Source organism: Salmo salar, chromosome ssa09 (genome assembly GCF_905237065.1).
Source record: "Salmo salar chromosome ssa09, Ssal_v3.1, whole genome shotgun sequence".
Lineage (NCBI taxonomy): Eukaryota > Metazoa > Chordata > Actinopteri > Salmoniformes > Salmonidae > Salmo > Salmo salar.
In genome coordinates this window covers 74,662,314-74,734,402 of record NC_059450.1, presented here as the reverse complement: position 1 = coordinate 74,734,402, position 72,089 = coordinate 74,662,314, and the positions used below count along the sequence as shown (strand labels likewise).

Sequence of the window (72,089 nt, the reverse complement as noted above, 5' to 3'; positions counted from 1 at the left end):
ACAATAGAAACCATGTAGCAGATGCAGAATAAGAGGATAAGAAGCATCTTACCATGAGACACTCCTGTTAACATCACCAACACTAGTCCAAACACAGCCTCCATGTCTCTTCACACAACAACCTTCTAAGTCCAGTTACATTAAAAAATAAAATAGTTACAGTAACTGATCCTTAAAGCCAGAAATGTATTTCCTTTTGATGAACCTAGTTGTCAAACAAGTAGTGAGGTGGTTGAGTCAGGAAACCAAGTGATGGTGTTGCCTCTGTCAGGAGGGGAGGTGCTTAACACATGGATCACATCTCACTTCTACATCCCATGGAGTCTGGCTTCTACCTCTGCATTGCTGTTTGGGTTTTAGGCTGGGTTTCTGTATAGCACTTTGTGACATCTGCTGATGTAAAAAGGGCTTTTTAAATACATGTGATTGATTGATTGGCATGCAATGTCATACTGCTCTGAATAATAGAGGCACTTACACAACTGAAAGGGGAAAACATATTTTGCACACAGTCTATAGAAACAACTTGATCAGATGTTATATGTTTTTATAGTACTAGTGTGTCCTTTAATTTGCTGTGTTTATTTGGGCTCAGCATTGTAGGTGGCCTGTGTCAGTTACAAACCATTATGATCAGAATCAGAATCACCTTCATTCACCAAGTATATTTACACATGCTCAGAGTTGTACTTGGCGATATGGTGCTGCTAGTGATAGACAACACAGTCAGTTTTACTTGGTGATATAGTGCTGCTAGTGATAGACAACATACTGAGAGTTTTACTTGGTGATATGGTGCTGCTAGTGATAGACACCATTTAGAGACACAATTAGAGGTCGACCGATTATGATTTTTCAGCGTCGATACCGATTATTGGAGGACCAAAAAAGCCGATACGGATTAATCGGCCGATTTTTTTATTTATTTATTTGTAATAATGACAATTACAACAATACTGAATGAACACTTATTTTAACTTAATATAATACATCAATAAAATGAATTTAGCCTCAAATAAATAATGAAACATGTTCAATTTGGTTTAAATAATGCAAAAACAAAGTGTTGGAGAAGAAAGTAAAAATGCAATATGTGCCATGTAAAAAAGCCAACGTTTAAGTTCCTTGCTCAGAACATGAGAACATATGAAAGCTGGTGGTTCCTTTTAACATGAGTCTTCAATATTCCCAAGTAAGAAGTTTTAGGTTGTAGTTATTATAGGAATATTTCTCTCTATAGGATTTGTATTTCATATACCTTTGACTATTGGATGTTCTTATAGGCACTTTAGTATTGCCATTGTAACAGTATAGCTTCCGTCCCTCTCCTCGCTCCTACCTGGGCTCGAACCAGGAACACATCGACAACAGCCACCCTTGAAGCAGCATTACCCATGCAGAGCAAGGGAAACAACTACTCCAAGTCTCAGAGCGAGTGATGTTTGAAACGCTATTAGCGCGCACCTGCTAACTAGCTAGCCATTTCACATCGGTTACACCAGCCTAATCTTGGGAGTTGACAGGCTTGAAGTCATAAACAGCGCAATGCATTGTGAAGGGCTGCTGGCAAACGCACGAAAGGGCTGTTTTGAATGAATGCTTACGAGCCTGCTGGTGCCTACCACCGCTCAGTCAGACTGCTCTATCAAATCATAGACTTAATTATAACACACAGAAATACGAGCCTTAGGTCATTAATATGGTCGAATCCGGAAACTATCATCTCGAAAACAAGACATTTTTCCTGTCAGTGAAATACGGAACCGTTCCGTATTTTATCTAACGGGTGGCATCCCTAAGTCTAAATATTCCTGTTACATTGCAAAACCTTCAATGTTGTGTCATAATTACGTAAAATTCTGGCAAATTAGTTCGCAACGAGCCAGGCGGCCCAAACTGTTGCATATACCCTGAGCGTGCAATGAACGCAAAATGAAACAATTTCACCTGGTAATATTGCCTGCTAACCTGGATTTCTTTTTTAGCTAAATATGCAGGTTTAAAAATATATACTTCTGTGTATTGATTTTAAGAAAGGCATTGATGTTTATGGTTAGGTACAGTCGTGCAACGATTGTGCTTTTTTCGCAAATGCGCTTTTGTTAAATCATCTCCCGTTTGGCAAAGTTGGCTGTCTTTGTTAGGAAGAAATAGTCTTCACAGTTCGCAATGAGCCAGATGGCCCAAACTGCTGCATATACCCTGACTCAGTTTGCAAGAGAAGTGACACATTCTCCCTAGTTAAAAGAAATTCATGTTAGCAGGCAATATTAACTAAATATGCAGGTTTAAAAATATATACATGTGTATTGATTTTAAGAAAGGCATTGATGTTTATGGTTGGAGCAACATGTACCTAAGCGATTATATGCAACGCAGGACAGGCTAGATAAACTAGTAATATCATCAACCATGTGCAGTTAACTAGTGATTATGATTGATTGATTGTTTTTTATAAGATAAGTTTAATGCTAGCTAGCAACTTACCTTGGCTTCTTACTGCATTCGCGTAACAGGCAGGCTCCTCGTGGAGTGCAATGTAAAGCAGGTGGTTAGAGCGTTGGACTAGTTAACCGTAAGGTTGCAAGATTGAATCCTCGAGCTGACAAGGTAAAAATCTATCGTTCTGCCCCTGAACAAGGCAGTTAACCCACCGTTCCTAGGCCGTCATTGAAAATAAGAATGTGTTCTTAACTGACTTGCCTAGTTAAATAACGGTCTAAAAAAATAAACAAAACAACAACAACAAAAAAAACGGCAAATCGGTGTCCAAAAATACCGATTTCCGATTGTTGTGAAAACTTGAAATCGGCCCTAATTAATCGGCCATTCCGATTAATCAGTCGACCTCTAGACACAATACAGACAGAGCAGTTTACAAAAAATTTACATACATTCATATCCGTTGGGAAGTAAGGGTGCTGAGGGTGCTGCACCCCCAAAGTACTTCTTGCGGCTATGCATACATTATATGCAATTAGGTAGAGTGATATACACATATACAGTGGATAAAACAGTTGATATGAAGAGGATTATACAGTTGATATAGAGTGGATTACACAGTTGACATACAGTGGATTACACAGATGACATACAGTGGATGTACAAATGCAGTATAGTTCAGTTATTTTGTGTACCATTCAGAAATGTGATATGTTGATTTCTTTGACAGCTCGGACTGAAGGAGAAAATGTTTTTACCACAGAGAGTTTGTGTGGCCAACAATAACATTGTGTTAAAGTAGGCCAACTGACCGGAAAGATTAGCTACGAAGCAAAACCAGGTCTTTTAACTAGTTTATAAAGTAGAAGTCGGAAGTTTACATACACCTTAGCCAAGTACATTTAAACTCAGTTTTTTACAATTCCTGACATTTAATCCTAGCAGAAATTCCCTGTCTTAGGTCAGTTAGGATCACCACTTTATTTTAAGAATGTGAAATGTCAGAATAATAGTAGAGAGAATAATTTATTTCAGCTTTTATTTCTTTCATCACATTCCCAGTGGGTCAGAAGTTTACATACACTCAATTAGTATTTGGTAGCATTGCCTTTAAATTGTTTTACTTGGGTCAAACGTTTTGGGTAGCCTTCTACAAGCTTCCCACAATAAGTTGGGTGAATTTTGGCCCATTCCTCCTGACAGAGCTGGTGTAACTGAGTCAGGTTTGTAGGTCTCCTTGCTCGCACATTCCTTTCAGTTCTGCCCACAAATTTTCTATGGGATTGAGGTCAGGGCTTTGTGATGGCCACTCCAATACCTTGACTTTGTTGTCATTAAGCCATTTTGCCACAACTTTGGAAGTATGCTTGGGGTCGTTGTCCATTTGGAAGACCCATTTGCGACCAAGCTTTAACTTCCTGACTGATGTCTTGAGATGTTCCTTCAATATATCCACATAACTTCCCTTTGTCATGATGCCATCTATTTTGTGATGCACCAGTCCCTCCTGCAGCAAAGCACCCCCACAACATGATGCTGCCACCCCCGTGCTTCACGGTTGGGTGTGGTGTTCTTTGGCTTGCAAACCACCCCCTTTTTTCCTCCAAACATAGCGATGGTCATTATGGCCATACAGTTCTATTTTTGTTTCATCAGACCAGAGGACATTTCTCCATCAAGTATGATCATTTTCACAAGGTCCTTTGCTGTTGTTCTGGGATTGATTTGCACTTTTCGCACCAAATTACGTTCATCTCTAGGAGACAGAACACGTCTCCTTCCTGAGCGGTATGATAGCTGTGTGGTCCCATGGTGTTTATACTTGTGTACTATTGTTTGTACAGATGAACGTGGTACCTTCAAGCGTTTGGAATTTGCTCCCAAGGATGAACCAGACTTGTGGAGGTCTACAATTCTTTCTGAGGTCTTGGCTGATGTCATTTGCTTTTCCATTATGTCAAGCAAAGAGGCACTGATTTTGAAGGTAGGCCTTGAAATACGTCCACATGTACACCTCCAATTGACTCAAATGTCAATTAGCCAATCAGAAGCTCCTAAAGCCATGACATCATTTTCTGGAATTTTCACAGTCAACTTAGTGTATGTAAACTTCTGACCCACTGGAATTGTGATAGAGTGAATTATAAGTGAAATAATCTGTCTGTAAACAATTGTTGGAAAAATGACTTGTATCACGCACAAAGTAGATGTCCTAACCGACTTGCCAAAACGATAGTTCGTTGACTAGAAGTTTGTGGGGTGGTTGAAAAACAAGTTTTAATGACTCCAACCTAAGTGTATGTAAACTTCCGACTTCAACTGTACATGTTCTGTACCACCATACAGACCATTCTGTTGATAGGTTAGAGTTGATCTACTGGAGTGACTTGAAAGGGAAGTGAGAGAAGAGGTTAGCCTTATGGTGGCATAAAAACGTAGTTTCTCCTAACTTCTCCTAACTGAAGGCAATGTCCCTCAGTAATCACATTGATATGTCTAGTCCACAAAGTTTAGTGTGATGAGATGAAGGCCCATTGGTCTGACCTCTTTGATCTACCTCAGAAAGGTAATTTGAGGAAGACAGTGGACGTGTGATGTTTTTCACATTCATTCATATTTAATTTGATCATTCTCAAGAGATTCTCCAACACTAAAAGAAAAGTATACAAACATAATTCATGTTTGAATGGGTTATCTTTATATATCAATAACTATCCTACAGTATAACGGACAATGGATAAATCATCCATAGGTCTACAGGGTACTGAGTCCTCATTTTATCAACAGAAAAATACATACAGCAAGACCTACTGTCACAGGTGCTATGTGAGGTATGTGTAGTTGGACTGAACTCAGACTCTTAGCTCTGCCCAGAGTATGACATGTGATTTCATAGTCAACCTCATTCTGAACACAAATCAGATAGCCAGTGTTTACACAAGAAGACATAGATAAACATACAGGTTGTGGAGTGTAATTGATTTAATAGTCTGGTTCCACACCGTCGCTATAGGGAGCTTTAAGACTGAAGCAGCTCCTCTATCCAGTTGGCCATGATCCTAGTGTTTAGTCTCCTGAAGAAGGATTTAGTTTTGGACAGTTTATACTTCCTCTTCCTGTCCTTGCTCTTTTTGTGGTAGACCCCGTACCCGTGCTCCTCCTACCCTTCCCTGTCCACAGTCCCCACACACCCCCGTTCAGGTCCAGGGCCGAGGAGTACCGCATAGGGACCAAGGTCAGGTTCCTGAATATCAACCATGCCAGCAGCTTCTTTAAACACGTCCGGTCGCTGCTCTGCCAAGTCGTGGCTTTTCGTGGAGGTCATTAAAGTGCCGCACTGTCTTCTGAGGTTCTAGGTGGTGTTCCAGGTTCCACTGTCTTCTGAGGTTCTAGGTGGTGTTCCAGGTTCCACCAGCTGGCAATATATCAACTATAAATTATCCAAAATCTAATTAGAAAAACAGACAGATATATGGATCAACCAATGCAGTACTGGATGCAGTAGTGCTCCAGCTTCACTCCGTCCACTGCCAGTTTATCTAGCGTCAGTGTCTGGATGTCGGAGCCGTGGTAAAACTGAGCTACCAACTGTAGCTCAGTTGGTAGAGCATGGTGTTTGCAACACCAGGGTTGTGGGTTCGATTCCCACGGGGGGCCAGCACAGGAAAAAAAAAAAAAAAAAATGTATGAAATTGTATGAAATGTATGCATTCACTACTGTAAGTCGCTCTGGATAAGAGCGTCTGCTAAATGACTAAAATGTAAATGTAAATGTAAAAGATGAAATTGAATCCCTGATCATCCATCATGATGAAGGTGACGTGGAATGGTGCTGGAATGTATAGCTACCGCTTGAATGTATAGTTGCTGTTTTACGGGCTGTTGAACAAATCTGCAATATTGCTTGTTTTTTCGCGCTGATCTTAACATTGTTTGTACATAATGACTCCTCCATCATTTCCAGTGACTGAAAATGGCTTCTGGACATCGGAACCACATTCCAAGATGGCGTAGCAGTCAGGCGTCTTTGTCTTCATCTTGTCGTGTCCCATGTATATATCTTTCTTCTTCGCATTTTCTTCGCATATATTTCGTATATATTTTTTAAATATTTTTTTAACCTCAACTCCAACATACTTTCCTGCAACCAGCCTCGCCCAATGTGGTATGGATCTGCTATTTTCTTTACTTTAGAACCGGAACCCCCAACAGAAGCTAGCCAGCTAACTAGCTACTAGCTAGTAGTCAGCTATCCACTGCTAGCGGTCAACAGCTAACCTTTAGCCCGAACAACTCCTGCCAGTCTGCACAGCGCTATTCAACCCAGAGCATACTGGACTCTTTTTCCCCACATCTACGGATTCCTACCACAAGCTCTTAACCTTTTCACCTGAATCACTGTAGAGCCTCCAGACCTGCTCAATATGCCGGATAAGACAGGAGAAATACTCCAGATATAACAGACTGACCCTAGCCCCCGACACATAAACTACTGCATCATAAATACTGGAGGCTGAGACAGGAGGGGTCAGGAGACACTGTGGCCCCATCTGATGATACCCCCAGACAGGGCCAAACAGGAAGGATATAACCTCAGCCACTTTGCCAAAGCACAGGCCCCACACCACTAGAGGGATATCTTCAACCACCAACTTACCATCGTGAGACAAGGCCGAGTATAGCCCACAAAGATCTCCGCCACGGCACAACCCAAGGGGGGGCGCCAACCCAGACAGGAAGACCACATCAGTGACTCAACCCACTCAAGTGACGCACCCCTCCTAGGGACGGCATGGAAGAGCACCAGTAAGCCAGTGACTCAGCCCCTGTAATAGGGTTAGAGGCAGAGAATCCCAGTGGAGAGAGGGGAACCAGCCAGGCAGAGACAGCAAGGGCGGTTCGTTGCTCCAGTGCCTTTCCGTTCACCTTCACACTCCTGGGCCAGACTACACTCAATCAGAGGACCTACTGAAGAGATGAGTCTTCAATAAAGACTTAAAGGTTGAGACCGAGTCTGCGTCTCTCACATGGGTAGGCAGACCATTCCATAAAAATGGAGCTCTATAGGAGAAAGCCCTGCCTCCAGCTGTTTGCTTAGAAGTTCTAGGGACAATTAGGAGGCCTGCGTCTTGTGACCGTAGCATACGTGTAGGTATGTACGGCAGGACCAAATCGGAAAGATAGGTAGAAGCAAACCCATGTAATGCTTTGTAGGTTAGCAGTAAAACCTTGAAATCAGCCCTTGCCTTAACAGGAAGCCAGTGTAGGGAGGCTAACACTGGAGTAATATGATCCGTTTTTTGGTTCTAGTCAGGATTCTAGCAGCCATATTTAGAACTAACTGAAGTTTGTTTAGTGCTTTATCCGGGTATCCGGAAAGTAGAGCATTGCAGTAGTCCAACCTAGAAGTAACAAAAGCATGGATTAATTTTTCGGCATCATTTTTGGACAGAAAGTTTCAGATTTTTGCAATGTTACGTAGATGGAAAAAGCTGTCCTTGAAACAGTCTTGATATGTTCTTCAAAAGAGAGATCAGGGTCCAGAGTAACGCCGAAGTCCTTCACAGTTTTATTTGAGACAAATGTACAACCATCAAGATTAATTGTCAGATTCAACAGAAGATCTCTTTGTTTCTTGGGACCTAGAACAAGCATCTCTGTTTTGTCCGAGTTTAAAAGTAGAAAGTTTGCAGCCATCCACTTCCTTATGTCTGAAACACAGGCTTCTAGCGAGGGCAATTTTGGGGCTTCATTGAAATGTACAGCTGTGATCATCCGCATAGCAGTGAAAGTTAGCATTATGTTTTCGAATGACATCCCCAAGAGGTAAAATATATAGTGAAAACAATAGTGGTCCTAAAACGGAACCTTGAGGAACACCGAAATTTAGAGTTGATTTGTCAGAGGACAAACCATTCACAGAGACAAACTGATATCTTTCTGACAGATAAGATCTAAACCAGGCCAGAACATGTCCGTGTAGACCAATTGGGGTTTCCAATCTCTCCAAAAGAATGTGGTGATCGATGGTATCAAAAGCAGCACTAAGGTCTAGGAGCACAAGGACAGATGCAGAGCCTCGGTCTGGCACCATTAAAAGGTAATTTACCACCTTCACAAGTGCAGTCTCAGTGCTATGGTGGGGTCTAAAACCAGACTGAAGCATTTCGTATACATTGTTTGTCTTCAGGAAAGCAGTAAGTTGCTGCGCAACAGCTTTTTCAATATTTTTTGAGAGGAATGGGAGATTCAATATAGGCCAATAGTTTTTATATTTTCTGGGTCAAGGTTTGGCTTTTTCAAGAGAGGCTTTATTACTGCCACTTTTAGTGAGTTTGGTACACATCCGGTGGATAGAGAGCCGTTTATTATGTTCAACATAGGAGGGCCAAGCACAGAAAGCAGCTCTTTCAGTAGTTTAGTTGGAATAGGGTCCAGTATGCAGCTTGAAGGTTTAGAGGCCATGATTATTTTCATAATTGTGTCAAGAGATAGTACTAAAACACTTGAGTGTTTCCCTTGATCCTAGGTCCTGGCAGAGTTGTGCAGACTCAGGACAACTGAGCTTTGGAGGAATACACAGATTTAAAGAGGAGTCCGTAATTTGCTTTCTAATGATCATGATCTTTTCCTCAAAGAAGTTCATGAATTTATTACTGCTGAAGTGAGAGCCATCCTCTCTTGGGGAATGCTGCTTTTTAGTTAGCTTTGCGACAGTATCAAAAATACATTTTGGATTGTTGTTATTTTCCTCAATTAAGTTGGAAAAATAGGATGATCGAGCAGCAGTGAGGGCTCTTCGATACTGCACGGTACTGTCTTTCCAAGCTAGTCAGAAGACTTCCAGTTTGGTGTGGCGCCATTTCCGTTCCAATTTTCTGGAAGCTTACTTCAGAGCTCGTGTATTTTCTGTATACCAGGGAGCTAGTGTCTTATGACAAATGTTTTTAGTTTTTAGGGGTGCAACTGCATCTAGGGTATTGCACAAGGTTAAATTGAGTTCCTCAGTTAGGTGGTTAACTGATTTTTGTCTGCTGATGTCCTTGGGTAGGCAGAGGGAGTCTGGAAGGGCATAAAGGAATCTTTGGGTTGTCTGAGAATTTATAGCACGACTTTTGATGCTCCTTGTTTGGGGTCTGAGCAGATTATTTGTTGCGATTGGAAACGTAATAAAATGGTAGTCTGATAGTCCAGGATTATGAGGAAAAACAATAAGATCCACAACATTTATTCCATGGGACAAAACTAGGTCCAGAGTATGACTGTGGCAGTGAGTAGGTCCAGAGACATGTTGAACAAAACCCACTTAGTCGATGATGACTCCTTTTGGAGTGGGTCTGTGGACTTTTCCATGTGAACATTAAAGTCACCAAAAATTAGAATAGTATCTGCTATGACTACAAGGTCCGATAGGAATTCAGAGAACTCAGTGAGGAACGCTGTATATGGCCCAGGAGGCCTGTAAACAGTAGCTATAAAACGTGACTGAGTAGGCTGCATAGATTTCATGACTAGAAGCTCAAAAGACGAAAACGTCAGTTTTTGGGGGGAAATTGAAATTTGCTATCGTAAATGTTAGCAACACCTCCGCCTTTGCGGAATGCGCGGGGGATATGGTCACTAGTGTAACCAGGAGGTGAGGCCTCAGAGATCATATCATCACTTAACCATGACAATAAATGAAAGCTAAATATTTTTATTATTGAATATTAATATTAATACATACTCTTATTTGAAAAAATAAGTTGTGTTCTGCACTGTTAATTTTTTTGTTGTTTTTGTCTTATATAGCTCAAGCTATCTTTTTATGGTTTTTATGCCTCATAACAGGTGATTGACCGTCCCCAGTGTTGCTTGTTGTTTTGACCTTGGTTGGAGGTGCTTTTTTATCTGTAAGGTTTAGAAATATTGTCTCTTCCTACCAAAAACCTAGAAAGTCTTGGTTCTGTCTTACAATACTTGCCAAACAAAGCTATACTGACTGGCCTTGACATTTAACTATTTGAACATAGCTCTCAACGTATATATTTGTTTCTTTTTTAGAAGTGCAAACTGAAGGTCAATTGAAAAAAGAAGATGGAGGGGAGTAAATTGGGTTATAATGCCTGAAGTAATTTGAGGAAAAAAGCATCAAAGAGGGTGAATCCGTTAATTCTGTCAGTCCAGAGAGAGGTTCTGGAAGGTGTTCCGGAAGTTGATGGCACAGGTCAAGACCCTAGCGTTGAAGATATGGACATGTCTGGTGTAGAAGTGGCGGATTGGGAAGGGTCAGGTGTTGATAATTTGTCAGACAGTGAGAGAAGTGAGGGAGAAAGTTCTACTGGTGATGAGAGTGAAGGCTTGATGGGCACCTGGCAGACTGGGCTGTAGAGTTTAGGATCCCGTTGATTGCTTTGTCTGCCATGTTGATAATTTTTCAAATTTTCCACCTTTTTCTTCCCAAAGATGGGCGATCTTTACTGGGCATCAAAACTCTGTACAAAATTGAGACACTGGCTGATGTCTCATTTCACTAATTTGGAATAGTCAATGTGCTTAACAAACAATTGCAAAGACTATGGTCTTGTGTTCCGGAAAGGTATGCTGTTAAGTTGCAGCTTAACTTTGATGGCCTTCCTCTTTTCAAGAGCTCTTTCATTCAGTTTTGGCCAATACTCTGAATTATCCAAGAACATGTCAAAAGGCCTGTAATTATTGCTTTGTTTCTCGGTCCTCAAAACCAACTTCTTTGAATGAGTACTTAAGCAAGCTGGTCACTGAGTAAAAAAGCATAAGTGTGGGTTTTCTTTTCATGGGATTTTATTTCTTTCTTAAATGTAACTTCTGAAATATGTGATGCCCCAGCAAGATAATTTAGAAAAAGTGTCAAGTCCCACACTGGATATAGTGGCTCTGACAAGTGCTACCAAAGGGGTGTCTACAAAGGCAACTGTGTGACATTTCCTGAGGTTAATGTCAGGCCTAGAACCAACGAGTACTTTAATCAGTTACTGGATGAAGAGCACCACCATAACCAGTCTCCTCTTTCGCATACTAATATTGATATGGTGACAGGCTTCCTTCATGACTAGATGCATTTTGTTTGTTTTGGGGTCATGAAATGCCTGTTGGATCTGTGGATGGGCAGTAGTGGTCCACTGCACTGTCGTATTTCTTCCTGTCAAATTAAATCAAATCACATGTTATTTGTCACATGCACCGAATACAACCGGTGTAGACATTACAGTGAAATGCTTACCTATAAGCCCTTAACCAACAATGTAGTTTTAAGACATTTTTGTTGTTGAAATATAACAAATAATTAAGTAGCAACAATAAAATAACAATAGCGAGGCTACAGAGTTCCGGTACAGAGTCAATGTGTGGCGGCACCGGTTAGTTGAGGTAATTGAGGTAATATGTACATGTAGGTAGAGATTAAGTGACGGTGCATGGATAATAAACAGAGTAGCAGCAGTGTAAAAATGTGGGGTGGGGTGGGGAAGCTGTTAAGAAGCCTTTTTGACCTAGACTTGGAGAGGTTGTTATCCTGGCACCACACTGCCAGGTCTCTGACCTCCTCCCTATAGGCTGTCTCAATGTTGTCAGTGATCAGGCCTACCACTGTTGTGTCGTCGGCAAACTTAATGATGGTGTTGGAGTCGTGCTTGGCAAGGCAGTCATGGGTGAACAGGGAGTACAGGAGGGGACTGAGCACGCACCCCTGAGGGGCCCCTGTGTTGAGGATCAGCGTGGCAGATGTGTTGTTACCTACCCTTTCCAACTGGGGACGGCCCGTCAGGAAGTCTAGGATCCAGTTGCAGAGGGAGGTGTTCAGTCCCAGGGTCCTTAGCTTAGTGATGAGCTTTGAGGGCACTATTGTGTTGAATGCTGAGCTGTAGTCAATGAATAGCATTCTCATGTAGCTTCCTCTATCTTAGAAAGGCTTGTAGCTTTAAGGAGGTACACCCTAATGGAGTTTGCCAGAAAACCTTGTCCACTTGCTGACAGATTAAGATGGAAAGTGACAGAGCTGTGTCAGTTTTTACTCTACACAGGTCCACTTGTTCTCAAGGATGGGTTGTTATCTTTTAGCGAGTCCAGAATATTATATAACAATAAATGACCTAGCCAACACATTACTTGTCTCAATTTTCTTTTTTTCTTTTATTTCACCTTTATTTAACCAGGTAGGCTAGTTGAGAACAAGTTCTCATTTGCAACTGCGACCGGGCCAAGATAAAGCAAAGCATTTAGACACATACAACAACACAGAGTTACACATGGAATAAACAAACACATAATCAATAATACAGTAGAAAAAGTCTATATACAGCATGTGCAAATGAGGTAGGATAAGGGAGGTAAGGCAATAAATAGACCATGGTGGCAAAGTAATTACAATATAGCAATTAAACACTGGAATGGTAGAATGTGCAGAAGATGAATGTGCAAGTAGAGATACTGGGGTGCAAAGGAGCAAGATAAATAAATAAATACAGTATGGGGATGAAGTATTTGGATGGGCTGTTTACAGATGGGCTATGTACAGGTGCAGTGATCTGTGAGCTGCTCTGACAACTATTTATTATTATTATTTATTATTATTATATTATTATTTGTGCCCTGGTCCTTGTTCAGCACTTTGGACGACTGTATGGTCAGGTATTTATCGTTTATCGTCCCGTACCCCTTCAAACATTCAACCTCCAGCTGCGTACCCCCTCTTGCACCAGGGTGAGCGCACTCTCAAATGTTGTTTTTTTGCCATCATTGTAAGTCTGCCACACAAACAATATATGCTACATTTATTAAACATAAGAATTAGTTTTTGTCACAACCGTCTTGTGGGAAGGACCAGGGCACAAATAATAATATAATAATAATAAATTATATTGCTCTTTATTTAGCCATTTTACATATAAAACCTTATTTGTTAATCACGAATTGTGAATAACTTACCACAGGTCAATGAGAAGGGTGTGCTTGAAAGGATGCATATAACTATTATTTTCACACACAAAATCATACAACAACAGAAAGACCTGTGTGTTGTTCTTGTTAATGCAGACAAAGAAGACCTCCAACTTCTTAATCATTGTAGTGGTCTGGGTATATCTGGTGCAAAGGAGTCAGGCGCAGGACAGCAGAGATGAGTAACACAAGTAACTTTACTTTAACCTGTTATGGATAGGGGGCAGTATTTTCACGGCCGGATAAAAAACGTACCCGATTTAATCTGATTATTACTCCTGCCCAGAAACTAGAATATGCATATAATTATTAGCTTTGGATAGAAAACACTCCAGAGTTTCTAAAACTGTTTGAATGGTGTCTGTGAGTATAACAGAACTCATTTGGCAGGCCAAAACCTGAGAAGATTCCTTACAGGAAGTGCGCTCTCTGACCATTTCTTGGCCTTCTACACTCTCTTTATTGAAAACTGAGGATCTCTGCTGTAACGTGACACTTCCTACGGCTCCCATAGGCTCTCAGAAGGCGGCAAAACGCTGAATGATGCCTTTGCAGGCCCAGACTGAAAAACAGTAGCGCATTTGGATAGTGGTCGATCTGAGAACAATGAGACTGAGGCGCATGCACGAGGCGACACCATGTTTTTATTTTTTCGTCTTTGAACAAAAACAGGGTTTCCCGGTCGGAATATTATCGCTTTTTTACGAGAAAAATCGCATAAAAATTGATTTTAAATATTCCAATAACATGTCGTAATACCGAGCCCACAATAACAGACCGAGCATACATAAAACAAGCACGCACAAAAATCATGAGGAAAACAGAGGGTTAAATAATGAACATGTAATTGGGGAATTGAAACCAGGTGTGTAAAACAAAGACAAAACAAATGGAAAATGAAAAGTGGATCGGCGATGGCTAGAAGGCCGGTGACGTCGACCGCCGAACGTCGCCCGAACAAGGAGGGAGGGACCGACTTCGGCGGAAGTCGTGACAATAATAGCCTCAAATTTGTCCCAAACATTGAATATAGTTGCAAAGAGTCCCTGTAATCCTAGATCCCCCAGACAGGCCAGTCGTGTGAGAAACTCATCATCATGCAAGTGGTCAGATAAGTGAAAATAATGGTCAGTAAAGAAAACTTCAAGCTCGTCTTTCAATAAAAAAAAGTGTCAATACTTTGCCCCTTCATAACCAGCGCACATCTGTATGTTGTAAAAGCGTTACATGGTCGCTGCCCATTTCATTGCTTAATGCAGAAAATACACGAGTGTTCCGGGGCCTTGCTTTAAAAGTTAACCATTTTCACTGAAATGTCCAAAACGTCTTTCAAGCTGTCAGGCATTCCCTTGGCAGCAAGAGCCTCTCGGTGGATGCTGAAGTGTACCCAAGTGGAGTCGGTAGCAACTGCTTGCACACACGGTACCACCACAATTGTTTTCCTGTCATGGCTTTTGCACCATTAGTACAAATACCAACACATCTTGACCACCAAAGTCCATTCCTGTTATCCTGGTTTCCAGTGGTTTGCAGAAGAGGATGTCTTCCTTAATTGACCCCCCATAAACATAACAGACATGTACCAGGAGCTGTGCTAGGCCCGCCACGTCTGTTGACTCATCCAGCTGTAACGCATAGAATTCATTGGCTTGTCTGCAAATTGATAACTGTTCCAAAACATCTCATGCCATGTCACTGATGCGTCGTGAAACAGTGTTGTTTGATGAAGCCATTGTCTGTATAGTTTTTTTTTTGCCATTTCCCAAAGCATTGTCACAGCCATATCCACGGCAGCAGGAAGAATTAAGTCTTCCACAATAGTATGGGGCTTGCCTGTCCTAGCCACTCGGTAGCTCACCATATAAGACGCTTCTAGGCCCTTCTTGTTAATGGTATTTGTTGCTTTTATACAGTTGAAGTCAGAAGTGTACATACACCTTAGCCAACTACATTTAAACTCAGTTTTTCCACAAATCCTGACATTTAATCCTAGTAAAAATTGTCTGTCTTAAGTCAGTTAGGATCACCACTTTATTTTAAGAACGTGAAATATCAGAATAATAGAGAGAGAATTATTTATTTCAGCTTTTATTTCTTTCATCACATTCCGAGTGGGTCAGAAGTTTACATACACTCAATTAGTATTCGGTAGCATTGTCTTTAAATTGTTTAACTTGGGTCAAACATTTCGGGTAGGATTCCACAAGCTTCCCACAATAAGTTGGGTGAATTTTGGCCCATTCCTCCTGACAGAGCAGGTGTAACTGAGTCAGGTTTGTAGGCCTCCTTGCTCGCACACGCTTTTTCAGTTCTGCCCACACATTTTCTATAGAATTGAGGTCAGGGCTTTGTGGAGCTGGGATGCATCTTGTTTTCATTGATCATCCTTGAGATGTTTCTACAACTTGTTTGGCGTCCACCAGTGGTAAATTCAATTGATTGGACATGATTTGGAAAGGTCCCACAGTTGACAGAACATGTCTGAGCAAAAACCAAGCCATGAAGTCGAAGGAATTGTCCGTACAGCTTTGAGACAGAATTCTGTCGAGACACAGATCTGGGGAAGAGTACTAAAACATTTCTGCTGCGTTGCCGGTCCCCAAGAACACAGTGGCCTCCATCATTGTTAAATGAAGAAAGTTTGGAACCACCAAGACTCTTCCTCGAGCTGGCCGCCCGGCCAAACTGAGCAATTGGGGTAGAAGGGCTTTGGTAAGGGAGGTGACCAAGAACCCGATGGTCACTCTGACAGAGCTGCAGAGTTTCTCTGTGGAGATGGGAGAACCTTCCAGAAGGACAACCAGCTCTGCAGCACTCCACCAATCAGGCCTTTATGGTAGAGTGGCCAGACGGAAGCCACTCCTCCAGTAAAAGCCACATGATAGCCCGCATGGAGTTTGCCAAAAGGGACCTAAAGACTCTCATCCTTGAGAAACAAGATTCTCTGGTCTGATGAAACCCAGATTGAACTCTTTGGCCTGAATGCCAAGCGTCATGTCTGGAGGAAACCTGGCACTATCCATACGGTGAAGCATGGTGGTGGCAGCATCATGCTGTGTGTATGATTTTCAGCGGCAGGGACTGGGAGACTCGTCAGGATCGTGGGAAAGATGAACATAGCAAAGTACAGAGAGATCCTTGGTGAAAACCTGCTCCAGAGCAAAGGTTCACCTTCTAACAGGACATCGACACTAAGCACACAGCCAAGACAACCCAGTAGTGACTTCGGGACAAGTCTCTGAATATCTTGGAGTGGCCCAGGCAGAGCCCGGACTTGAACCTGATCTAATATCTCTGGAGAGACCTCAAAATAGCTGTGCAGCAGCGCTCCAATCCAACCTGACAGAGCTTTAGAGGATGTGCAAAGAATGGGAGATACTCCCCAAATACAGGTGTGCCAAGCTTGTAGCGTCACACCCAAGAAGACTTGAGGCTGTAATCGCTGCCAAAGGTGCTTCAACAAAGTACTGAGTAAAGACTCTGAATACTGTAAATGTAATATTTAAAAGAAAATATTTATAAATTTGCACACATTTCTAAACTCCTGCTTTTGCTTTGTCATTATGGGGTATTGTGTGTAGATTTATGAGGGGAAAAAACTGTTTAATCAATTTTAGAATAAGGTTGTAACGTAATAAAATGCGGAAAAAAATCAAGGGGTCTGAATACGTTCCGAATGTACTGTATGTAGCCTAAGACATTTTTTTTATGAAATCAATAAGTTGGTAGTAACAGATGACATCCGTATTCTGACTATCTCTGAAACTCACTTAGATAATTCATTGATGAGACAGTGGAAGCAATAAATGGCTGTAACATCTTCAGAAAAGACAGAAATGCCAGTGGGGGCGGTGTTGCAGTCTATATTCAGAACCACATTTCTGTGAAGCTTAGAGAGGATCTCATATTAGATACTGTTGAAGTAATATGGCTACAGGTTAACCTCCCTGGTCAACAGCCAGTGGAATCCCGTGGCGCGTTATTCAAATACCTTAGAAATGCTATTACTTCAATTTCTCAAACATATGACTATTTTACACCATTTTAAAGACAAGACTCTCGTTAATCTAACCACACTGTCCGATTTCAAAAAGGCTTTACAACGAAAGCAACACATTAGATTATGTCAGCAGAGTACCCAGCCAGAAATAATCAGACACCCATTTTTCAAGCTAGCATATAATGTCACAAAAAACAAAACCACAGCTAAATGCAGCACTAACCTTTGATGATCTTCATCAGATGACACTCCTAGGACATTATGTTATACAATACATGCATGTTTTGTTCAATCAAGTTCATATTTATATCAAAAACCAGCTTTTTACATTAGCATGTGACGTTCAGAACTAGCATTCCCACCAAACACTTCCGGTGAATTTACTAAATTACTCACGATAAACGTTCAGAAAAAACATAACAATTATTTTAAGAATTATAGATACAGAACTCCTTTATGCAATCGCGGTGTCCGATTTTAAAATAGCTTTTCGGTGAAAGCACATTTTGCAATATTCTGAGTAGATAGCCCGGCCATCACAGGCTAGCTATTTTGACACCCACCAAGTTTGGTACTCACCAAACTCAGATTTACTATAAGAAAAATTGGATTACCTTTGCTGTTCTTCATCAGAATGCACTCCCAGGACTTCTACTTCAATAACAAATATTGGTTTGGTTCCAAATAATCCATAGTTATATCCAAATAGCGGCGTTTTGTTCGTGCGTTCAAGACACTATCCAAAGGGTAACAAAGGGTGACGCGCCCGGCGCATATCGTGACAAAAAATTCAAAATATTCCATTACCGTACTTTGAAGCATGTCAAACACTGTTTAAAATCAATTTTTATGCGATTTTTCTCGTAAAATAGCGATAATAGTTCCGACCGGGAAACCCTGTTTTCGTTCAAAGACTCAAAGTTGAAAATGGAGTCGTCTCGTGCACGCGCGCACCCGTCTCATTGTTCTCAGATCGACCACTTAACAAATGCGCTACTGTTTTTCAGCCAGTAACTGCAGAGTCATGATTCAACGTTCTGGCGCCTTCTGAGAGCCTATGGGAGCCTTAGAAATTGTCACGTTACAGCTGAGATCCTTTGTTTTGGATAGAGATAACAAAGAAGGTCAAGAAATGGTCAGAGAGGGCGCTTTCTGTTTGGAATCTTCTCAGGTTTTGGCCTGTCAAATGAGTTCTGTTATATTCACAGACACCATTCAAACAGTTTTAGAAACGATAGGGTGTTTTCTATCCAAATCAAACAATTATATGCATATTCTAGTTACTGGGCAGGAGTAGTAACCAGATTAAATCGGGTACGTTTTTTATCCGGCCGTGCAAATACTGCCCCCTATCCCCAACAGGTTAATCTGCTTCACATAAACCCCATTCTTGTGGAAGCTGCTATAGACCACCAAGTCCAAACAGTTGGTATCTGGATAATATGTGTGAAATCAAATCAAATTTGATTGGTCACATACACATATTTTGCAGATGTTATTGCAGGTGTAGCAAAATGCTTGTGTTCCTATCTCCATCAATGCAGTAGTATCTAACAATACACAACAACACACACACATCTAAAAGTAAAGAATGGAATTAAGAAATACACTACAGATCAAAAGTTTTAGAACACCTTTTCTTTCTATAATTGAGATTCTTCAAATAGCCTCCCTTTGCCTTAATGACAGCTTTGCACAGTCTTGGCATTATCTCAACCAGCTTCACCTTGAATGCTTTTCCAACAGTCTTGAATGAGTTCCCACATTCTGAGCACATGTTGGGTTCTTTTCCTTCAATCTGTGGTCCGACTCATCCCAAACCATCTCAATTTGGTTGAGGTCGGGGGATTGTGGTGGCCAGGTGATCTGAAGCAGCTCTATATCACACTCCTTCTTGGTAAAATAGCCCTTACACAGCCTGGAGGTGTTTTGGTCTTTGTCATTTGGTCATTGTCCTGTTGAAAAACAAATGATAGTCCCACTAAAACCAAACCAGATGGGATAGCACTGCAGAATACTGTGGTAGCAATGCTGGTTAAGTGTGCCTTGAATTATAAATATATCATAGTGTCACCAGCAAAGGACCCCCATACCATAACACCTCCTCCTCCATGCTTTACATTGGGAAATACACATGCAGAGATCATCCGTTCACCTACACCGCGGTTCACAAAGACAAGGCAGTTGTAACCGAAAATCTCCAATTTGGACTCCAGAACAAAGGACAAATTTCCACCGGTCTAATGTCCATTGCTCGTGTTTCTTGGCCCAGGCAAGTTTCGTCTTCTTATTGGTGTCCTTTAGTAGTGGTTTCTTTACAGCAAATCGACCATTAAGGCCTGAATCACACAGTCTCCTCTGAACAGTTGATGTTGAAATGTGTCTGTTACTTGATCTCTGTGAAGCATTTATTTGGGCTGCAATTTCTGAGGCGGGTTAACTCTAATGAACTTATCCTCTGCAGCAGAGGTAACTCTGGGTCTTCCATTCCTGCGGTGGTCCTCATGAGAGCCAGTTTCATGGTACAGTTAGATGGTTTTTGTGACTGCACTTGAAGAAACGTTCAAAGTTCTTGAAATGTTCCATATTGACTGACCTTCTTGTCTTACAGTAATGATGGACTGTCGTTTCTCTACTTATTTGAGCTGTTCTTGCCACAATATGGACTTGGTCTTTCACCAAATAGGGTTATCTTTTGTATACACCCCCCCCCCACCCAAAACCTTGTCACACAACTGATTGGCTGAAACACATAAAGAAGGAAAGAAATTCCACAAATTAACCTTTTAGAAGGCATACATGTTAATTGAAATGCATTCCAGGTGACTACCTCATGAAGCTGGTTAAGAGAATGCCAAGAGTGTGCAAAGCTGTCATCAAGGCAAAGGGTGGCGATTTTGAAGAATCTCAAATATAACATATTTAATTTGTTTAACACTTTTTTGGTTACTACATGATTCCATATGTGTTTGATGTCTTCACTAATATTCTACAATGTAGAAAATTTAAACAAATTAAGAATAACCCTTGAATGAGTAGGTGTTCTAAAGCTTTTGACCGTTGGTGCATGTAAATATTGGGATGAGCAATGTCGGAGTGGCATTGACTAAAATACAGGAGAATCAAATACAGTAAATAGATATGAAATGAGTAAAGCAGTATGTAAACATTATTAAAGTGACTAGTGTTTCATTATTAAAGTGACAGGTGATTCCATGTCTATGTATATTCGACAGCAGCCTTTAAGGTGCATGGTTGAATAACTGGGTGGTAGCCGGCTAGTGATGGCTATTTAACAGTCTGATAGCCTTTAGATAGAAGCTGTTTTTAAGTCTCTCATCCCAGAATTGATGCACCAGTACTGACATCGCCTTCTGGATGGTAGCGCGGTGAACATGCCGTGTCCTTGATAATTTTTTTGACCTTCCTGTGACATCAGTGCTGTAGGTGTCCTGGAGGGCAAACAGTGTGCAGACAGCACCACCCTCTGGAGAGCCCTGCAGTTGCAGGCAGTGCAGTTTCTGTACTAGGTGGTGATACAGCCCGACAGGATGCTCTCAATTGTGCCTCTGTAAAAGTTGTGCATCTGTAAATGTGTGAGGGTCTTAAGGGCCAAGACAAATTTCTTCAGCCTCGTGAGGTTGAAGAGGCACTGTTGCGCATACTTCACCACACTGTCTGTGTGAGTGAACCATTTCAGATTGTCAGTGATGTGTATCCCGAGGAACTTGAAGCTTTTCACCTTCTCCACTGCGGTCCTGTTGATGTGGATAGGGGCGTGCTCCCTCTGCTGTTTCCTAAAGTCCACGATCAGCTCCTTTGTTTTGTTGACGTTGAGTGAGAGGTTATTTTCCTGCCACCACCCTCCCAGGGCCCTCACCTCCTCCCTGTAGGCTGTCCCGTCATTGTTGACATTCAGGCCTAATACTGTTGAGTCATCTCCAAACTTGATGATTGAGTTGGATGCGTGTGTGGCCACGCAGTCATGGGTGAACAGGGAGTACAGGAGGGGGCTGAGCACGCACCCTTGTGGGGCCCCTGTGTTGAGGATCAGCAAAGTGGAGGTGTTGTTTCCTACCTTCACCACCTGGGTATGGCCCGTCAGGACCCAGTTGCACAGGGCAGGGTTCAAACCCAGGGCCCCGAGCTTAATGATGCGCTTGGACGGTGCTCTGGTGTTGAAGGCTGAGCTATAGTCCTTGAACAGCATTCTTACATAGGTATTCCTCTTGTCCAGATGGGATAGGGCAACGTGCAGTGTGATGGCGATTGCATCATCTGTGGATCTATTGGGGCGGTATGCAAATTGAAGTGGGTCTAGGGTGTCAGGTAAGGTAGAGGTGATATGTTCCTTAACTAGCCTCTCAAAGCACTTCATGATGGCCGAAGTGAGTGCTATGGGGCGATAGTCATTTAGTTCAGTTTCGTTTGCTTTCTTCGGTTTAGGAACAATGGTGAACATCTTGAAGCAAGTGGGGACAGCAGACTGGGATAGGGAGAGATTGAATATGTCCGTAAACACTCCAGCCAGCTGGTTTGCACATGCTCAGAGGATGATTCTAGGGATACAGTTTGGACCGGCAGTCTTGCGAGGGTTAACACACTTAAATGTCTTACTCACGTCAGCCACGGAGAATGAGAGCCCACAGTCCTTGGGAGCGAGCTGCGTCGGTGGCACTGTGTTATCCACAAAGCGGACAAAGAAGGTATTAACTTGTCAGGGAGCAAGACGTCTGTGTCCGCTACGTGGCTGATTTTTCCCTTTGTAATCCGTTATTGTCTGTAGACCCTACCACATACGTCTCGTGTCTGAGCCGTTGAATTGCGACTCCACTTTGTCTCTGTACTGATGTTTTGCCCGATTGCTTTATGAACAGAATAACTACACTGTTTGTATTCAACCCTATTCCCAGTCACCTTGCCATGGTTAAATGCGGTGGATTGAGCTTTCAGTTTTGCGTGAAAGCTGCCATCTATCCACGGTTTCTGGTTTGGGTAGGTTTAAATAGTCACAGTGGGAACAACATCCCCTATACACTTCCTGATGAACTCAGTCACAGTGTCCGTGTATACGTCAGTGTTATTCTCAGAGGCTACCCGGAACATATCCCAGTCTGCGTGATCAAAACAATCTTGAAGCATGGATTCCGATTGGTCAAACCAGCGTTGAATAGACCTTAGCACAGGTACTTCCTGTTTGAGTTTCTGCCTATAGGAAGGGAGTCGTCGTGATCTGATTTGCACAAGGGAGGGCAAGGGAGGGCCTTATAGGCATCCCAGAAGGGGTAATAACAGTGGTTGAGTGTTTTAGCAGCCCAAGTACTACAATTAATGTGTTGATAGAACTTCGGTAGCATTTTCCTCAAATTTGCTTTGTTAAAATCCCCAGCTACAATAAATGTGGCCTCAGGATTTGTGGTTTCCAGTTTGCACAAAGCCATCAAATCAAATTTATTTATATAGCCCTTTGTACATCAGCTGATATCTCAAAGTGCTGTACAGAAACCCAGCCTAAAACCCCAAACAGCAAGCAATGCATGTGAAAGAAGCACGGTGGCTAGGAAAAACTCCCTAGGAAAAAACTCCCTAGAAAGGTCAAAAACCTAGGAATAAACCTAGAGAGGAACCAGGCTATGAGGGGTGGCCAGTCCTCTCCTGGCTGTGCAGGGTGGATATTATAACAGAACATGGTCAAGATGTTAAAATGTTCATAAATGACCAGCATGGTCAAATAATAATAATCATAGTAGTTGTCGAGGGTGCAACAAGCATGTCCGGTGAACAGGTCAGGGTTCCATAGCCGCAGGCAGAACAGTTGAAACTGGAGCAGCAGCACGGCCAGGTGGACTGGGGACAGCAAGGAGTCATCATGCCAGGTAGTCCTGAGGCATGGTCCTAGGGCTCAGGTCCTCCGAGAAAAAGACAGAAAGAGAGAAAGAGAGAATTAGAGAGAGCATATTTAAATACACACAGGACACCGGATAAGACAAGAGAAATACTCCAGATGTAACAGACTGACCCTAGCCCCCCGACACATAAACTACTGCAGCATAAATACTGGAGGCTGAGACAGGAGGGATCAGAAGACACTGTGGCCCCATCCGATGATACCCCCGGACAGGGCCAAACAGGCAGGATATAACCCCACCCACTTTGCCAAAGCACAGCCCCCACACCACTAGAGGGATGTCTCCAACCACCAACTTACCGTCCTAAGACAAGGCCGAGTATAGCCCACAACGATCTCCGCCATGGCACAACCGTCAGTGACTCAACCCACTCAAGTGACGCACCCCTCCCATGGACGGCATGGAAGAACACCAGTAAGCCAGTGACTCAGCCCCTGTAATAGGGTTAGAGGCAGAGAATCCCAGTGGAAAGAGGGGAACCGGCAAGGCAGAGACAGCAAGGGCGGTTCGTTGCTCCAGCCTTTCCGTTCACCTTCACACTCCTGGGCCAGACTATACTTACTCATAGGACCTACTGAAGAGATAAGTCTTCAGTAAAGACTTAAAGGTTGAGACTGAGTCTGCGTCTCTCACATTGGTAGGCAGACCATTCCATAAAAATGGAGCTCTATAGGAGAAAGCCCTACCTCCAGCCGTTTGCTTAGAAATTCTAGGGACAATTAGGAGGCCTGCGTCTTGTGACCGTAGCGTACGTGTAGGTATGTACGGCAGGACCAAATCGGAAAGATAGGTAGGAGCAAGCCCATGTAATGCTTTGTAGGTTAGCAGTAAAACCTTGAAATCAGCCCTTGCCTTAACAGGAAGCCAGTGTAGGGAGGCTAGCACTGGAGTAACATGATCAAATTTTTGGGTTCTAGTCAGGATTCTAGCAGCCGTATTTAGCACTAACTGAAGTTTGTTTAGTGCTTTATCCGGGTAGCCGGAAAGTAGAGCATTGCAGTAGTCCAGCCTAGAAGTAACAAAAGCCTGGATTAATTTTTCTGCGTCATTTTTGGACAGAAAGTTTCTGATTTTTGCAATGTTACGTAGATGGAAAAAAGTCCAGTCTAGTTCCTTGAGTGCCGTCGTGGTATCGGCTTGAGAGGGAATATACACGGCTGTGACTATGACCAAAGAGAATACTCTTGGGAGGCAATACAGTCAGCATTTGATTTTGAGGTATTCTAGTACGGGTGAACAAAAGGACTTGAGTTTCTGTACGTTAACACAATCACACCATGAGAAGTTAATCATGAAACATACACCACCGCATTTCTGCTTCCCGGACAGTTTTTTATTCCTGTCTGCACAATGGACTGAGAACCCTGCTGGCTGTATGAATGGGAACAGTATATCCAGAGAAAGCCATGATTCCGTAAAACAAAGTATGTTACAATCCATGAGGTCTCTCCAGAAGGAGATCCTCTTCCTGAGCTTGTCTACTTTAAAATCCAGAGACTGAACATTATTGGGTAAAATACTCTGAAGCGGTGGATGGTGTGCACGCCTCCTGAGTTAGACTAGAAGTCCACTCTGAATACCTCTTCTCCGCTGGCGGCTTCTTTGAGCAGCCTCTGGGATAAGTTCAATTGCCCTGTGGGGTACGAATAAAGGATCCAATTCGGGAATGTTGTATTCCTGGTCGTAATACTGGTGAGTTACCGTCGCTTTGATATCTAAAAGTTATTTCCGGCTGTATGAAATAACACAAAAAATGTTATGGCCTAATAATGTAACAAATAACACACAAAAAAAAACGAAATACTGCAAAGTTGCTTTGGAGCTAGAAGCAGAGCTGCCATGTCTGTCGGACCATCTTGCCATTTTGTTTGATAATGTATGTGATGTCAACAGAGAGGTATATTTTCTGGGTGATTTCAATATTGACTGGCTTTCATCAAGCTGCCCACTCAAGAAAAATCGTCAATTTGTGACTAGTGCCTGCAACCTGGTTCAGGTTGTCAGTCAACCTACCAGGGTAGTTACAAACAGCACAGGAAATGAATCATCAACATGTATCACATCTTTACTAATGCAACAAAAATGTGCTTTAAAGCAGTATCCAAATCCATAGGATATAGTGATCACAATATAGTAGCCATATATGTGACCGACCGGCTCAAATCGGTCTTATTTAAGTAGCAACATTTGAAATTGTGCTTTTTACATGGATAAAAGTAGAGGCTCAGAGCTACAAAATTGCATATCTTACTCTACAGTTGAGGAACAATGGGAAAGTAATTCTGCTTTGAAAGTTGATAAACTTGAAAACTCACTTTTAAGAAAATGGCCTTTGAATGTTTTGGTACTACTACTACTAGAAAGCCTGTCTTTGTCTACACCCATTCAGCATCGTTCACACGCTGTTAAGCTTTATCCCCACCCATCTCTTTAAGAGTTGATCCGAGCGTTCTGTACTAACAAACGCAGTCAAGCACACAAGCTAACTTGCTAGCTACTTCCAGATACCAATGAGAGAACAGCTCACTGAACATTACTCACCCTAGCAGAGCTGGTTAGAATGTTATGTTATCCCTAGCGTTAGTGACTGCAACTGTGCTGTCAGATTGTCCGTTCGTAAATTCAGGGCGTTTCGCTCTCGGAGCGTTCAGAGCACAAACTGGACCCTCTGGCCGATGAGTACGGTTGATCCAAACGTTCTGACCTCACAACGGCAGCCAAGCACCTAAGCTTATTGCTAACATTGGCTAGCTTGCTAGCTACTTCCACACACAAATGAGAGAACACCCCACTCTGACCCTTTTACTAGAGCTGGTTAGGCTGTTTTCATGTTATCCAGAGCGTTGGGGACTGTAACTGTGCTGCTAGCAACAATTTAATTTGACTTTTTTTCCAGCATTTACTGACACCGGCCATATTCAACGGGTGTTGAGCATTCGTAAATTCATGAGTTATTCTGTGCTCTGGCACACTCAGACGAGAGTGCTCTGAAATCGAAGTAGATTGTCACGTTGCTAACAAAGATTCGGGGGACATGCGCAGGAATCCGTAATAGTTTTTTTAAAATTATACCTCAAATTATGGCGTGCCGTGTAAGGGCACGGGGACGAAGACCAAACAAGCACGTAACAAAAACACAGGGCTGAAACTCAAACAAAAGAGCGAGGAGTACCTCAAATAAATACACACGTGCACAATGATTAACACACGGGACGAGACCCGTAATCATCTGCGCAATCCACAAGGTCACGAAAGCCCAAAACACACAGCACAGGTACTCCCACGCACTAATGGACATTGTAACAATAATCGACAAGACCATGGAAACCAAAGGGCACATCTATACAAATACTAATCAGTGGGAATAGGGGACAGGTGTGCATGATGAAAATTCCGGAAGGATCCATGACATGGCCAGACTGAATTTACGAACACACCCGAAATGGTTACTTGCATAGTGGAGTTTTTTGTTAAGACATGTAGCTAGCTAGCTAGCTAGCTAGGTAAACAATGAACCATAATCCCAACTCATGACATTACTACCCTGCATGAATCTGCAGGGAGTTAACCAACCAGGTTCAATGTTAGCTAGCTAACATTAGGCTATAACTAGCCAAGCAAATGGATCGGAGATACGAATAATAAGATCATACACTTAATGTTAGCTAGCGAGCCAGCCAGCTAATGTTAGCTAGCTAACAGTACACTTTAGCTTGAAATTAAACCACTTTCTGTCCAAATTAGAAACGTGTAATATGGAGCTAGCTAGACTATCTTACGCATATACATCATGGATGAACGCGTCTCCTGTCAGATGCCATGGTTGCCTTTAGTTTGAAGATGTAATCCAGAGAAAGGTTTTTTCTCCATCTCCTTAGCTATCATACTCGAATTCCACTGATTTCAAAACTCGGTCGTCCAGAAAGTGGAGAGCAACACTTATGCAGTTTTACTACGCGATACATAAAACAAAAAAAGCTGTGTTAGACAGGATTACCTAGACATACTGACCAGCTCAATAGACAGAAGCGTGCTATATGGCAGACCAATCCAAACTCATCTCTCGGCATGTCCAGCCCACTCATTATCTCATCCAATCGCGGTTGCTGTATTTTTCTGTGGCTAAACCAACTAGACTCATAATTTAACCATTTTATTTGTATTTACAGGTGGCATTCAAGTTTGTTATTAAGGCACATGAAAGTTCACATGTTCAAGAAGGCATTTCTGCCCCCCAAAAAATAATTCTGCTAAAAAAAAGTTTACGTTCAAACCGCTCTCCTGTGAAGTGGTGACCCGTGACATATGCCTAGTTTCCTGAAACCAGTCACATATGGGAAAATCAAATTTCCAAAGGTTGGGCCTTATATAGTGCATAAGAGGTCATACAATACGTTTTGTACTGATTATTTTGTTAATGATGTAAATAATATTTACTGCTCTGTGGTGCAATGAGGAGCAACCAGACGGGGCACTTGACACATTTATGAAGTTGCTTATTCCAGTTACTAATAAGCATGCACCCATTAAGAAAATGACTGTAAAAACTGTCAAATCCCCTTGGATTCATGAGGAATTGAAAAATGTTATGGTTGAGAAGGATGTGGCAAAGGTATGGCAAATAAGTCTGGCAGCACAACCGATTGGCAAATTGAGATATCACATGACTAAACTGAATAGAAAGAAGAAGAAGCTATACTATGAAACAAAGATAAATGACATAAAGAATGATAATAAAAAGCTTTGGAACACCTTAAATGAAATTCTGGGCAAAAAAGGCAAACTCAGCTCCATCATTCATTGAATCATTCATTGAATCCATCATTCATTCATCACAAAACCCACTGATATTGCCAAATAATTTATAGATGTTTTCATTGGCAAGATTAGCAAATTTAGGCATGACATGCCAGCAACAAATGCCAACACTACACATCCAAGTATAACTGACCAAACTATGAAAGACAAGCATTGTAATTTTGAATTCCGTAAAGTGAGTGTGGAAGAGGTGACATTTTTTTGTTGTTGTCTGTCAACAATGACAAACCACTGGGGTCTGACGACTTGGATGGAAAATTAAGATAATAGCGGACACAAATGACTGATTATTGGCTGAGAGAAATTGATAATAACAAAATGTGGGGGCTGTTTTGTTGGACTTCAGTGCAGCTTTTGACATTATCGAACATAGGCTGCTGCTGGAATAAATGGTGTAATGGCTTTGCACCCCCTGCTATATTGTGGATAAAGAGTTACCTGTCTAATAGAACACAGAACATTTTCTATAATGGAAGCCTCTCCAACATAACCCTTACTTTTTCCAATATTTTACTAATGACATGCCAATGACTTTGAGTAAAGCCAGTGTGTCTATGTATGCGGATGACTCAACATTATACTCATCGGCTACTACAGCCGACTGAAATGACTAACACAACAGAAAGCTGCAGTTAGTTTCAGAATGGGTGCAAGGAATAAGTTAGTCCTAAATATTTCAAAAACTAAAAGCATTGTATTTGGGACAAATCATTCACTAAACCCTAAACTTAATCTAAATCTTGCAATGACTAATGTGGAAATTGAGCAAATTGAGGTGACTAAACTGCATGGAGTAACCCTGGATTGTAAACTGTCATGGTCAAAACGTGTTGATACAACAGTAGCTAACATCTGTCCATAGTAATGCACTGCTCTGCCTTCTTAACAGCACTATAGACAAGGCAGGTCCTACAAGCCCTAGTTTTGTCGCACCTGGACTACTGTTCAGTCATGTGGTCAGATGCCACAAAGAAGGACTTAGGAAAATTACAATTGGCTCTGAACAGGGCAGCACGGAAAGCTAACATTAATAATATGCATGTCAATCGCTCATGGCTCAAAGTGGAGGAGAGATTGACTTCATCACTACTAAGTGTTGACAAGCTGTCTTGGGGCTCCCAAGTGGCGCAGTGGTCTAGAGGTGTCCCTACAGACCCTGGTTCGATTCCAGGCTGTATCACAACTGGCTGAGACTGGAGTCCCATAGGGCGGTGCATAATTGGCCCAGTGTTGTCCAGGTTAGGGTTTCGCCAGGGTAGGCCACCATTATAAATAAGAATTTGTTCTCAACTGACTTGCCTAGTTAAATAAAGGTTAAATAAAATAAAACTACTAGCACACAGCTCAGACACCCATGCATTCCCTACAAGACATCCCACCAGAGGTCTCTTCACAATCCCCAAGGCCAGAACAGACTATGATAGGCGCACAGTACTACATAGAGCCATGACTACATGGAACTCTATTCCACATCAGGTAACTGATGAAAGCAGTAGAATCAGATTTAAAAAAACAGATAAAAACACACTTTATGGAATAGCGGGTACTGTGAGAGACACAGACAAACACATACGCACACAAACGCTAGCACATGCACTCTACACACACGTACATTGTAATATTGTTGTATGGTTGTATTCTACATTTTGTATTGCAGATATGTAGTTGTGTAATAATGTTATATAATGTTGTTACACAGAGCAGAACGGGTGAACCCAAGAGCAGACTCAGACGAGGAGACGGGGGTGAAGTAACCAAGGTATTTTTTGGAACACAGGGGGAAGATGGAGTGCAGGTGAGGGGAATCTCGGGAGGATTGCTGGAGACCAGGTGCGGAGGCTGAGGCTGGAGCGTGAAGGGTTGAGACAGGGTAAACAGGTCCGGGGGGAATCCAAGGGAGTAGTAGAGTGGGGAATCCAGGACAGAGTAGCAGGATGAAGAGACGTGGGATAGGAGACAGGGACCACAGTCAGATCGGGCAGAACTGCAGCGGAGAGGAAAACAGCGTCAGGCAGGGAAACAGGCACAACAGGGTAACAGTATCTGAATAGCAACAAATAGCTATACGCGTAGACTGACTGAGCAGAGATTACGATCTGCCAGCGTGGAAGTGGCAGGACTGAGTATTTGTAGAGGTCTTGATTATGGAACAAGTTGCAGCTGGTGGGGGATCTGCTCTGAGGGCATTGCAGTAGAGGGCCTTGCAGGAGCAGATGCGACAGATGTAATGTTTATCTTTAGTTTTATGTGTTATGCACGTGCCTTAACCTCTATGGGACCGGCGGGACGAATTCGTCCCACCTACGTAACAGCCAGTTGAATCCTGTGGCGCGTTTTCAAAACCTTTGAAATGCTATTACTTCAATTTCTCAAACATATGACTATTTTACAGCTATTTAAAGACAAGACTCTCGTTAATCTAACCACACTGTCCGATTTCAAAAAGGCTTTACAACGAAAGCAAAACATTAGATTATGTCAGCAGAGTACCAAGCCAGAAATAATCAGACACCCATTTTTCAAGCTAGCATATAATGTCACAAAAACCCAGAAGACAGCTAAATGCAGCACTAACCTTTGATGATCTTCATCATATGACAACCCTAGGACATTATGTTATACAATACATGCATGTTTTGTTCAATCAAGTTAATATTTATATCAAAAACCAGCTTTTTACATTAGCATGTGACGTTCAGAACTAGCAAATTCCCCGCAAACTTCCGGGGAATTCGCTAACAATTTACTAAATTACTCACGATAAACGTTCACAAAAAGCATAACAATTATTTTAAGAATTATAGATACAGAACTCCTCTATGCACTCGATATGTCCGATTTTAAAATAGCTTTTTGGTGAAAGCACATTTTGCAATATTCTAAGTACATAGCCCAGGCATCACGGGCTAGCTATTTAGACACCCGGCAAGTTTAGCACTCACCAATATCACATTTACTATTATAAAACTTTGATTACCTTTTGTTGTCTTCGTCAGAATTCACACATCAGGACTGCTACTTCAATAACAAATGTTGGTTTGGCCCAAAATAATCCATCGTTATATCCGAATAGCGGCGTTTTGTTCGTGCGTCCCAGACACTATCTGAAATGGTAAATCAGGGTCGCGCGCATGGCGCAATTCGTGACAAAAAAAATCGAAATATTCCATTACCGTACTTCGAAGCATGTCAACCGCTGTTTAAAATCCATCTTTATTCCATTTTTCTCGTAAAAAAGCGATAATATTCCGACCGGGAATGTCCATTTAGCTAAACAGAGGAAAGTAAACAAAGCTTTCGGTCGACGCGGGCACGAGCCTGAGTCTCACAGTACTGTAACCAGCCACTACCCAAACGCGCTACTTTTTTTCAGCCAGAGCCTGCAAAGCCATGATTCAGCTTTTTACCGCCTTCTGAGACCCTATGGCAGCCGTAGGAAGTGTCACGGGACAGCTAAGATCCTCACTCTTCAATAAACAGAGACAAGAAGAACGACACCTTGTCAGACAGGCCACTTCCTGCATGAAACCTTCTCAGTTTTTTGCCTGCCAAATGAGTTCTGTTATACTCACAGTCACCATTCAAACAGTTTTAGAAACTTTAGGGTGTTTTCTATCCATATGTAATAAGTATATGCATATTCTAGTTACTGGGTAGGAGTGGTAACCAGATTAAATCAGGTACGTTTTTTATCCGGCGGTGTAAATACTGCCCCCTAGCCCTAACAGGTTAACTTGTTATGGATAGGGGGCAGTATTTTCACGGCCGGATAAAAAACGTACCCGATTTATTCTGATTATTACTCCTGCCCAGAAACTAGAATATGCATATAATTATTAGCTTTGGATAGAAAACACTCCAAAGTTTCTAAAACTGTTTGAATGGTGTCTGTGAGTATAACATAACTCATTTGGCAGCCCAAAACCTGAGAAGATTCTGTACAGGAAGTACCCTGTCTGACCATTTCTTGGCCTTCTTGATTATCTCTATCCAAAACAGGGGATCTCTGCTGTTACGTGACACTTCCTACGGCTCCCATGGGCTCCCAGAAGGCGGCAAAAAGCTGAATCGTGGCTTTGCAGGCCCTGGCTGAAAAACATTAGCGCGTTTGGATAGTGGCCGGTCAGAGTACTATGAGACTGAGGCTCGTGCACGAGTCGACTCCATGTTTACTTTCTCTCTCTGAACGAAAACAACCACTCCCGGTCGGAATATTATCGCTTTTTTACGAGAAAAATGGCATAAAAATTGATTTTAAACAGTGGTTGACATGCTTCGAAGTACGGTAATGGAATATTTAGAATTTTTTGTCACGAAACGCGTCGGGCACGTAACCCTTCGTCACCCTTGGATAGTGTCTTGAACGCACGAACAAAACGCCGCTATTTGGATATAACTATGGATTATTTTGAACCAAACCAACATTTGTTGTTGAAGTAGAAGTCCTGGGAGTGCATTCTGACGAAGAACAGCAAAGGTAATCCAATTTTTCTTATAGTAAATCTGAGTTTGGTGAGTACCGAACTTGGTGGGTGTCAAAATAGCTAGCCCGTGATGGCGAGCTATCTACTCAGAATATTGCAAAATGTGCTTTCACCGAAAAGCTATTTTAAAATCAGACACCGCGATTGCATAAAGGAGTTCTGTATCTATAATTCTTAAAATAATTTATGTTTTTTGTGAACGTTTATCGTGAGTAATTTAGTAAATTCACCGGAAGTTTGCGGTGGGTATGCTAGTTCTGAACGTCACATGCTAATGTAAAAAGCAGTTTTTTGATATAAATATGAACTTGATTGAACAAAAACATGCATGTATTGTATAACATAATGTCCTAGGAGTGTCATCTGATGAAGATCATCAAAGGTTAGTGCTGCATTTAGCTGTGGTTTGGGATTATGTGACATTATATGCTAGCTTGAAAAATGGGTGTCTGATTATTTCTGTCTGGGTACTCTGCTGACATAATCTAATGTTTTGCTTTCACTGTAAAGCCTTTTTGAAATCGGACAGTGTGGTTAGATAAAGGAGAGTCTTGTCTTTAAAATGCTGTAAAATAGTCATATGTTTGAAAAATTGAAGTTTTCGGATTTTCGAGGAATTTGTATTTCGCGCCACGCCCATCATTGGATATTGGAGCAGGTGTTCCGCTAGCGGAACGTCTAGATGTAAGCAGATAACACACACAGTCTGGGACTTATTTCCATTGTGGTCCTCTTGAGACAAGATGGCTAGACAAGATCAAACACAGTATGGCAGTGAAAAAATAAAACAAAAACAGAGAAGAAGAACATCTGTGATGGTTTTCGTAAGGAGGAGGCAGCAGCAGCAGGCAGCGTGGTAAGTGCTCATGATACATTTTATTATAACTCAGAACACTAAACAAAACCACCAACAAAGGAAAACGAACATCACGTTCTGCAGGCTTTCACTAAGCTGTACAAAAACAAGATCCCACAACTGAGTGTGGGAAAAAGGTCTGCCTAAGTATGATTCTCAATCAGAGACAACGATAGACAGCTGCCTCTGATTAGGAACCATACTCGGCCAAACACAAAGAAATACAAAAACTAGATTGCCCACCCCACATCACACCCCGACTCTTACGTTCTCCCCTCGGGTGTAGCTCGTCTGAGGAGGAGACGTAAATGCCTGGGCCTAAACACACCAGGCAATACAGATGAAAGGGGAAGAAATGTGGGGTGCAATGAGCAATAAATAAATCAGACCACAACCAGAACTCAATTTTAACCCTCAGGGGATGTTTAGTGAATTAGTTAAATAAATAATATAAAACACCCATAAATAATCAATAAGAAACAAAACAACCACAACAAGGGAAGGTAAGAGAAGGGAATATTTGGGATCGGGGTCCAAGTAATGAAAATAAACAAAAGGTCCCTCCTCTTCTACACACCTAATCCTTCTTAACACACTCTACACCCTAACCCACTGTCCTACCTGGTTCCAAGAAAAATACAAGGGTGACACCCGCCCGGCTAACCTAGTGTATAAAACAATGGGTTATCTACGTGAGAATGTACACCCATGGGCAGATCTACCTTTTCCCTTCTCCAGGACCTAGGTAGGGTGGAGCGCCTCAGGAGGACAGGCTGAAACACAAACAAAGAAATTAACACAAATAGTCAAACAAAAAACAAGTGTCCTCTCTCTCTCCCCCTCTTCTCTCTTCTCTTCTCTTCTCACACGGCAAACAGATATCCTCTCTGTAATCAGCTACAGCCACGCCCACCATCGTTAGCCGCAACTCGGTACACCTGTAATGCCCAAGACAAACACACTAGCAGGGGAAAAATGGGGAACAAGAAAAACGTAACACGTAACACCGACCTAACCAAATTAGAGGAAATAAAACGTCTCTCTAAGGTCAGGGCGTGACAGTACCCCCCCCCCCCCCAAAGGTGCGGACTCCCGGCCGCAAACCTGAACCTATAGGGGAGGGTCCGGGTGGGCATCTATCCTTGGTGGCGGCTCCGGTTCGGGGCGTAGCCCCCGCTCCGCTCACTGATCCCTCCACTTTTGTTTAACCGGACCATGGATCGTCGCCGGAGGAACCATACCGTGAATCATCGCCGGAGACTCTGAACTGGAGACCCCCGCTGGAGGTTCTGGACTGCAGACCGCCGCTGGAGACTATGGACTGCGGACCGCCGCTGGAGACTCCGGACTGCGGACCGCCGCTGGAGACTCCGGACTGCGGACCGCCGCTGGAGACTCCGGACTGCGGACCGTTGCTGAAGACTCCGGACTGCGGAACGTCGCTGGAGGCTCCGGACTGCAGGCCATCTCAGGAGGTTCCGGACTGGGGACCATTGCTGCAGGCTCCGTGCCATGGACCATCACTGCAGGCTCCGCGCCATGGATCATCACTGGAGGCTTTGTGCCATGGATCATCACTGGAGGCTCCGGGTCATCACTGGAGGCTTCATGCCATGGATCATCCCTACAGGCTCCGGGCCATGGATCATCCCTACAGGCTTCTTGCCATGGATTATCACTGGAGGCTCCGGGCCATGGATTATCACTGGAGGCTTCGTGCCATGAATCATCACTACAGGCTCCGGGCCATGGATCATCACTGGAGGCTTCGGACCATGGATCATCACTGGAGGCTTCTTACGTGGAGCCGGAACAGGTCTCACCGGACTGGGGAGGTGCACTGGAGGCCGGGTGCGCATTGCAGGCACAGGATATAGTGGGCCATGGAAGCGCACTGGAGGTCTGGAGCGTAAGGCTAGCACAACCCGTCCTGGCTGGATGCTTACTTTAGCCCCGGCAAGTGCGGGGCGCTGGTACAGGACGAACTGGGCTGTGAAGGCGCACTGGCGCCACAGTGCGTAGAGCTGGCGAAGGATATCCTGGGCCATGGAGGCGCACTGGAGATCTGGAGCGTATGGCTGGCACAACCCATCCTGGCTGGATGTTCAGTTTAGCCCGGCAAGTGTGGGGCGCTGGCACAGGACAAACTGGGCTGTGAAGGCGTACTGGCAACACAGTGTGTAGAGCTGGCACAGGATATCCTGGACCGAGGAGGTGCACTGGAGACCAGGAGCACTGAGCCGGCACAATCCGTCCTGGCTGAATGCCCACTCTAGCATGGCAAATGCGGGGCGCAGGCACAGTGCGCACCGGACTATGAATGCACACTGGAGATATAGTGCGCATCACAGCATAACATGGTGCCTGGCCGTTCACCTGATCCCCACGGTAAGCACGGGGAGTTGGCTCAGTTCTCCACCCTGACTCTGCCAATCTACCCGTGTGCCCCCCCCGCCCCCAATTTTTTTTGGGGGGGGGCTGCCTCTCGTGCTTCCGTTGTTGCCGTGCTAGTTCCTCGTCTCGTCGCCGCTCTGCTCTTGCTGCCTCCACCTGTTCCCATGGGAGGCGATCCCATCCGGCCTGGATCTCCTCCCACATCCAGGATCCCTTGCCGTCCAGGATGTCTTCCCAGGTCCATTGCTCCGGACCACGCTGCTTGGTCTTTTTGTGGTGGGATCTTCTGTGATGGTTTTCGTAAGGGGGAGACCAAGGTGCAGCGTGGTAAGTGCTCATGATAAATTGTATTATAACTCAGAACACTAAACAAAACAACAAACAAAGGAAAACGAACGTCACGTTCTGCAGGCTTTCACTGAGCTGTACAAAAACAAGATCCCACAACTGAAGGTGGGAAAAAGGGCTGCCTAAGTATGATTCCCAATCAGAGACAATGATAGACAGCTGCCTCTGATTAGGAACCATACTCGGCCAAACACAAAGAAATACAAAAACTAGATTGCTCACCCCACATCACACCCTGACCTAACCAAACTAGAGGAAATAAAACGTCTCTCTAAGGTCAGGGCGTGACACTATCTCATAATTCCAGGTACATCATAGGGGTTATTAATATGGGCACAGAAGACAAACATATTTTTACTTTATTTTTAAAGCTGCCCAGAGAGGACATTGTTTTTATGGGCAGAGGCAACTCATTCCATTCTGGGGCTCCAGTATACAAGAAAGCACATTTCCCAGCATTCCTCCTGAACCTGTATAAGCACACAACAGCAACACCTGATCTGGTGCTGTGATTGTGTGCATTCCTAACACGAGGAAAGTAATCACTTAGATATCTGGGCACAGGACCATAAATACTCCTGTAAACTAAACCTAGTCTAATCTGGGACACCCTAGCCTCAACAGGCAGCCAGTTTTGTTCCCAAAAGCAGCTCCTGCCTATGTGAGTATGTGGACTCACCTTCAATACTACCCTGATCAGCTTATTCTGGGCTATCTGGAGCATCCCCTTCATTAGTTTAGACAGAGTAAAAAGAACAATACAAATATTCCAACAAGTCACTAAAGTAATACTGCAAAATAACACGGCAAAGGAATACAATTTTTGGCTGCTTCATGGTATGGTTTGCTTGACATCGGAAAAGACAAGAGTTTTTCAGGATAAAAATAAATGAGATAGAGCTAAGCACAGGTAAAATCCTATAGGAAAACCTGCTTCAATCTGCTTTACACAAGACACTGGGATAGGAATTCACCTTTCAGCAGGACAATAACCAACAACACAAAGCCAAATCTTCACTGGAGTTGCTTACCAAGAAGACAGAGAATGTTCCTGAGTGGCCAGGTTACAGTTGTGACATAAATATGCTTAAAAATCTAAGGCAAGACTTGAAAATTGCTGTCTCGCCATGATCCCAGATACCTTGACAGAACTTGAATATTTTTTGAAGAATAATGGGCAAATATTGCACAATACAGGTGCGAAATGCTCTTACGAGACTTACCCAAAAAGACTCACAGCTGTACTAACTGCCAAATGTGTTTCTAACATGTATTGACTCTGACTGTCACGTCTGCTCCCGCTCTTCCAGTACCCCCCTCTGGCGCTTGAGGGCACCAGGCTGCCCTGCATCACGCACTCCTTCCATCCTTTACGCACACCTGCCTTCCCTCGTCACGCGCATCAGTGATATTGGACTTACCTGGACTCACTCATCTTTTTATTTCCTCCCCTATATTTGTCAGTTCCCTTGCTCTGTTCCCCGCTGCTGCATTGATTGTCCTTTGTTTGTGTAGCTTGTTTGCTGACATTTTTTACATTTACATTTTAGTCATTTAGCAGACGCTCTTATCTAGAGCGACTTACAGTAGTGAATGCATACATTTCATATTTTTTAATTTTTTTTTGTACTGGCCCCCCGTGGGAATCAAACCCACAACCCTGGCGTTGCACACACCATGCTGGCGTTGCAAACACCATGCTCTACCAACTGACGCTGTTCCTGTCTCGTTTCATGTCCGGTCTATATTAAATGTTTTACTCCCCGTACCTGCTTCGTCTCTCCAGCGTCATTCCATGTGACGGAATGCAGCAGCCATTACATGAAGCATCGGGGAGTACTGGCGTTCCGGTTGGTATGGTGGCATTGGCTCTGGGTCGCCACCGATGGAACCGGGGATGCCTAGCCAACTCGACAGGCTTCCACACCCTGGCTGGCTCAAGAGGTATCCTTGCCTCGGTTGGCTCGGCAGCTTCCCATCCCACGTCACTCTCCACCAGATCATCGGGCTCCCTTGCTGCAGCATGATCGACAGGTGTCTTGCCTCAGTCGGATTGTCTGGCTTCCATGCCTCAGCCGGCTCGCCAGGCTCTCACGCTCCTGCCGGTTCGTTGGGCTCCCACGTCCCAACCGACTTGCTCAGAGCTCATGTCTCGGCCGGTTCGCCCAGGTCGGATGCCGGGTGGAGCCCCAAGGGGGGGGGTACTGTCACGTCTGCTCCCGCTCTTCCCCCCCTGGCGCTTGAGAGCACCAGGCTGCCCTGCATCACGCACTCCTTCCATCCTTTACGCACACCTGCCTTCCCTCGTCACGCGCATCAGTGAAATTGGACTCACCTGGACTCACTCATCTGTTTATTTCCTCCCCTATATTTGTCAGTTCCCTTGCTCAGTTCTCTGCTGCTGCATTGATTGTCTTTTGTTCGTTACCGGTTTGCTGACACTGTTCCTGTCTCGTTCAATGTCCGTTATTTGATGTTTTACTCCCCATACCTGCTCCGTCTCTCCAGCATCATTCCATGTGACACTGACTAAAGGAATAATCAACCACAAACCACTAATTCCTAGGATTAACAAAGTTAAATAACACTAATATGTAATTTAACCTCTCTGGGGTATGCGGGACACACTCGCCAACAGCCAGTGAAATAGCAGGGAGGCAAATTCAAAACAACAAAAATCTCATAATTCAAATTTCTCAAACATACAACTATTATATCCCATTTTAAAAATACACTTCTCGTTAATAAATGTGCAACATTTTGAGGTTTGTCTATTTTCTGAAGATGCATATAATTATAGTAGTGTAACGGCTGTCTGAGGAAGAAGTGGACCAAAATGCGGCGGAGTTAGGGTTCGTCATATTTAATTCAACGAACACTATGCAATTCACAAAAACAACAAAACTGACAGCCAACACAGTCCTGTCAGGTGCAACCACAATGACAAGAACAATTACCCACGAAACACAAAGGAAACATAGGCAACTTATGTGTGACTCCCAATCAACCACAACCCTCTACAGCTGTGCCTGATTGGAAGTCACACGGCCAAAATCAATGAAACAATAAAACACACACTCCCTTCTGCCACATCCTGACCCAACTACACCCTCTACTGGTCAGGACGTGGCAAGTAGACTGTATTTTATGGTATTCTGATTTAATCTGATCATAGGGCAACAGAACATAAGTGGTTGCCTATGCAATGTTTTACCATAACTTAAGAGGCACTTAATGGTGTTCTACAGCTCGATAAATTACTTTGCAATGACTCAGTGTCACAAATGATGGCTTCTATTGATTGTACAGCATACCCTGGGATAGCCTCGTATGTAATATAGCTGGACGCATTGGTCAACTAACGTTAGCTAATTATGGTGCCTCATGCTAGTTATGTTAAACCCAGCTATAGTTTTGTTTCATTACTGGTAACAAGTTGGTTTAATCTATTAGTGATCATTACATTGGTGATTGATTTAACGGGTAGTCATGGAAACAGCACACTACTGATTTCATGGCCAACGACGTGTGCCTCACCATTCAATAATCACTCCAAATGCATCTTCCTCGTTATTGATTACATACCTTTCAACATCTGTTGGAAACTGGAAAAAGGACTTTCCTCCCTTGCTCTGGACAGTATTGTAGCCGATTGCTGCACATAGCCTCATCTTTGTATCTTCATAAAATTGCAGTAGTTATCAGTATCTTTGACAATAACACACATTACATTTTTTTTTAAGTTGCTTCCCCTCCCCTAAACAAAATCACAGAGAACATTTTACAGTAAAACATGTATTTATTGATGACATATGTGTCTTATCGTGAAAAAAAGTTGATTCACAGAAGGAGTACTAGTGGCAACCTGCAAAGACATCGATTTCTAGCTATTTAAGCCAAGAATTGTTTTTTAAATTGTGAGTTGTGAATTAGCTAGCCAGCTAGATATCTACTTGGGACAAGCTAGTTAGCTAGCTATCGTCAAGAAGAGGATGAAGACCATTTGTGCCTTACTGAATAAGCATCATGTTCATTAGGAAAATGCCCACTATTTAGTGCATTCGTCCTAAACAAAGTCATCTCTATAAATAATTAGGGAAGTCAAGTCAACCAAACTTAGTGCACTGTGTTTGTTACAGATTCTAGTTTTGTAAACAGAAAACTGTATGGAGATCAAATGTTTAATTGATGAGAAAATTAGCAGAATGTCAGCCAAAATCCATCTAGCTCAATCTTCTCCCACTGCCGGCCACTGGTCTAACCATATTTAGTAGTGAGAGGAAACTCCAACCGGATAATTCACATTGATAGATCCAGTGAAATATCTGTCTCATTGTTCTATCTGTGCTCATACCCTGACTTTGAGAAGGGATTGCGTGACGATGAGTTTAGCAACCGCGTGACACAGCATGAAAACATGAATGTGATGGGTCGACAGTCAGTTGGGTGGGACGTTTCTCCATTCATTGCCTAATGGGATTCCTATCACCTCCTTTCTGTAATATATCTGTTTTCCAGACACACAGGATGCATTGCGACATGATACTTGAAGCAGAAACCGAGTTGGATAATTTGGTACACTGTTTAGAATGGGCACATTTAAGCAAAATAAATACTTTGTCATGACTTTGTGATCTGGTGTGCAGGTAACTGTTTTAAAAGCATTATGAAATCTGCTAGTGTGTTATCCCCAATCTCCAGTGATGAGAATGATGTACAGTTGAAGTCGGAAGTTTACATACACCTTAGCCAAATACATTTAAACTCAGTTTTTCACAAGTCCTGACATTTAATCCTAGTAAGAATTCCCTGTCTTAGGTCAGTTAGGATCACTACTTTATTTTAAGAATGTGAAATGTCAGAATAATAGTAGAGAGAATTATTTCTTTCAGCTTTTATTTCTTTCATCACATTCCCAGTGGGTCAGAAGTTTACATACTCAATTAGTATTTGGTACCATCGCCTTTAAATTATTTAACTTGGGTCAAACATTTCAGGTAGCCTTCCACAAGCTTCCCACAATCAGTTGGGTGAATTTCGTCCCATTCCTCCAGACAGAGCTGGTGTAACTGAGTCAGGTTTGTAGGCCTCCTTGCTCGCAGGCGCTTTTTCAGTTTTGCCCACAAATTTTCTGTAGGATTGAGGTAAGGGCTTTGTGACGGCCGCTCCAATACCTTGACTTTGTTGTCCTTAAGCCATGTGGCAAACCTCTTCGAAGTTAGGAGCGTTTGTCACAAATTAAGTGGGAAACTGTCACCAAAGTCAGCCCAGAATGAAAGTTATTTCGAACATGACAGTACCTGTGTGTTTGTTTCGCTGTCCTGGTCCACCCAGGCCGCAGGTAAGGACAAGGATAGCAGGGTTCGGTACACAAATCTGGTTCTCGGTAGGTCCAGGTCTAAACGCCAACAGGTAAGTCCAAAACAGTCCAGCTCGTACACGGTAAATCCAGCCAATGTAGATTGTCTCTTTCTCTATGGTTCATAGATCCTTCCCGCCCTCTCTCCCTCTTCCTGGTTTTTCTTCACCTTTTATCTGTGGGTCGGCTCCACCTTCTGAGGGTTCCCCTTGCTTCTGGGAATTGAAAGTTTTGGCAGTCGGCCATTTTGTGATCTGTAGTTCTGATCGGGGTGGCCATTTTAGTGATCGGGCAGAGCCCGTTTATTAGTTCTGCCCTCACATATCTGCCATTTATCACTCGACCCCCTTCTTTGCCACAGCCATTTTGCCACAACTTTGGAAGTATGCTTGGGGTCATTGTCCATTTGGAAGACCCATTTGCGACCAAGCTTCCTGACTGATGTCTTGAGATGTTGCTTCAATATATCCACATCATTTTACTACCTCATGAGGCCATCTATTTTGTGAAGTGCACTAATCCATCCTGCAGCAAGCACCCCCACAACATGATGCTGCCACCCCCGTGCTTGAGGGTTGGGATGGTGTTCTTCGGCTTGCAAGCGTCCCCCTTCTCCCTCCAAACATAACCATGGTCATTATGGCCAAACAGATCTATTTTTGTTACATCAGACCAGATGACATTTCTCCAAAAAGTATGATCTTTGTCCCCATGTGCAGTTGCAAACCGTAGTCTGTCTTTTTTTGGGGCGGTTTTGGAGCAGTGGCTTCTTCCTTGCTGAGCGGACTTTCATGTTATGTCGATATAGGACTCATTTTACAGTGGATATAGATACTTTTGTACCTGTTTCCTCCAGCTTCTTCACAAGGTCCTTTGCTGTTGTTCTGGGATTGATTTGTACTTTTCGCACCAAAGTACATTCAACTCTAGGAGACAGAACGTGTCTCCTTCCTGTTTGTACTTGCATACTATTGTTTGTACAGATGAACGTGGTACCTTCAGGCGTTTGGAAATTGCTCCCAAGGATGAACCAGACTTGTCGAGGTCTACAATTTTTTCTGAGGTCTTGGCTGATTTCTTTTGATTTTCCCATGATGTCAAGCAAAGAGGCACTGAGTTTGAAGGTAGGCCTTGAAATACATCCACAGGTACACCTCCAATTGACTCAAATGATGTCAATGAGCCTATCAGAAGCATCTAAAGCCATGACATCATTTTCTGGAATTTTCCAAGCTGTTTAAAGGCACAGTCAACTTAGTGTATGTGAACTTCTGACCCACTAGAAATGTGATACTGTGAATTACAAGTGAAATAATCTGTCTGTAAACAATTGTTGGAAAAATTACTTGTGTCATGCACAAAGTAGATGTCCTAACCGACTTGCCAAAACTATAGTTTGTTAACAAGAAATTTGTGGAGTGGTTGAAAAACAAGTTTTAATGACTCCAACCTAAGTGCATGTTAACTTCCGACTTCAACTGTAGCTGTGACGTGTTCCTACACAATTTCCTGACTTTCACAGACGGACCACTTAGAAGTTAAATCATGGGGACATTTGTTATTTTACCCAGTGATAAAACATAGGCTTTCACCAAATTGACAGGAGTTTCTTGCTTTTTATTTCTGGGGGTGGATTCATTAAAGAAAATGTTCGAATTTTTCTTCCACTTTGACATTACAGTTTATTTTGTTTAGATCATAGACAGAAAATTAGAATGAAATCCATTTTAATCTCACTTTGTAATAAAATGTGCAGAAATCCAAGGGGGTGTAGACCTTCTATAGGCACTTGTAAGCCTAAATGAATGTGGATTTTTCAGTGTTGCCACATGTGCTGTGTCTCACCATCTTGTATTCACCTATGTTACACAAATTGTTTCAATCCGACAGTATTTCCAGCCGTTTAAGGAAATGGTTACTGGGTCTAAGGAAGTAGTACGTATGATCTATACATAATGTTGATGGTTTCCCTGGCAGTATCATGGCTACTTTGATCTGCTGCACCTTATTACATTTGTTTTGTATTTGGTCATTTTAATAGACAGGGGAAAATAAAATATGTGTTATATGTGTTACTTGCCTTCAATGTCAAGTTGTACTCGTCTGGTTCCCAAACGTAACCCATTGGAATCGTAGATCTCCGCAAGGTATTGCCCATTGTTGATAAAGAACTTTGATCTTTTTTCACTCCTTTCCCCAAAGGTCACCTTGTTTCTTTTCAGTGAGAATGTCAGTGCGGGACCGTCGGTGAGGTTCTTTTTAAACAGCAGTTCACATCCACTAGCGTTGGTCATCAGCTGGAGATCCAGAGTTCCACTCAGAACCACAGAACACTGGGATGAGTTATGAGAAGCATTACAAGTGGTCACTGTGTCTGTGGCTGAGGAGAGAGAGAGAGATATCTCCATACATAGCTACATCTGATGTGCTACAGTAGAAATGACAACATGATATACAGAAACTATAATGTTAACGTAATAAGGCAGTTACTTTGATAGGAACGAAAAACATGTTCAAAAGTAATATTACTAAGGAAAAAACTACGAAGGCAATGAGCCAGAGGGGGGGAAAGTTCATGCAAGTTCTGAAGTTCTGTTCTGACTGGAGATGGCCAAATGTATGCATTCTTGATCTGGAAGAACACTGGGGAAGTGCTTGGGCTTTCATCGAAGAGAAGTTTGTCCGGCTCAGTAATGATATTTGGAACTCAAGCGTGAAAAGTTAATACAACATGTCGATTATTTGAAATGATGAGTGCTTCTCACAGTCACCTTTTCATGTTGTTTATTAAAATACTTTTTATTCAAATCATATGGTTTGGTTTCAATACTTCAAAACCAAATGGTAGGTCCAGGTAATCACAACAATAGATGGATGTTGAATGGAGCGAATTTGGAGCAGCATTTATTAAAAACAATTGCGAGGAGCAGTTTTTAGCAGAGCAATAAGCAGGATTTTCGACTGCTCAACTCCGTTTACATACTCTGCTTCGAGGCAAGCAACACTGAACCCTGCATAGGAGCACCTGTTGTTCCGTAGCAATGTGAGTGAGGCCTTTGAAATAGGTTAACATACAGGGCCAGACTGATTACAAGGACGCATACTCAGAGCATGCACTGAACAGCTCGCAAGTGTCTTCACTGACATTTTCAACCTCTTCCTGACCCAGTCTTTAATACCTACATGTTTCAAGCTGACCACCATTGTCCCTGTGTCCAAGAACACCAAGGTAACCTGTCTAAATGACTATCACCCTGTCGCACTGGTCATGGTTCACATCAACACTATCCTCCCAGACACCCTGGACGCACTCTAATTCGCATACCACCACAACAGATCCACAGATGACGCAATCTCTATTGCACTCCACACTGCCCTTTCCCACTTGGACAAAAGGAACACCTACCTGAGAATGTTATTCATTGACCACAGCTCAGCATTCAACACGATGGTGCCCTCCAAGCTCATCACTAAGCTAAGGACCCTTGCACTGAACACCTCCCTCTGCAACTGGATCCTGGACTTCCTGACGGGCCTTCCCAGGTGGTAAGGATAGGCAGCAACACATACACCACACTGACCCTCAACACAAGGGCCACGCGTGACCGCCCACAACTCAAACACCATCATTAAGTTTGTGGTACGGTGGCCTGATCACCGACAACGATGAGACGACCTATAGGTAAGAGGTAAGAGATGTGGTAGTGTGGTGCCAGTGTAGGACATGGGGATGTTTCAAACATACTCCTCAGCATTAAGTGTCCCGCTTGCGTGGGCTCATTAGCTAGCTTTTGTGGTGGCACGATCGGCTAATACGCTCGAGGGAGGACAGTCAAATGTGTTGGTGAGGAAAAGGTCCCGAGGTCGTGCCAGGTACGGGCCGATTTGGGAGGAAGTGGTACTCGCTACTTTACTTTTCAATTATTTCTATATTTTGTTTCTCTCTGCATTGTTGGGAAGGGCCCATATGCATTTCACTGTTAGTCTACACCTGTTGTTTACGAAGCATATGACAAATACAATTTGATTTGATTTGTGAGGGTGACCTTCATTTTAAGAAAGTCTTACAGGTTCATGCTGTTTAATTTTTCATGAGAAAAAGTATTCGAACGCAATTTGTTTCCATATACTTTGAAAATGTATTAATGCCATTGCTAATTCATATATGGCAACAGAATATAAAAAAAAAATGTAAAGCCAATACCATATAAAAATGTATTAGAAGTCAATTAATTAATACAATGAAAGAGCAAAGGGCTTTGTGCTTTCTTGAAAAGGTTATGTCGTGGAAATTCTTACGCAGGAGCACTCAAAGTCAATCTTAAATCAATCATTGTCTATTGTCAGCACGCTGGAGAGGTTCCAACAAACATAATGCACCATAGTAAATGTCTGTCAGGAGCTGTGCTGGGGCAGTCCCAGCAGTTGTCTTAAATACGGCTATACACAGACAAGTTATATTTGCATAATTAATTCATCATTACCATTTGTTTCATTCATGTGACCGACCAATACTGGTTCATAACATGTGACAAAACAATACCTCACGAGGCTTCTTCTCTCTAAGCAGAGACCTTGAAACTGAGATATCTTTTGTTCTCAAAACAAGGTCTGGGCATACTGCCAAATTGCAGATACTGAGGATTCATTCAATCAGTCACTTGCGTGAACACAGAAATTGGTTTATAGAAAAGCACAAACATAGAACATAGAAATTGGTAATAGAAAAGCACAAGTATAGAAGGTACTTATATTTTCTCTCTATTCCAGTTTATTTCAACTCTCGAACATTTCTGTTACTGTATATCACAACCCTGCAATGCAATCAATACACTGTAATCTACACTCCTTTAACATTTTAAATGATACTTAACACTAGAAAAGCCTAGAGGGACCCCCTTCGAGCCAATGATGAGTCTTTCAGATGTCAACATGCTAACAGTCTAATAAATAAATGTCATGTATGCTATTGGTAAAATAATAATTTGTTTGTGTTTAAGAAGGTAGCATTATAATATGAAAGAAAATGTATTTTTTTTAAAGAACTTTTTAATTGGTTTATGTAACAGTATGAACAAAATAAAAAGCACTAAAACACAACAATTCAAGAGTTAAAATCCATGAAATAAACATCATCACATAGATCATTCACTAGTCATGTTGTTAAGGGCAGGTCTTAAGGAACATTATGAAAATAAGAAAATAAATGTCAAAAGAATAGAATGCCATTTTTTGGGTTTAAATACATTACTGTGCTTTGAGTTTCAAGATTAAAAGAGTGATAAGCAGTATTATATCATCGTTAGTCATTATTTCATAAGGTAATCTCAAAGCCTGGTTGATACCCATAGCAACTCTTAGGACATCAACACCCTCCTCTGAGTCCCACCATGATCCACCTGAGAGTCTTCATATTCCTCTGCTTACTGACCATCATCTGGAGAGAGAGAGAGAGAGAGAGAGAGAGAGAGAGAGAGAGAGAGAGAGAGAGAGAGAGAGAGAGAGAGAGAGAGAGAGAGAGAGAGAGAGAGAGAGAGAGAGAGAGAGAGAGAGAGAGAGAGAGAGAGAGAATTAAGCAGAATACAATTAGAAACATTTAAAACAAAGCTAGACCTTAATTGAAAGGTACAGTGCATGGTTACTGACCTTGTTCTTGAGGACAAGTTTTCTTCTTGTAGAAACAGTATGATCCCAGACAGATTGCCATCAGAATGAAGACTTCAGCAAGTTGGAAATAAACAAACACATTGAACCCAGATCCTGTGGAAAAGAGAGACAGAATAACACATAAATTAAGAGGGGAACAGTAAACATGTCATCCCCCAGGAATTATTCAGTCTCTTAGCTAATCCACACCCCTACTCCATGTAATGCACCAAAGAAAAACGCCACCTGCTGGAGAAGAAGATTTTGGGTCCAGTTATCCCTCTCGCTTCACCTCCTCCTCTCCAGGTGTGAATCACAAATTTAATTTCAATACTATAGCTCCCACCTTGGGCCAATTGGTATATATTTGTAAATGCTGGATCTCTATGGCAAGACTCATCTTTCACCCAAGTTTCGTAAAAATCGGAACAGGGCTGTCTGAGATATCGCGTGTGACCAACATGCTGACTACACCGCCCACGTGTTGAGGGCACGAGCATTGAAAAATAAACATACAGTACATGTTATCAAACTGTTTTATCCGCTCGTGCGCGTCAACGGGCGTCTGCATAGCAAGAAGCTAAAATAGAACTTGGTTCTATTTTAGACACTTGACGCACTGCAAGTCCCCAGTAGCAGTGCGTGGGTAAAATCACTGGGGAAGCCAAGCTAGAAAAAAAAGCCATATTACAACCTATATGTTGTGATAATTGGTGTTTGCTCTGTAACCTGTTATTTCATATGCCTTGTGACCATGATACAGTGAGGGAAAAAAGTATTTGATCCCCTGCTGATTTTGTACGTTTGCCCACTGACAAAGAAATGATCAGTCTATCATTTTAATGGTAGGTTTATTTGAACAGTGAGAGACAGAATAACAACAAAAACATCCAGAAAAACGCATGTCAAAAATGTTATGAATTGATTTGCATTTTAATGAGGGAAATAAGTATTTCACCCCCCTGCAAAACATGACTTAGTACTTGGTGGCAAAACCCTTGTTGGCAATCACAGAGGTCAGACGTTTCTTGTAGTTGGCCACCAGGTTTGCACACATCTCAGCAGGGATTTTGTCCCACTCCTCTTTGCAGATCTTCTCAGAGTCATTACGGTTTCGAGGCTGACGTTTGGCAACTCGAACCTTCAGCTCCCTCCACAGATTGTCTATGGGATTAAGGTCTTGAGACTGCCTAGGCCACTCCAGGACCTTAATGTGCTTCTTCTTGAGCCACTCCTTTGTTGCCTTGGCCGTGTATTTTGGGTCATTGTCATGCTGGAATACCCATACACGACCCATTTTCAATGCCCTGGCTGAGGGAAGGAGGTTCTCACCCAAGATTTGACGATACATGGCCCCATCCATCGTCCCTTTGATGCGGTGAAGTTGTCCTGTCCCCTTAGCAGAAAAACACCCCCAAAGCATAATGTTTCCACCTCCATGTTTGACGGTGGGGATGGTGTTCTTGGGGTCATAGGCAGCATTCCTCCTACTCCAAACACGGCGAGTTGAGTTGATGTCAAAGAGCTCCATTTTGGTCTCATCTCACCACAACACTTTCACCAGTTGTCCTCTGAGTCATTCAGATGTTCATTGGCAAACTTCAGACGGGCATGTATATGTGCTTTCTTGAGCAGGGGAACCTTGCGGGCGCTGCAGGATTTCAGTCCTTCACGGCGTAGTGTGTTACCAATTGTTTTCTTGATGACTATGGTCCCAGCTGCCTTGAGATCATTGACAAGATCCTCCCGTGTAGTTCTGGGCTGATTCCTCACCGTTCTCATGATCATTGCAACTCCACGAGGTGAGATCTTGCATGGAGCCCCAGGCCGAGGGAGATTGACAGTTCTTTTGTGTTTCTTCTATTTGCGAATAATCGCACCAACTGTTGTCACCTTCTCACCAAGCTGCTTGGCAATGGTCTTGTAGCCCATTCCAGCCTTGTGTAGGTCTACAATCTTGTCGCTGACAGCCTTGGAGAGCTCTTTGGTCTTGGCCATATTGGAGAGTTTAGAATCTGATTGATTGATTGCTTCTGCGTACAGGTGTCTTTTATACAGGTAACAAGATGAGATTAGGAGCACTCCCTTTAAGAGTGTGCTCCTAATCTCAGCTTGTTACCTGTATAAAAGACACCTGGGATCCAGAAATCTTTCTGATTGAGAGGGGGTCAAATACTTATTTTGACATGCGTTTTTCTTTATTTTTGTTGTTGTTATTGTCTCTCACTGTTCAAATAAACCTACCATTAAAATTATAGACTGATCATTTCTTTGTCAGTGGGCAAACATACAAAATCAGCAGGGGATCAAATACTTTTCTCCCTCACTGTACATAAGAAGACACAGTGGCAGAATAAATTCAACAACACATTTGTTTCATCACAAAACCGGACAGCAACAGCTGTCTGGTGAAATCCACAAAGCATACAGCATGGTCAAGCAAGTTAATGTTTCTGACATTTTCGGACTACTAAACAACTATTGATTTAAAACCAGAGAGTCGCAAAGAAAGTCGCAAAGAAAACAGGAGCAGCCTCCACTTTTCCAGCACCATTTCAACTTCAACATTTCAACATCATCAAATCACCTGTGCTTAGTCTAACACAGTGACAACTAAAAGATACCAAAAACAATTTAATCCAAATAACATAAGCTAAATATGATGTGGCTGTCCATGGTTCTGATTTCTATGTGTGTGTGTGTGTGTGTGTGTGTGTGTGTGTGTGTGTGTATGTTCGTGTGTGTGCAAGTAGAAAAACTCACCCTACTGGCAGAGAAATGGCAATGCCATCCATCCTCCTCTCTTTCATGTTAACGAAACAGTCTATCTCTCTGTCATACAGTACACGCTTTTATTTTTTGTTGTCCTAGGCTACCTTACAAAAATCCTTGCTTGCATGGGCAACATTATCTAGTTATTAACATTAGGCTTCTACATCTAGCTACATACTGAAATTCCATCCTTTCTGTCACGTCCTGACCAGAAAAGGGTCATTTAGTTATTGTAGTTGGTCAGGATGTGGCAGGGGTGTGTTAGTTTTGTGTGTTTCAGGGTTTTTTGGGTTATGTTCTATGTTAATATATTTCTATGTTCGGTCTAGATCTTATATTTCTATGTTTAGTTTATTGCGCTGACCTTCAATTGGAGGCAGCTGTTCCTCGTTGCCTCTAATTGAAGGTCCTATTTAGTAGGGGTGTTTTTCCATGGGTTTTGTGGGTAGTTGTTCCATGTATAGTCAGAGCACCTTACAGGACTGTTTTTCGTCGTACTTTTGTTCAGTGTTCATTTCTTTAATAAATACAAGAAGATGTTTCATGTTCCCGCTGCAGTTTGGTCCCATCATTACGACGAATATGACAGAACTACCCACCAACAACGGACCAAGCAGCGGAGGAAGGAGCAGCAGAGGTATCTGGAGTCGTGGACATGGGAGGAAATTTTGGACGGGGCAGGACCATGGCACCAGGCTGGGGAGTACCGACGCCCTAAGGAGGAGCTGGAGGCAGCCAAGGCGGAGCGGCGCCATTACGAGGCGTTATACGCAGGGTTTGGCGAGTGCGAGAGGCAGCCCCAAAATAAGTTTGGGGGGGGCACACGGGTAGTATGGCTAAGTCAGGTCGTAGATCTGAGCCAACTCCCCGTGCTTATTAAGGGGAGCAACGGATCATGAAGGCACCGAGCTATGCGGAAATACGCTCGGCAGCCATCATGCCTCAGCACAGCCCAGTTTGCCCTGTGCCAGCACTCCGCCCGTGCCGAGCTATGGTAACAATCCAGCCAGAACGGGTTGTGCAGGTTGTGCGCTCTAGATCTCCAGTGCGTAGTCAAGGCCCCATGTATCAAGTTCCTGCTCCTCGCACTAGCCCTGTGGTGCGTGTCCCTAGTCTGGCGCCTCCAAAGCCAGTCCCACGCACCAGGCCTCCAGTGCATCAGCCCAGTCCAGAATGTCCTGTTCCTGCTCCTCGCACTAGCCTTGAGGTGTGTGTCCCTAGTCTGGCGCCTCCAAAGCCAGCCCCACGCACCAGGCCTTTAGTGCGCCTGTCCAGTCCAGAGCTTCCGGTGACAGTTCCCCATCCAGAGCTTCCGGCGACAGTTCCCCGTCCAGAGCTTCCGGCGACAGTTCCCCGTCCAGAGCTTCCGGCAACAGTTCTCCGTCCAGAGCTTCCGGCGACAGTTCCCCGTCCAGTGCTTCAGACAGAGATGGCCTACAGTCCGGAACCGACAGAGACGGCCTACAGTCCGGAACCGACAGAGACGGCCTACAGTCCGGAACCGACAGAGACGGCTTACATTCCGGGACCGACAGAGATGGCCTACAGTCCGGATCCGGCGCAGCCAGAGTCACCCTACAACAGTCCGGAACCGGCGCAGCCAGAGTCGCCCTACAACAGTCCGGAACCGGAGCTCCCAGAGTCGCCCTACAACAGTCCGGAACCGGAGCTCCCAGAGTCACCCTACAACAGTCCGGAACCGGAGCTCCCAGAGTCGCCCTCCAGTCCGGAACCGGAGCTCCCAGAGTCGCCCTCCAGTCCGGAACCGGAGCTCCCAGAGTCGCCCTCCAGTCCGGAACCGGAGCTCCCAGAGTCGCCCTCCAGTCCGGAGCTCCCAGAGTCGCCCTCCAGTCCGGAGCTCCCAGAGTCGCCCTCCAGTCCGGAGCTCCCAGAGTCGCCCCTCAGCCCGAGTTCTCCAGCGACGCCCCTCAGCCCGAGTTCTCCAGCGACGCCCCTCAGCCCGAGGTCTCCAGCGACGCGCCTCAGCCCGAGGTCTCCAGCGACGCGCCTCAGCCCGAGGTCTCCAGCGACGCACCTCAGCCCGAGGTCTCCAGTGACGCGCCTTAGCCCTGAGCCTTCAGCAGGGGTGGACAGGTTAGGTTGGGGACTAGGGCCAGAACATGAGCCACCTCCGTATGGGGGAGTATTGGGGAAGGGGGGTTGTTTGCACAGGAACCATCGGTGACGGTGGCCACCCTCCCTTTCCTCTCTGTAGTTTTGGGATTTTTGTTGTGGGTTTTTGTTTGTGTCATATGGTTAAGGTGCATTCGGTGTCTGCACCTTTGGGGGGGGGGGTATTGTCACGTCCTGACCAGAAAAGAGGTCATGCTGTTATTGTAGTTGGTCAGGACGTGGCAGGGGTGTGTTAGTTTTGTGTGTTTTGGGGGTTATGTTCTATCTTAATATATTTCTATGTTCGGTCTAGTTCTTATATTTCTATGTTTAGTTTATTGGAATGACCTTCAATTGGAGGCAGCTTTTCCTCGTTGCCTCTAATTGAAGGTCCTATTTAGTAGGGGTGTTTTTCCATGGGTTTTGTGGGTAGTTGTTCCATGTATAGTCAGAGCACCTTACATGACTGTTTTTCATCGTTCTTTTGTTCAGTGTTAATTTCTTTAATAAATACAACAAGATGTTTCAAGTTCCCGCTGCAGTTTGGTCCCATCATTACGATGAATATGACACTTTCAGGCCAGGGACAATTTATGGTTGTATCAGAATTGCCGTTATAATCATTGGCCAGTAAGGAGAACTAAGAAAAACCACAGGTCCAAATCCCTATCTCAACTAATGGCTAATTTAGGAAAGGGACAATTTTAACTAGCTAGCTAGCCAACAGAGGACAACAACACAACGAAATGCAACAATTCAAGTTGTTTCTGCAATCGATGTGATAGCGTGAAGCCAAATCCAAACTGGCTTCCCTTTAAATGTTTTGTTGTTGCGCCAGGACCATTCACATTTGAGCTACTTCAGATTAGCTCAAAGCTGATTGGCTATTATTTTATACTTTTTTTACTAAGGGAGGCCAAATACTCACTGGCTTCCCTTGCAACAATGTCACACTCTTTTTAACCAGACAGCATCGGATAGATAGCCAACACATAATGAGACAGAGGGGTGCTGTTACGCTTGCGTGGATGCTTACTCTGGTGAGATTCTATTAGCCTCTTGCGAATTTAAGGAAAATTATGAAACACAGAGAGACAAAATAGTCATTATTTATGTTTTTTTCTTGGTAATTTTTTTGGGGGAAGACTGACTTACCTTGGCATCCATGAATACAAGCCACTACAAGTCCCACCTCTCCCTTCTACTCATTGTTTTTTACGATCATATACCCATGTGGACGATTGAAAGATAAACAAGGTCCACACTCCAGCAGGGGTTGGAAAGTAAATTATTTTCCAATTGTTTCATTCTGAACAGTACCATTTTTTTAGTTCCGTTCAGCTGTTCCGACCAAAAAAAATAAGTTCTGAACCGGTTCGAACCTAAAAACAGTAACGGTTTACATTTTTACTTTCTGTTCCTTAAAACCTCTGAAATCGATTTTTTTTTAACATTTAGCTCAACATTAAATTACTTCACCAATGGATATAGCAGCTTGCTATGGTGTGGGCAAGCCATGCACAGTCATTGGACAGACAAGTGTTGTGTAGAGTGAGAGATGCGACTGAAACTTTGTGGGTGATGAGAGCACTGGGAATGAAGCTCTGGGCATCTTATTGTTACAACATGCATTATGTGAACTGGGCCCTCAGAAGTATACCTCTGGAGGAGTGGCTTCTATGGAGGAACTTTGAATGTCTTTTACCTTCAGAGTTGGCTTAACTAACATTTGGACTAAAGCTAGCCTTTGATCATAACTCTCAGTTACATTAAAGTACACATAATGCCATCTAGAGTTTGAGATCTAGACCAGAGCATGCTAAGTTAGCTAGCTAACAAGCTTGTGTGCGCAGAGTGGCACCAGAATTAAAATTAAAATACATCTTACCTTTTTGTAGTTAATAAATCCAATATAAAACGTGATAACAATCGTATCCTTAACTAGCATTGAAAAAGTGAATCCATTCTTCTCTAATTCAATATCTCTTTCCCTAATTTCTGAATGAGGCTTGTAATGTCAGTAGCTAGAATATACTATGCTTCGGAGGGAGGGGGAGGCGCAGGTAGCCTGTACACACACTGGCAAAGATTTTCAAGTGGCAGGCAGGCAGACACTGGAATTGTCACTCAGAAACTATGTGAGGGTTTGCTGTGGGACTGGAAAAATAATGTTCTCATGCTTTTAAAATAACAGTTCTGTTCTGGAACAGTATAGATCACTTTCATTCTCGGTTCTGGTTCTGTTCCTCTTAAAATATCATTATTTTGTGGTTTTCAGTTCTTTTCCCTGAACCGGTTCCAACCCCTGCACTCCAGTCCATTTAGTGGCGGTAATGCACCTTAAAGTTAGTTACCAACTGCCATCCAGAGAAGAAGAAGAATGAACGACAAGAGATTAATCAAAGAAAACAAACTAAAAAAAGAACTAGGTTCCCCCTTTGTCTGTGGATTATTTGTCGGAGTAGAGAACACACAACTTTGTGTGACTCAAAATGGGTCAACATTCTACAAAGACCCAGCTAAAAAGGACCATATGCATTTCAGGTAAAATAACAACCCAATGTTTATCTGTCAATGTTTCATATGTGTTTCGACCTCTACCCAAATTAATATACACTGAACAAAAATATAAACGCAACCATTTCAAAGATTTTACTGGGTTATAGAAACAAATTCATTAGGCCCTAATCAATGGATTTCACATTACTTGGAATACAGATATGCATCTGTAGGGGCATGGATCGGAAAACCAGTCAGTATGCGACACATCTCCTTCACATAGAGTTGATCAGGCTGTTGATTGTGGCCTATGGAATGTTGTCCCACTCCTCTTCAATGGCTGTGCGAAGTTGCTGGTGAGTATGCAGGCCATGGATGAACTGGGACATTTTAGGCTTCCAGGAATTGTGTACAGATCCTTGTGACATGGGACCTTGCATTATCACGCTGAAATGTGAGGCGATGGCGGCGGATGAATGGCATAACAATGAACCTCAGGATCTCGTCACGGTTTCTATATGCATTCCAATTGTCATCAATAAAATGCAATTGTGCTCCTTGTTCGTAGCTTATGCCTGCTCTTACCATAACCCCGCCGCCACCATGGAGCACTCTGTTCACAACGTTGACATACACGTGGTCTGTGGTTCTGTTGCCGGTTGGACGTACTGCCAAATTCTCAAAAATTACATTATGGTAGGGAAATGTATCATTAAATTATCTAACAACAGCTCTGGTCAGCATGCCAATTGCACACTCCTTCAATACTTAGGGCATCTGTGGCATTGTATTGTGTGACAAAAGTGCACATTTTAGAGTGGCCATTTATTGTACCCAGCACAAGGTGCACCTGTGTAATGATCATGCTGTTTAATCAGCTTCTTGATATGCCACACCTGTCAAGTGGATGGATTATTTTAGCAATGGAGAAATGCTCACTAACAGGGATGTAAACAAATTTGTGCACAACATTTGAGAGAAATAAGCTTTTTCTAACCTCTTAGTGATCCCTTCACGCACCAATGCCTTTAGCGGGATCGATTTGACAACATCCGGTGAAATTGCAGAGCGCCAAATTAAAATTAAAATACTATAACTTCTTACAGATCAAATCCCTTTAGCGGGATCGATTTGACAACAGCCAGTGAAAGTGCAGGGCGCAAAATTAAAAACAACAAACATCTCATAATAAAAATTCCTCAAACATACAAGTATTATACACCATTTTAAAGATAAGATTCTCATTAATCCAACCACAGTGTCCGATTTCAAAAAGGCTTTACAGTGAAAGCACACCAAACGATTATGTTAGGTCAGCACCTAGTCACACAAAAACATACAGCCATTTTCCAGCCAAAGAGAGGAGTCACAAAAAGCAGAAATATAGATAAAATGAATCACTAACCTTTGATGATCTTCATCAGATGGCACTCATAGGACTTCATGTTATACAATACATGTATGTTTTGTTCGATAAAGTTCATATTTATATCAAAAAATCTCAGTTTACATTGACGCGTTATGTTCAGTAATGTTTGCCTCCAAAACATCTGGTGACTTTGCAGAGAGCCACATGAATTTACAGAAATACTTATCATAAACTTTGATAAAATATACAAGTGTTATGCACAGAATTAAAGATACACTTCTCCTTAATGCAACCGCTCTGTCAGATTTCAAAGAATCTTCACGGCGAAAGCACACTTTGCAATAATCTGAGTACAGCACTCAGACACCAAAAGAAGCTATACAGATACCCACCATGTTGTGCAGTCAACAGAAGTCAGAAATAGCGTTATAAATATACACTTACCTTTGATGATCTTCATCGGAATGCACTCCCAGCAATCCCAGTTCCACAATAAATGTTTGTTTTGTTCGATAAAGTTCATCTTTATGTCCAAATACCTCAATTTTGTTCGCGCGTTAGGTTCACTATTCCAAATGCAAGGCGCATGCTTACTAAGTCCAGACGAAAAGTCAAAAACGTTATACTACAGTTTGTAGAAACATGTCAAACGATGTATAGAATCAATCTTTAGGATGTTTTTATCATAAATCTTCAACCGGACAATTCCTTTCTCTTTAGGAATGAAGATGATCTCAGCTCGCTCCCTAGGCCGCGCACGTGACTGAGCTCATGCCTTTTTCTCAGACACCTGGTTCCATTAGCTCTTATTCTCTCCCCATTCACAGTAGAATCCTGAAATAACGTTCTAAAGACTGTTGACATTTAGTGGAAGCCTTAGGAAGTGCAATATGACCACACAGACACTGTATATTGGATAGGGAATCACTTGAAAAACTACAAGCCTCAGATTTCCCACTTCCTGGTTGGATTTTTCTCAGGTTTTCACATGCCATATGAGTTATGTTATACTCACAGACATCATTAAAACAGTTTTAGAAACTTCAGAGTGTTTTCTATCTAAATCTACTAATAATATGCATATCCTAGCTTCTGGGCCTGAGTAGCAGGCAGTTTACTCTGGGCACGCTTTTCATCCGGACGTGAAAATACTGCCCCCTATCCCAAAGAGGATAAATATTTAACTTTCATAGAATCACAAGTGCAATACATCAAAATAAAGCTTAACTTCTTGTTAATCCGGCCAAGGTGTCAGAATTCAAAAAGGCTTTACGGCGAAAGCAGACCATGCTATTATCTGAGGACAGCACCCCGCATACAAACACATGAAAATGAGATTTCAACCAGCCAGGTGCGACACAAAAGTCAGAAATAACGATATAATTCATGCCTTACCTTTGAAGATCTTCTTCTGTTGGCACTCTAAAATGTCCCAGAAACATAATAAATGGTCCTTTTGTTCGATACATTCCTTCTTTATATCCCCAAAATGTCAATTTATTTGGCGCATTTGATTCAGAAATACACCGGTTTCAACTCGCCCAACATGCCTACAAAGTATCTAATAAGTTACCTGTAAACTTGGTCCAAACATTTCAAACATCTTTCCTAATCCAAACTTAGGTACCCTAAAATGTAAATAATCGATACAATTTAAGACAGGTTAAACTGGGTTCAATACCGGATGAAAACAAAGTGAAGCGAGTTCCAGGTCGCACGCACCAGAAGACTTGAGTCCCTCTGAGTGACACATGGAACGAACAGGAATACTTCTTCATTTCTCAAAAGAAAAACATCAACCAATTTCTAAAGACTGTTGACATCTAGTGGAAGCCATAGAAACTGCAAGCATATTTATATTTCTTATCATAGAAATCTAAGGGAAAACCAAAAAAAAACAATTCCCTGGATGGTTTGTGCTCGGGGTTTCGCCTGCCAAATCAGTTCTGTTATACTCACAGACATTATTCAAACAGTTTTAGAAACGTCAGAGTGTTTTCTATCAAAATCTACTAATGCTATGCATATCCTAGCTTCTGGGCCTGAGTAACAGGCAGTTTACTTTGGGCATGCTTTTCATCCGGGCGTGGAAATACTGCCCCCTAGCCCAAAGAGGTTTTAAGAATGGAACATTTCTGGGATATTTTATTTCAGCTCATGAAATGAGCAACACTTTACATGTTGCGTTCATATTTTTGTTCAGTATAGTTGGTTGAGTTCACAGTTGGTTTTGGTATTTTAACCTGCGTGTCTGGTGAGGATAGACAAAATCAATATGGGCACCATTGGAGACAGTTTGGTCTGAGACCGATCCACTGTCCCCTCCCAAATTTCATCTGTGAGGGACAACTAATCAGCAAATGAATAAAATCAGTTAAAAAAATTACTATATCCAACTTACCAATAGCACCAGCGGTTACTTGACAGTGGAACTGGTTTACGGTTGGATTGTTGATATCATTTTTGACTGTATTGGCAGTTGTAGCCTCAACACGCTGGGGATCGTCAGTGGCATTCACCCACCCTGATATCTTTGTCCCGGTGGATAAGGTACAGTTAACATATATGAGCCCTGTAGGCAAAATAAACAGTCACAAATCTGTGTTGAAAAGTGGTGAATCCCATGCTGCTTCTCCTAAAGGTCTATTGATGATTATGACAATGATGATGATGTTGATGATGATAATAATCATGTGTAATGTTTTGATAATGTATCTGCTAAACTAAACAAAGCCAGAATTGGATATTTGAACCATAACTCATATTCTATCTTAATATATAAGGGAGATGGACTTGACAGGATATGGTTTGACCATGCATGAAAATATTGGTGGGGCACACTCAATTAACAAAACGCATATGCATCGAAACCAGTACACATTGGCTACACATTCAATGCACTAATAACCAATCTCAGAAATGAGTTTTGAGCCACACACAAACATAACATTTGGGTTATGATCAGTTTATGGCAACTTCCCATATCTTTATCTCTTATTGCACAAAAGACCACGGTAGTTGAGCATACTTTTATAGAGTGAACTAGCTAGTAATCTGTCTGCAATATTGCGACACTGCTTGCATCTGCGTGCCTGTTAATACAAGGTCCCGGTTAACAATATGCAATTTTTTCAACTCTAACGTTATTCCCTCACTTCATCTATATATATATATATATATATATATATATATACATATACACATTGATCATCCTTGATGTGTTTCTACAACATGATTGGAGTCGACCTGTGGTAAATTCAATTGATTGGAAATTATTTGGAAAGCCACACACCTGTCTATATAAGGACCCATAGTTCAAATCAAATCAAACCGAATTGTGTTAGTCATATACACGTGTTCAGTATATTTTATTGCGGGTGTAGCGAAATACTTGTGTTTCTAGCTCCAACGGTGCAGTAATATCTAACAAGTAATATCTAACAATTTCACAACAATACACACAATACATACAAATCTAAAGTAATGAATGGAATTAAGAATATATAAAAATTTGGACGAGCAATGTCAGAGCATCATAGACTAAGATACAGTAGAATAGAATAGAATACAGTATAAACGTATGAGATTATTAATGCAAAATACACTGCTCAAAAAAATAAAGGGAACACTTAAACAACACAATGTAACTCCAAGTCAATCACACTTCTGTGAAATCAAACTGTCCACTTAGGAAGCAACACTGATTGACAATAAATTTCACATGCTGTTGTGCAAATGGAATAGACAACAGGTGGAAATTATAGGCAATTAGCAAGACACCCCCAATAAAGGAGCGGTTCTGCAGGTGGGGACCACAGACCACTTCTCAGTTCCTATGCTTCCTGGCTGATGTTTTGGTCACTTTTGAATGCTGGCGGTGCTTTCACTCTAGTGGTAGCATGAGACGGAGTCTACAACCCACACAAGGGGCTCAGGTAGTGCAGCTCATCCAGGATGGCACATCAATGCGAGCTGTGGCAAGAAGGTTTGCTGTGTCTGTCAGCGTAGTGTCCAGAGCGTGGAGGCGCTACCAGGAGACAGGCCAGCACATCAGGAAACGTGGAGGAGGCCGTAGGAGGGCAACAACCCAGCAGCAGGACCGCTACCTCCGCCTTTGTGCAAGGAGGAGCAGGAGAAGCACTGCCAGAGCCCTGCAAAATGACCTCCAGCAGTCCACAAATGTGCATGTGTCTGCTCAAACGGTCAGAAACAGACTCCATGAGGGTGGTATGAGGGCCCGACGTCCACAGGTGGGGGTTGTGCTTACAGCCCAACACCGTGCAGGACGTTTGGCATTTGCCAGAGAACACCAAGATTGGCAAATTCGCCACTGGCGCCCTGTGCTCTTCACAGATGAAAGCAGGTTCACACTGAACACGTGACAGACGTGACAGAGTCTGGAGATGCCGTGGAGAACGTTCTGCTGCCTGCAACATCCTCCAGCATGACCGTTTTGGCGGTGGGTCAGTCATGGTGTGGGGTGGCACACAGCCCTCCATGTGCTCGCCAGAGGTAGCCTGACTGCCATTAGGTACCGAGATGAGATCCTCAGACCCCTTGTGAGACCATATGCTGGTGCGGTTGGCCCTGGGTTCCTCCTAATGCAAGACAATGCTAGACCTCATGTGGCTGGAGTGTGTCAGCAGTTCCTGCAAGAGGAAGGCATTGATGATATGGACTGGCCCGCCCGTTCCCCAGACCTGAATCCAATTGAGCACATCTGGGACATCATGTCTCTTTCCATCCACCAACGCCACGTTGCACCACAGACTGTCCAGGAGTTGGCGGATGCATTAGTCCAGGTCTGGGAGGAGAACCCTCAGGAGACCATCCGCCACCTCATCAGGAGCATGCTCAGGCATTGTAGGGAGGTCATACAGGCACGTGGAGGCCACACACACTACTGAGCCTCATTTTGACTTGTTTTAAGGACATTACATCAAAGTTGGATCAGCCTGTAGTGTGGTTTTCCACTTTAATTTTGAGTGTGACTCCAAATCCAGACCTCCATGGGTTGATAAATTGGATTTCCATTGATTATTTTTGTGTGATTTTGTTGTCAGCACATTCAACTATGTAAAGAAAAAAGTATTTAATAAGATTATTTCTTTCATTCAGATCTAGGATGTGTTGTTTAAGTGTTCCCTTTATTTTTTTGAGCAGTATATATAAACATTATTAAAGTGACTAGTGTTCCATTATTAAAGTGGCCAGTGACTTCAAGTCTATGTATATATGGCAGCACCCTCTAATGTGATAGTGATGACTATTTACTAGTCTGATGGCCTTGAGATAGAAGCTGTTTTCAGTCTCTCGTTCGCATCTTTGATGCACCTGTACTGACCTCGCCTTCTGGATGATAGCAGGGTGACAGGCAGTGGCTCGGGTGGTTGTTGTCCTTCATGATCTTTTTGGCCTTCCTGTGATATCGGGTGCTGTAGTTGTCCTGGAGGGCAGGTAGTTTCCCCCCGGTGATGTGTTGGGCAGACCGCAACACCCTTTGGAGAGCCCTGCGGTTGCGGGTGGTGCAATTGCTGTACCAGGCAGTGACACAGCCCAACAAGATGCTCTCATTTGTGCATCTGTAAAAGTTTGTGAAGGTTTTAGGTGCCAAGCCAAATTTCATCAACCTCCTGTGGCTGGTTTTCCCTTTGTAGTCCGTGATTGTCTGTAGACCCTGCCATATGCGTCTCATGTCTGAGCCGTTGAATTGCGACTCCACTTTGTCTCTATACTGACATTTTGCCTGTTTGATTGTCTTACAGACAAATACACTGATACAGTTACTGACTTTATCAGGAAGTGTATAGGAGATGTTGTACCTATACACTTCCTGATAAACTTAGTCACTGTATCAGTGTATTCGTCAATGTTATTCTCGGAGGCTATCATCCGGAACATATCGCAGTCCGTGTGATCAAAACAATCTTGAAGCGAGGATTCCGATTGGTAACACCAGCGTTGAATAGTTCTTAGCACGGGTACTTCCTGTTTGACTTTCTGCCAATAGGAAGGGAAGAGCAAAATGGAGTCGTGATCAGATTTGCTGAAGGGACGGCGGGGGAACGCCTTGCAGGCATCCCGGAAGTTGGAGTAGCAGTGTCGAGTGTTTTAGCAGCGCAAGTACTACAGTCAATGTGTTGATAGAACTTTGGTAGTGTTTTCCTCAAATTTGCTTTGTTAAAATCCCCAGCTACAATAAATGCGGCCTCGGGATATGTGGTTTCCAGTGAAGTTATTTGAGGGCCGTCGTGGTATCGGCTTGAGGGGGAATATACACGGCTGTGACTATAACCGAAGTGAATTCTTTTGGGAGGTAATACTGTCAGAATTTGATTGTGAGGTATTCTAGGTCGGGTGAACAAAAGGACTTGAGTTCCTGTGTGTTATCACAAACACACCATGAGTAGTTAATCATGAAACATACACCCCTGCCCTTCTTCCTGGAGAGATATGTATTCCTGTCTGAGCGATGAACTGAGAACCCAACTGTCTGTACAGACTCAGACAGTATATCCCGAGAGAGCCATGTTTCCGTGAAACAGAGTATGTTACAATCCCTGATGGAAGGAAATCCTCGCCCTGAGCTCATCAACTTTAATATCCAGAGACTGAACATTAGCAAGTAATATACTCGGAAGCGGTGGGTGGTGTGCGTGCCTCCTGAGTCAGACTAGAAGTCCACTCCGAATACCTCTTCTCCGCCAGCAGTGTTTTGGATCAGCTTCTGGAATCAGTTCAATTGCCCTGTGTGGTACGAACAAAATATCAAATTTGTGAAAGTCGTATTCCTGGTCGTAATGCTGGTAATGCTGGTGAGTTACCGCCACTCTGATATCCAAAAGTTCTTCCTGGCTGTATGTAATAACACAAAAAAAATTCTGGGCTAATCATGTAAGAAATAACACATAAAAAACAAAATACTGCAAAGTTGCCTAGAGACTAATAGCACGGCTGCCCAATCTATTGGTGCCATTTTCAGTGGTGTTCAGTGGTTGACAGTGTATGTCAGAGCAAAAACCAAGCCAGGAGGTGGAAGGAATTGTCCGTAGAGCTTCGAGACAGAATTGTGTCAAGGCACAGATCTGGGGAAGGGTACCAAAAAATGTCTGCAGCATTGAAGGTCCCCAAGAACACAGTGTCCTCCATTGTTCTTAAATGGAAGAAGTTTGGAGCTGGCTGCCCGGCCAAACTGAGCAATTAGGGGAGGACCTTGCTCAGGGAGGTGACCAAGTACCCGATGGTCACTCTGGTAGAGCTCCAGAGTTCATCTGTGGAGATGGGAAGGACAACCTTCTCTGCAGCACTCCACCAATCAGGCCCTTATGGTAGAGTGGCCAGATGGAGGCCACGCCTCAGTTTTCCAAAAGGCACCTAAATGACTCTCAGACCATGAGAAACAAGATTCTCCGCTGATGAAACGAAGATTGAACTCTTTGGCCTGAATGCCAAGCGTCACATCTGGAGGAAACCTGGCACCATCCCTACAGTGAAGCATAGCGGAGGCAGCATCATGTTTTGTGGGTGTTTTTCAGCGGAAAGGACTGGTAGACTAGTCAGGATTGAGGGAAAGATGAACAGAGCAAAGTACAGAGAGATCCTTGATGAAAACCTGCTCCAGAGCGATCAAGACCTCAGACTGGAGTGAAGGTTCACCTTCCAACAGGACAATGGCCCTAAGCACAGAGCCAAGACAACGCAGGAGTGGCTTCGGGACACGTCTCTGAATGTCCTTGAGTGGCCCGGCCAGAGGCCAGACTTGATCCCGATCGAACATCTCTGGAGAGATCTGAAAATAGCTGTGCGGTGACGCTCCCCATCCAACCTGACAGAGCTTGAGAGGATCTGCAGAGAAGAATGGGAGAAACTCCCCAAATACAGGTGTGCCACGCTGGTAGCGTCATACCCAAGAACACTTGAAGCTGTAATCGCTGCCAAAGGTGCTTCAACAAAGTACTGAATAAAGGGTCTGAATATTTATGTAAATGTAATATTTCAGTGTTTTATTTTTAATACATTCAATTTTCTTAAACCCTGTTTTTGCTTTGTCATTATGGGGAATTGTGTGTAGATTGATGAGGAAAAATAACAATTGAATCAATTTTACAATAAGACGAACATAACAAAATGTGGAAAAAGTCAAGGGGTCGGAATACTTTCCGAATGCACTGTGTGTGTGTGTGTGGGTGTGTGTGTGTGTGTGTGCGTGCGTGTGCGTGCGTGTGTGTGTAGACATCATGGACAGTATGTGAATAGAATATTTAGTATATCTGTAGAATACGTAGGATAGAATAGTACATTTCCAGTAATAGCTGAATGGGATGGCTGTGTGGTCCTACCACTACTTGGGAAACCATACAGTCTATTAGGCTACTGATTAAATAAATGATGATGAAATTCACATAGTGGTAAAAGTGCACGGTGATCAGCTTGATGCTGCTATCCAGTAAATATAGAGGGTCATATTCTGGTGACATGATTATCGATGCTTGGCTGCCGTTTGACAAATAAAAACATTCCAGCTCTTATCCATAATAATCTCATCATGTAGACTAACTAACCTACCCGCACAGCCTACCCGCACCGTATCTGCCAGCTATTGGCTAGAGTGCACGTGCCAAGACCAGAGTAGGCACATTTATTATTTAACGCAACAGTTTTTGTGAGAAAACTATTGGTAGAGTTTAAAATGCAATGGAAACACATTGAATTTTTGATTTTTATTCGGGACATGAAAACCTAAGCTAAAAGTACATTTTGTCATCACGCACTCATTTTTATCCGCAACAACTCTGTTTTGTGGAAAAACCACTGGTGGGAAAATGTTACACATTTTAGAATATTCGCATGAGTCTGTCAACAATTGGACAGATATCTAGCTAATGACACTTATTCAGATAATAATTTGTTATAATATTGGACTGAGACAAGCTTTTGTTATTATTTCAGAAGCTAAAAACAATGTCTATCAAAAACACCTTAAAGCAGAGGGTTGATGAAAAACAAATTACTCAGTATGTACTCCACCATATCTCTAATAGTGTAACAACTGGAAAACAAATGTGTCAGCATTTCAGGTCCGTCATTGCAGAAGGTACACTTGACATCAATGTATATAAACCTTGACACCATTGTGTTGGAGGGGTACATATCTTGCAGAATCTTTAGGTGCACCTATTTTATCCTCTAGAAATACAAAACGTAAAGGGACAAAGCCAAGCCGTTAACCATTGAATGTCTGACAGCTGTTAAATTCCAAAAGGATTTCCCTGTTTCCTTGTTCTTTTGTTATGAAAATTATTATCTTATGTGTATATTTGTACACTTGGGACTTTTGATATCAATACCATTAATAAATAGACTGGGTTCTATTCTAAGTATACCTTAAAATTAGATTTTTCATTAGCTGGGAAATATCTGAGGGAATAGCATTAACCATAGAACGATATTCCTTGTGTGTAACTAGGGAAGGCTTTGACTCTTATTAACACTAGAATCCCATAGGCCAACGGCCACTAACGTTTGATTTTGTAAATAAAAAAATCTGCCCCCCAAAAAACCTACAAAAAAAGCTAAGCTCATTTGTCAGAATTTTTAAATCAGAAACAGAACACTATTTAGAGCCTTTTTTCCCCACACCCATTCCTAACCTACAGCCAAGACAATATGCTGTAGGACAGGCGCTAATTCGTATCTCTCTCCTCACTGAATGAACGACAAATGGACGAATGGGTGATAATTGTGCACCTTACTTTACAATTGTATTTAAATTAGGACTAACTGAATGATAAGGAGGGTGAAGGGGTTGATTTAATTTAGAACAACAATAGTATAATGACGAGTTTGTGCTATACCTATTTGTCAGTGTTGGCGCTCATGTAAAAAATTTGACCGTGTACCTTTTTACTTTGTAAAAATAACCTGTTTTGGGACTGTTTTCTTTACTATAACTCTACTACTAATCAAACGTATTTTAAGGGAACAAAAAAATGCTACATGTTGCAGTAGGCCTTCATAATAATGCAAAACATATCCTTGACTCTATCCAGCTGCCAGCCCACTGAATGAATGGCAAATGGATGGAATGGGCGAAAACTGTGCAAGTTACTTCACAATCGAATTTAAATTATGCCTAACTGAATGATGAGGGTGAAGAGGTTGATTTAATTTAGAACAATATTAGTGTAATGGTGAGTTTGTGTTAAGCCTATTTATCAGCATTGGCGCTCATGTTAGTAATTTGACCGTATGCCTTGAAGGTTGATACTATTCTCCTTTACGTTTTACTTTGTAATAATAAGCTGTTACAGGACTGTTTTATTTACTGTAGCTCTATTACTAATCTAATGTAGTGTAAGTGAAACGAAAACATGCTATGTGTTGCAGTAGTCCTTTAGCATAATGCAATACATTTCATTGACTCTATCCAAGTTGATGAGCGGGAAACAAACGATGCCTGTCAGCCTGCACAGCCGGCTGGCACATCTTGTAATTGACAGATGCAGGGATATGCAGGTAAAATATGTTGATTTCTATATAGCATCTGAAAGAGCATATTGAGCAGTTTCTATGACACTAACCTTTGTCAAATAACTCTCAAAATTCAAGAGATGCAGCTCATTTTCCTATTTTAACTTTTTCCAAGAATATCCGTGGTGTCCATGCATTCACCACATGACCACTAACGCCGCAGAATTGCTCTGGCTACTAAGCAAACACTAGTAACGTAATACACGTGACATTTAAATATGCTTTTCTGTCATCAATGGATGAATGTGCGGTAAAAACCAGATAGAAACTGATAATGGTACGTGACTTCAATTAACTTTTGTTTAGCCGCTGATGTTGAAACCAAGTACGAGAAAACTAGCCTGCTAGGAACCGTGAACAAAGGCGGGAGCTGCCCCCCTCTGCGCAGAACAACATACCAGCGGAGCTGTACTCCACATCAGCGATGGAGAGTGGTAAAGCAACACTCACGGTGTACCGATGTAAAATAAATAAGAGTGTTTGCATTCTCAGCGCCATGCATACCACTGGATCTGGCATGTGAGCTTCGTGAGCCGCCAAGCAGACCAAAACGGCAGCAAGTCCTGCTTTACCTCCTCCCCAAGCACCACAGCTCCCACACGGAAAAACAAAACACAATGTTAAGTTGGCAGGTGCACACGAAACAAGGGCCATGAAAACTGTGGGCAGTGCAACCGATTTGTTTGTAGGGCTTGCTCACACAAAGCCCCGAAGCTGTGTGCTGACTGTGGACCCGAAGCCCAAAGAAAGACGGGATTGATTCTCATGTGTAAAGGCACAATACAGTGTCCATTGTAATCAACAAATGATTGTTTTTATATATTGTCATAAATATATTTACACGAATATTTCTTTATGCAATTATTCCTTTACAAGTGTTAATGCACGGGTGAATTTGTTTAGGATTACAGCAAATCATTTCACCTGCGCACCTGGCTGGTTATATTATTGTTATCCTCTTTTGCGTTTCTTCTTTGTCAAAATAACCTGTAACTGGACTTTATTAATTACTATAACTCTATTACTAATCGAATCTACAAACAAAGTTGATCAAATGGATTACACTAATGGTTTTAATGTAAGGGAAACTAAAACAGGCTATAGGCATATGTTTTTTCTAGGACTTTGTAGAATTATACAAAACATATCCTTGATTCTGGCTAAACAAATAACTATTGTTGTTATTTTTTATTGATATATTTCCATGAATGTTTATTCATGCAATTAATCCTTTACAATTGTTAATGCCCGATTTATCAAGCATTTATTTATCAAGCATTGTTGATATGCATCTGAAGCAAATGCTAGAAATAGAACTGAATAAACAAACCTAGAGACACCATCAGCCTTCGTAAATAGAACCCTTACTAAAATGGATGTTTTGCTGGCTAGCTCTCCCAGCTGTTGCTGCAATGAAGTAGGGGCCCCAAGAGTAACAGCACCCTGAGCCAATCATGCTCTCTGTCTGCCCCTCCACCACAGAAAGCACAGAGTGAGGCTGAAACAGCTGCATTTTGGAGCTGTCTGACTCAGTAAAAATGTACCAAAAACAACACAATGGGAAAGCAACCACTTATGCTTTATTATATGAACCAATTTTTTAAATAAAATTCAATTGTTTGCTAACAGATATGATATATTGCTGTGACATGGAATAATAGAATCGCTTGCAAATCACCTGCACTTGCTGCATCTCCACTGTGACCATGGTGATTTCAATATTTAATCGATCAAAAGTAGAGGACTTTCAGGACCATGCATTGTCTTGTTGCACTGCAGTTAATCAGGAGATGAAGGTGTTGTCATGGTATAGCTGACCCCAATCATTTCTGATTAATTTAGGGTTTTAGACAAATATGACGAAGTTGACCAAAACTCTGGACACATTTTTTTAGGAATCCCAGTTTTGGGAAAAATATTCTTTAAAGTCAGAGAGGGATATTGTAAGAAACTATAAGAGCTCCTTTAACAGTTTCGCAAGTTTTTAGAATTTTAAACACTTTTGGGGGGAGTTTCAAATTGTGAACCTTTGCTCTAGACAAGGGCATTTCCTGGCACAGAGCCCACATGGAAATGAATAATATTGAAAATATTATATCTTTTAAAATTCCCTAAATGTATTTTTTAGGCTCAAATAATGAAAACGATAAAACAAATAAAGTTTCCCTGCCAGACAAGGGTTGCCCCAGCTTTCAAGTATCCCTATACTGTCATGTAGCTATATTTTTTAAAGAGGGTTAGCTATTTACCTTCAATGAACAGGTGTAGTCTCCTGGTGGCCAATGAACTTCCATTAGAATGAAACGTTTCTAAGAGGTATTCATCAGAATCCGTCCTTTCTGTGTTAGATATCCTAAATGTCCTGTTGTTCATGAAGAACTCTGATCTAGCTTTAATGGAGTCAGCGATTATCATTTTGTTTCTTCTCATTCGGAGTATCTCTGTAGTTACACCAGTGGGATCTTTTTTAAATGTGAGTTCAGATACTGTGGTATCAGTCAGCTGGAGATAGACAGTTCCTCCCAGAGCTCCATAACACTGACATCCATCCTCCCTAGCATCACAGGAGGAGGTCAACATGCCTGAGGACAAAGTTGAACATTGTGTCACAATTCTGACACAACTGGTATAAGTGGATAGAGTGAAAATATGTTACTGTCATAACTACGACTGAACTGGAGTGCTTTTTTGTAATCTAATTGTCTGACACTGAGTTGCCAGTAACTTCAAAGATGACTTATACAATGAGTGGGATACAGCAGAAAACAGTATCGAAAGGAACAATCAGATGGAGCAGTCTCAGGTTTGCCAGGAATATGCATATCTTTTATCAATATATTTTCCAGACACCAATTATGCTGTTGCAATGATACGGGCACACAAGCCATCTAAAGTTATACTCAGATATGGTTGGAATGGAAAACCTCTCTATAACTCTCTGCATCCCTCCTGTCTCCATATAGCCATAGTCTTCAGTCTGAAAATAGTAGGCTCTTGCATAATGAGCTACGACACAAATAAAGACTAACTTACCATGAGACACTCCTGCTATCATCACCAACAATCCAAAAACAGCCTCCATGTCTCTCTCTTCACTCCCTAATTCAATTAACTGACTTCAAATGAGCCCCAAAAAGACGTTTCCTTTACTGTTGTCCACAAGTCTGGCTATGCAAGTCAAACTGAGAAAAAGCTGCAACTGAAACCTCTCTTGATGTGTTGTCTTCCTCGTTCTAGAATTAACAGTTCTTATCCAGCAGTTCTTACATTAGCTAGCCCCCCTTTCTCTTACAAAAGGGTGCGGAAACACAAGGTTGTTATTTAACTTCCTTACTTTGATAAAACAAGGATACATTTGTCTCTAGACAAGAAGTCTTCAAATGTAGTTATCAAATCCAGAGCAAATATTATCATATTCAAATACAAAATAGGGGAGACTGGGGAACAATGTAACACAGGGAACAAAGTAACAACACAGTAACTCAGATTAGAAATGACGTAGAAAGCTGTTACTCAATCTGTTAATGCTTGGTTAGTGTATCTACATAACTAGGACGTTTTGCTTCAATCCATAAATAATGTTTTGTTTATTAACAATAAATATTTTTTTCAGGCTGAATTCAAAATATTCTTGCCTCCTCTCTTTCTTGATTATTGACCTCCAGATCATTCCCCATGTATCTAATCACATATCAGTTTTACAGTGGAACATTCCCCATGTATCTAATCACATATCAGTTTTACAGTGGAACATTCCCCATGTATTTAATCATATATCAGTTTTACAGTGGAGCATTCCCCATGTATTTAATCATATATCAGTTTTACAGTGGAACATTCCCCATGTATCTAATCATATATACGTTTTACAGTGGAACATTCCCCATGTATTTAATCATATATCAGTTTTACAGTGGAACATTCCCCATGTATTTAATCATATATCAGTTTTACAGTGGAACATTCCCCATGTATTTAATCATATATCAGTTTTACAGTGGAACATTCCCCATGTATTTAATCATATATCAGTTTTACAGTGGAACATTCCCCATCAATTTAATCATATATCAGTTTACAGTGGAACATTCCCCATGAATCTAATCTTACAGTGCCTTCAGAAAGTTTTCAGACCCTGTGACACCTTTGGCCGTGATTACAGCCGAGAGTCTTCTTAGGTATGATACTACAAGCTTGGCACACCTGTATTTGGCCAGATTCTCCCCAATCTTCGCTGCAGATCCTCCCAAACTCTGTCAGGTTGGATGGGGAGCGTTGCTGCACAGCTATATTCAGGTCTCTCCAGAGATGTTCGATCAGGTTCAAGTCCGGGCTCTAGCTGAGCCACTCAAGGACATTCAGAGACTTGACCCAAAGCCACTCCTGCGTTGTCTTGGCTGTATGCGCAGGGTTGTTGTCCTGTTGGAAGGTGAACCCTCGCCCCAGTCTGATGTCCTGAGTGCTCTGGTGCAGGTTTTCATTAAGGATCTCTCTGTACTTTGCTCCGTTCATCTTCGCCTCGATCCTGACTAGTCTCTCAATCCCTGCAGCTGAAAAACATCCCCACAGCATGATGCTGCCACCACCATGCTCCACCATAGGGATGATGCCAGGTTCCCTCCAGACGTGAAGCTTGGCATTCAGGACAAAGATTTCAATCTTGGTTTCATCAGACCAGAGAATCTTGTTTATCATTGTCTGAGAGTCTTTAGGTGCCTTTCGGCAAACTCCAAGTGGGCTGTCATGTGCCTATTTCCTGAGAAGTGGCTTCCATCTGGCCACTCTACCATAAAGGCCTGATTGATGGAGTACTGCAGAAATGGTTGTCCTTCTGGAAGGTTCTCCCATCTCCACAGAGGAACTCTAGATGTCTGTCAGAGTGACCATTGGGTTATTGGTCACCTCCCTGACCAAGCCCCTTCTCCCCCGATTGCTCAGTTTGGACAGGTGGCTAGCTCTAGGCAGAGTCTTGGTGTTTCCAAACTTGCTGCAAATATGCTGCAAATATTTCTTGGAACCCTTCCTCAGATCTGTGCCTCGACACAATACTGTCGCGGGGCTCTACAGACAATTCTTTCGACCTCATGGCTTGGTTTTTGCTCTGACATGCACTGTCAACTTTGGGACCTTATATAGACCGGTGTGTGCCTTTCCAAATCATGTTCAATCAATTGAACTTACCACAGGTGGACTCCAATCAAGTTGTAGAAACATCTCAAGGATGATCAGTGGAAACAGGGTTGAACCTGAGCTCAATTTCGATTCTCATAGCAAAGGGTCTGAATACCTATGTAAATAAGGTATTTCTGTTTTTGAAAAAGCTGTTTTTGCTTTTGTCATTATGTGGTATTGTGTGTAGATTGCTGAGGAGTTTTTATTTATTTAATTGATTTTAGAATAAGGCTGTAACCTAACTAAATGTGGAAAAGTCAAGGTGTCACGACTTCTGCCAAAGTCGGCTCCTCTCCTTGTTCGGGCGGCATTCGGCGATCGACGTCACCGGCTTTCTAGCCATCGCCGCTCCGTTTTTCATATATCCATTTGTCTTGTCTTGTTTCCATACACACCTGGTTTTCATTTCCCCAATTAAGCTACTTG

At 42.6% G+C, this 72,089-nt stretch overlaps 1 protein-coding gene across 2 annotated transcripts; it reads right to left on the bottom strand.

The window, feature by feature from the left end:
• Positions 1 to 46,267: 46,267 nt before the first annotated feature.
• On the bottom strand, positions 46,268 to 69,845 carry LOC106611883 (uncharacterized). Of its 2 annotated transcripts, XM_014212515.2 has the most exons (5): positions 69,525 to 69,845; positions 68,741 to 69,073; positions 58,363 to 58,533; positions 47,210 to 47,323; positions 46,268 to 47,000 (listed from the first exon to the last, which is right to left on the bottom strand). In XM_014212515.2, the coding sequence occupies exons 1-5, from the start codon at positions 69,571 to 69,573 to the stop codon at positions 46,987 to 46,989; spliced, it is 681 nt and encodes a 226-aa protein (XP_014067990.1). In that variant the 5' UTR covers positions 69,574 to 69,845; the 3' UTR covers positions 46,268 to 46,986. The 2 variants fall into 2 exon arrangements, with proteins under 2 accessions (XP_014067990.1, XP_045579974.1); XM_045724018.1 differs by lacking the exon at positions 58,363 to 58,533.
• Positions 69,846 to 72,089: the final 2,244 nt, after the last annotated feature.

Excerpts from the sequence above, each read along its gene's own strand:
- LOC106611883 (XM_014212515.2), bottom strand. The coding sequence starts at position 69,573 with ATGGAGGCTGTTTTTGGATTGTTGGTGATGATAGCAGGAGTGTCTCAT. Across the intron at positions 58,534-68,740 it reads ACTACACCTGTTCATTGAAG|GGCTCATATATGTTAACTGT; the intron begins GTAAATAGCTAA and ends TTTTGCCTACAG. Across the intron at positions 47,324-58,362 it reads AGTAACCGCTGGTGCTATTG|GATCTGGGTTCAATGTGTTT; the intron begins GTAAGTTGGATA and ends TCTTTTCCACAG.